Genomic DNA, 72,089 nt, shown 5'->3' on the forward strand with positions numbered 1-72,089 from the left:
TGAAAGACGCACTTTAATAACACAAACAGATGTGAAACTGTCTGAAGGGACTTTCTTCTTCTGCTCAACAGCCTGATGCAACTGATCAGAGCAGGGCTACAGTTTATAAGAGTCTGACAATTCTGGCAGTAAGACACTAAACTAACGTCTCAATTTGATCTATTAAACTTACTCATACCATATGTTGAAATTAAACTTATGGTTGGTTCACACCTCTAGTGTGGGGTGAGAGTCATTGCAGGGACAGCATGCATGACTGAGAAGAAATGTGGATTGGATGTAAAGCTGAATGAATTTAAATCATGTGGCAACAATAAGTGTGTAAGCGTTTTCATGATAGCGAGCCTATCAAGATTCAGGTTTGCAAGACGTATTCAGACAGGCAAGCAATGTTTAAAGTACAAGATGGATAGATTTCTGATGGCGTAAACAATAAAAACAAGTGATGCTCGTCAACGCATCACTGAAAACCAAAGCGAAGAAAAATATGATGAAGCTTATCTTTCAGATTTACTGACAATCTAGAAGGAGGAGTATATCTAAAGACTGAAGCAAGCTGAGAAAAGTTTGGCGTAAAGGTGAAATGAAACATATTGTTTGTATTTATAAAGTTATTTCATTAAGGACAATTGGATTTGCTTGTTTTGCTCCTGATTTCCTCTTTTCTGCCTCTAAGATTTGAATGTCATGACATCTAAAGAGACACTAATTTCTGTAAATATTGTTGCACTCGTGTCTCTTGTGTCTGCGCCAAAAGCCACGGGTGCCGTTTCTGCTTTTCAGATGGATTGGTACACACTCATCTAGATTCACTTCTTGTTCTGTAAAACAGGAAGGTCACAGGCAGTTAGATACTCTGTGTGGAGGAGCACATCTTATGGTATTCATGTTGGCAGTCTTTTTTTTTTTACTGACTCACTTAAATGCAACGATATTAATAAAATATGATGATTCTGCAAGTATGACAAACACTCTTCATATCTGAGGCATTTCTAAGAGTAGAGGACATTTTAAGATGAAAAAACATTTGGACACTTAATGACACGTGTTGAATTAGAAATAGAGCACCTTGTACCCGCTGTACCAAATCACACCATCCAATGAAAGTAAAAGTTGAGAGAGGAAGAGTGGAGTGAAAGGAAAAGAGAAGTGGCCAGGACAGTTGAGAGGGGGTGTTTAAGGGAATTTTTCAGCCTTCTCCCTGACAGCGCCTACTCACTTCTCTCCGCCTTCCTCCACTTCCTCCTCCTCCTCCCCCTTTTCTGTCTCCTCCTCCTCTTCCTTGTGTTTGCGTCACAGCACATGGGCTGGTGCCGGAGTGAAGAAAAAGAGGGCAGGAGAGGGAGTTGATCGAGCCAAGGAATGTGGTAGAGAGAGAGAACATGGCTATAAAAGGATAGCACTTCCACTCTGTTGCTGTGATGTCACCACTCAAATATTTCTTCCTTCCTTTCCTTCCAAGTCTGACTTACTGACACTGCTATTTCTCCTTCATTTCTTTGGGTCACTCCTCCTCCCCTTTCTTGCAAAATTAGTTGGTAACTAGCAGTAAGGGGACTGTTTGTTATGGTGCATAGAGGAATAAACACATAAATCCTTACGCACAGCAGGTCATGGCCTGGTAATTCACATATGAACAAGGCATGATCAACAACAATGTGCTTTGTCGCAAAAGAAAAAGAAAAAAAAATTCTGGATTTATATCTACATTAAAGCTGCATCCAGCCCATTTTAGTGTATTAACTGTGTGTTTTAACTACACAGAAGTAGGTAAGTAGTTTAGTCATCCCCTGTATCCAAGTGAGTGATACTATAGTGTAATCATGCTTGAGTCATTATTTATTTGCTCGTCACCACTGTTATCACATTAAGATATAGGTTTCCGTGTTTAGTTTCTGTGTATTCTGTGACAATTTAGTTTAAAAATGTACACAACATATTCTGGGTCAAAAATAATAGTTGATCATATACTCAGAAAGTCAGCATCCGGTTGTCAAAATGAGTGCAAGTACAAATAGATTAACAAAGGTTAGCCACGCCTGAGCAGTAGATAAGAGCCAGTTGTGGTTTATGATTAAAAGAGGCTTTTCATTTATGTTTTGTAGGAAATGTTATATATGTTATGTTATAAATGTTATACATATATATATGTATATTATATATTTTGAAGGAGCCCTTCAATTATTCTGATGTTACTTTTATCCACAACTTTAAAACCAATGCTGTGTCCCATTTATTTGTTTTCACACTTTACACCTCCTTTCTGATACACTCGTGATGGTGAATCATTGCGGTGACTCAAGAAGTTAGTCATTACCACGCTTAGCGTCAGGTGAAACCCAAGATATCTTGAACAGTAGAGGGCAGTAATATAACATTAAAGTGGATAAAAACTGCTAAAAGACCCCTGGCTGGTCTCAGATGGTTTCACCCCTGTTGGACATTTCTTGCCATATGTGGGTTACATTTCTTTTAGTTGTGTTATTGAGTACTGTTTATAGAGGCCACTCAAACTGCAGGAAACTCTGAAATAAAGGTGAGGTTTCAGGAAGAGTACAGGGCAAAGTTCAAATAACAATTTCTAAGTATTTTAAGGTGCATTAACCCCTTGATTTTTGGTCTTTTCCCAGAAAAAAATGTAGTTCTTTCCAATGACCTACTTAGTAAAGGAGAAGTTACATAAGGTACTTCGTCATTCTCTGAATGGTTGACGAAGGTTTGGGTTTGAACGATTACTCAACCATAATGCTTAATCTGCAGGTTACGACAGAAAGAGAGGGAGGAGGGTTTCTTTAGGAGCTGTAAAAAAAAAAATCAAGGCTGAAACCTGACTGTGATGAAGCACACCACACACAGGCATGCACAGCACATTTTGCAGGTAGGAATGTGACTGTGCATGTTGTTTCTGGACGCTCAACCCAGTCCTGGTTGCTGACTGCCTTGGGCTGAAAACTTCCAACAGAACTGGCCCAACCAGCAGCAAAGCTGAAACATATTCCTGACAGAAACTCTTCTTATCACCTAGTGACAAAAAACAATGCTCTTCACCAGTTAAATAACTTCCCCGGATGACCTGTTGAAGTTTCACCTCTTTTTATCTTCCTTTTCTTAATCTCCCATGTCCAGGGATTTGGGGGGGGGGGGGGGGGTAATCAAAGTCATACTAGGTACTGTTGGCAGTGTGCAAATCTACAGCTGACAACAATAAAATCTTTCTGTAAGTGCACTCTCCTGTGTATCTGTATCAAATAAAGGAATGGTATTGCTAGCCAGTATTCAGCCCGGTTAGCTTAGCATTCTCAGGTGGCCAGATCCTCTTCCTTCTCTGACAATGTTTATGGTGGAAGTCCATGGATTGGGACACTCAGGAGTTTGTGCCTGCATGTCCTGTATGCTTGCAGAACAAGCCTACCTCAAAGTTCAAACAATCATTATAGGTAGAGTGTGATCATAACACCTTGTCCAGCTCTGCTACTGGTCTCTCTCCATGTCAGTGTTCCCGAGGCTATCAGCCTTCTCTGTTTCCTCAGCAGGAACATGAGGACAATGTTCTAGCTGTACAAACCTTAATCCATCATTGTCAACACATCTGTTGGCTGGCCAATGCCACTCTACTTCAGACCACTGACCACTACTGGAGGTCAGCCAATCGTCACTGCAGCCTTGCCCCTGCCTGCACTCTGGGACATAAAGTTTGGCTGTCTATGAAGAACTTATCCCCACGGGTTGAATCCAGAGAGCTGGCCCCATGCTTTGTAGGTCCTTTCTCCATATCAAATATTATTAACCCAGAAGTTGTTTGTCTGTGCCTTTTGTGGTCTCACCACATCCACCCCACCTTTCATGTCTCTTGACTAAAGCCACTTAATAAGAGCCTGCTTCAGCTGCAGCTCATTCCCTCATTAGTCTCTCAGTATACCAATCCATATCCATTACTTCCTTGCCAAACTGTCTTTTGCATTACGTTAAGCTTTTCAGCACTTACCATGAGATTCCTTACCTTCCCATCTGAACTCCAGCTTGATCCCCTAGATCCTGCTTCTTTGCCTGATGCCTGCAGGTTTAGTTTGTCTTCTCTGATTGATCACCTGGTCAGGCCCTTGTCTGTTTACTGGAATAAACATTGTGAACTTTGATTTCTTACCTGATTTCTGTGTGGGTTCTTGCCCTGTTTTGAGTCAGTGAGCTTTACATAAATAGTTAACTCGTAGTTAATTACTACTCATTATGATGTCTCCTTAGAGCAAACGTTCTAGTATTCTGCCATTTACTTCTCTATCAGTGGTCTGTTTGTGATTATGACATGAATCAATGTCTTTTTTGTCCTTTGTTGCTCTTACTTAAGTCTCTTTGGAAAAGAGTATCTCTGTTCTCATCGTTAGACTACATACTATATAATCACTTTAATAGATCTCCACCCAGCTTTGAACTTTATCTCTAAGGTGTGTGTGTGTGTACGTGTGTTATGTGTACAGGACTCAGGATCAAGTGACATGGAGTTTTGACACCAGCAGCTTTGTGGTTGATCATTAACGGACGGTTGCACAGAGTGTGTTGGTAATGGTAGGCCTGGAGTTACAAAAATGAGCCAGTTCACAAGAGTAACACACACTGTTGCTTCAAATGCTTGTTTTGATTCTCTCAAGAAAAATAAAATAAAAAAAATAAAAAATATTTTATCAGTCACTTTTCCATACTTTGCCACTGATTGTTTTAGGGTGTTGCCCATGAGTAATGTACTTAATATTTATATAATAAATGAAGAGAGAGCAGTTTTGGAAGAGGACTTATGAATCATTTGGTGATGTTTCACTTCTTCTTTTGCAGCATTTTACCAGGTAATAGCAGTATGGTTTTGTGAACTTTAACCAGCCTGGTCTAAGAGAACAGGCTGGGAAGTTAATATTTGTGAACATACAAACACATACTGGTCCTTTCTTTTTGTCTTTGCTGTTTACACTTTGTGGTCATTGTCCATTGCCATAGCAACACATCCTGTCATTGGTCCAAAGGGGAACACGGTTGTTGTTTTTTTAACTTAGTAAAGACAATGCACTGTATCAGCCAAGTGTCTAAAATGTGTCTAAATGTATGTTGTTCAGATTTGAAATCATATTTATTGAGCATACTTAAGCTGTATTTTAACTGCATGGAAAAGGAACACAGCTTTACTAATGTCATAACAGCCATGATGTGGCTTAGATTTGAGCTCAAAAGGCATTTTTCTGTTTGTCAAATGTGAGCTGGCATGGGGCAAGCTGTGATAAAGGTCTTAACCAAACATTATTCTTGCATGACCATGAAACGTCAGCAAAAATGCTACTTTGAAATGTACTGATCACGACACATGCAGATGTGGTTTGTTTACCTTGACTAAAGAGAAATATATATATTTTGTGTTCAGTATTGAAAACATGAATCCACGTGGACTGACACTTAACTCATTAATCATCATTATTAGTCGATCAATCATATGCCATAAATAATGATGAAACAGAACACCTTGTATGATAGAGGAAATGGGATGCCGTGGATAAAATAATGTATGAGTGAGTATGAGTTCATTTTGTTTGATTTCTCCTCATTTTTGTGAATACATTTGTTGAACTTCGCTTTTCAGTGCATACAAGTGTCCCATATCCAATGACACACAAACCAAGTGTTGGTGGGCTAACGTGTTCTCACCACGAACAAACCACACTACAGTTTCCAGGGAATTTCCTTTCAGGCGGTCTTGGTGCAGTTGTTTCAGGGTTTCAGTGCCAGTTTAAATGAGCCAGACTCAATGGGAAAACATGTAGAGTTTATTTGAATTGAACCAAACAGTTGAGGTGTAAAACCAGGTTTTTGTAATGTGCTTATGATGCTATGAATAAGAAAGATTGATATAAATCTCTAGGAACCAGCCACAACATTGCAATTAAAATAAAATTAACCTCCCCTACACATTTCTTAGGCATTAAACGTCTTACAAAATCGGTCACCACATGTTTCTTTGAAATGTGACTTTCAAAAGAAATTCTCACAGACTTCTGGAGAAGTGTTCATCTCAACAAATTGCAGCATCCAGACTTGGCATAGCTACTAGCATAGTTACTTTAAAATGTCTGTTGTTAAGTATTGGCTGCTTAAAATTGGCTTAAAATCTAAATTGTGATATTCCACTTCACAATAGTGTAAACAGCAAGAGATTATTTATTGTTTTAATCTGAGTGACATTTTTAACTAATGCAAGTCCCCTTTTTGGACAGTGCCTTTTGTTTGTGTCTGTTCCTCAGATACTGTGAAGTATTACTGCATTAAATGTTTTTCCTTACTTTTTATACATTTCACAAAATCAAGTGCTTTGACAGTATGACGGGTGGTTGCCTGTTGCTCAACACGCAAAAGCGCACTGGGAGTATAAAGTGGAAATTGCAACAGGGTATTTTCACGAACTTCTGCTTAACTTGCCTTACACAATCCAAGGTCTGCGATAGTTAAATAAGATTAGACTCTGAACATTGGATATTCAGCAGAGGAAGCAGAGATGATCAATCAAACTGGTTGAAAGCAGCTGAATATTTCCAGGGAAGTAGAAAGCCTTTAGGCCCATAACCTTCTCCATATGGTCGAGAGACAAAATGTCTACATCGTTTAAACAAAATACATAATCATGCCAAAGTTAAATCATATTTTAAAGACTTTCTAAATGACTGGATTACACATCAGCTTTATAGATTTTGATTTGGTGGGATTTCCCCCCATTCTTCGTCATCCTTTTACCTAAGCTCAGTTGGTTGAGTATTGTGTGTACATGTACGTCATCCAGTGTGTTACCAGTTAAGCTATATTCAAGTTTGAGTATGAATGAATTGCTATTACTAATAATTCTAATAGTATATGTATGAATTCCTTGCAGAGATAGTGTTTTAACAGATACACTTCAGTATAGGATGCAGGGATGCTATTCAACAGGGATGCATCATTTACACCAAACATCTTGAGTGCTGCATTGACTTTTTGCAATCTAAACAAGATCTCATATAATGCCATGACATTATGTAATTCTGTACTTGGATTATTGTCCTCTCCCTGATGATGGTCCTTTGATCCACCTGATGAAGAAAGTGTGGGGAATTCCCATACTTTTAGATTTCACAATGATTGAACCTGCTTATAAAACAAGGTGTTGGACATGACATTTAGACAGAGGGGAGTTTAGTCATATACATACAACTGAATTTGTAGTAAATTTGGCCTAACTCAGCATTTTGTTTTTATCTGTGATTGAAAAGCAGTGTGTACGTGCAGCTGTGTGCGAGATGATCTAGATGCTGTTCCCTGCACTGTATACACAACAACCTCACTGTAGGCCACAAAACACTGCAGGAGAGAGAAACAGACAAGGACAGAGGCTCCAATTCCACATTGATAGTTTTTTCTTCCTCTTTTTCTGTATATCGGATGAAAATAGAATAATATAGAGAACATAATGGAACAGAATAGAATAGGTATACGTTTGGAGAAGTGAAGAAGAGGAACAAAGGGACCTAGGATACATAGATGTCAATATAAAATGTACATTATGGTGTCCTGAATTCGCAGCTATTAGGCAAAGTCAAGTAAGTTATAGTGCAATAATTGATAATCACATCACTAACTAAATGGTGTTGTTAGATTTTGTTAAAGAACCTTGAACAGATTCCTTGAGAGTCTGAAAAGTGTTATTTTTCTTGGAGCAGTCACTGTTTACAACATATAGCATTATTGTTGACTGTATCAACACATCAATTAAATTGCATGTTGGTCTGAAAAACATTCCACATGAGCTCTCTACCTACAGTACTATGCCATTAAATCTGTCACAAATCTCTAAAAGCACTGTGAGTGATTGCTAAACTGTGTGAGTTACTGTAAATTATAATCAGTGTTTGGTGTGACTCTTACTCAGAGGGCATCTTTAATCCTGACTGAACAACACATCAGTAAAGAAAAAGCTGGATCTATTCATTTCTTTTTATTCAGAAATTTATTTTGTCCCTTTCAGACGATTAAAAATATAAGATTCTTTTTTTTTTTTTTTTTTTTTTACTGTTTTGCCTCACATTAGTATTTCACAGACATAGGAATTTGTATAAATAGTACAAAACAAACATTTTTTTTCCCTTACAACACAAATAAATATCATAATAAATATATTCGTTTAAGTTAAAGAACATGAAGCAACCGATGACCAAAAGGAATACTGCGGTGTCAAATCCCTGAACCAGGCTGTTAAACAAACGGGACAATAACATATGGGGTGCAATTTACAAACCAGTAAAGATTACAGAATGTTAAAGTGGGTCAGTTATCAGATCTAAACTCACTGACATACATTTTTATACATTTTCTATTAGCACACTTTGATCTTTCAACATTCTGCAACTTATATTTGTTAGCCCCCCAGGTCTCAGAAAAAACATACACACTCACACACATGCATATATACACACATGCACACACATGCACACACACACACACACACACACACACACACACACACACACACACACACACACACACACACACACACACACACACACACACACACACACACAAAAGAGTGATGTATGAAGCTTTGGTTGAATGCTACTGGGAGACTTGACAGTTTCTCCCATTGGAATTAGCTGTAAAGTGCATTTCACAAATAAAATGGCATCAGTGACACATGTCAGGTCTCACTGATTAAGGCTACAGAATCAAACATACTGTTCATGGCACTGAGGCTGAATAGCCTGTGAAACAGGGAGAATATTTAAGGCACAGGAATGAATGATTATCACTACTGATAAGCCATTTTGATCACTTTGATCGAAGACCACATACAATTGGCTACACAGTATTTTAAGTATAAAAATAAAGACTGCTAACATTTGGGTACTAAAATTATCTCAGCATGTGTAGTTTGTCAAAGAGACTCCACTTTTACAAACATAAATTAAGAACTTTAAGTGTTACTGTGTCATCAGAATGTGACATGTCCTGATCAGTTCTGATTCTTGAATATAGTTCACACAGAAAAGACATTATTAACTATGTGTCCATTATCTTCTGTTGTTTCCCTTTGGATTCACTTAGTCAGACAGGGACAGGCGCTCAAACACGGTGAGCCTCTTGGTGGCAGAGCCGTCAAAAGTTGGAGACTCACTTCCACTGGAACCTCCGCTGCTGCTGCTGTAGCTGTCCTCCAGCGAGTCTTCAGAGGAGAAACGCTGGAGTCCAGAAGGCTTCGTGAATCCCCCGTGGCCTCCGGGAAATGCACACAGCATGCTGCTGTCCTGGTGGTGCCCATCTTCTGTGCTGGTCAAGACTCTGCTGTTGTTGCTGTTTACAGCAGAAAGATTATTTCCATGGCCACACACACAGCGTGAGGCCTTTGGCTCCAGGATGAGAGGAATGTTGTGAATGTCTCCGGTGCTGGCACGGTTCTGCTGCTGGCTGCCAAACTTGAATGCTTTTTCCTCCCACAAGTCACCAAAAACTGGGGAGAGGAGGTCTGCGGGAGGTGGAGAAACAGAGGGAGCACGACTGAACCCCAGGTTAGGATCATTAAAGGATGAAGGAAATGATGGAGGAGGTGAGCTGCGTGAGGAACCCAGGAACCCGGCAAAGCTGACACTCTGGCGGAGCTGGGGGCGTGGATTCTGACCACTGGTTGCTATGGCACTCACTTGCCGCTCATTCTGAAATTTGGCAGATAGTGGGCCTCTGCTGATTTTGGCCTCGTGGATGAAGTGGCAGCGTGAACCATAAGGGCAGTACCCAAAGTTATAAAAGGTTCTGCAGGGCTCTGTTTTGTACTTAGGGTGGCGGTAAAGTCCACGCAGCTCTGCTTCACCATGGGCAAACTGGCACTTATTGCCATACTTGCAGCTACCAGTTTCCTGGAAGCCACGGCACAGTTCAGTCTTGTAACGGTTAGAGGAGAGCAGAGGTGGGAGCTGGGGTGGGAGGTTGGATGAGGGAGGGAAGCCAGGTGGGGGAGCCACAGTAGTAGCAGTAGGTGAGGAAAAGGCCTCCAGGTTCTTGAGTTGCTCAAAAGAGGAGAGCAAGGTGCTGGTGGACTCAGTTAGGCTCATGGAGCGGTCAGGCCTGAAGGGCAGCTGTTTTGGTTTGGAGACAGGGGCCTGACCCCAGATGTTGGATGGCCAGAAAGGGCTGCCGCTGTCATCGTTAACATGCTCGGTGCTCAAGCTGTGGCTTGAGGAGAGAGGGGGGGACTGGGGAGAGAAGTAGGAGGCTGACCGGTTCACCCGACTCTGCCCTGGGACTTTGAGTTGAGACTGTGTCAGGAACAAGCCATCATCCAGGTCCAGGGTTGAAAAGTTCTGTTATAGAAAGATTTAAATGGTTACTACACAGATACTATTACTCACTTCAAAGAAATACATGTTGAATATTTATTCTTTTTAACCCTACTGTCTACAGAAAATACATTTCAAGTTCGAGTTTTCAAAATAAATCAATAAATAACGAATTCTGGAGTATACATACACATTTAAAAACTTTTTTTTAAATGAATCACATTTTTTGAAGAATGCTTGCATACAAAAAAAAAGTCAGAACAGTCTTTAAGAAAACAAAACAGCACTAGAAGTTATATAACTTGTATCTTCTATTTACGTACAATCAGAAAATACAGATTAAATGTACATAATCGTGCCTGTTTTGTGTTTCTCATGCATTATTCAGACACTGGAAGATTGGAATTCAAGAAACAAACAACTCAGCACTGACTGTCTCCCTGATCTCGTTATCTCTTTAAACTCAAAAAGTCCTCTGAGGCTAAATCTCTGCTCAACTCAAAGATTTTACTGTCAAATAAGTGAATCGCAACAGGAACAAAATGAGAAGGGAATAAACAAACAACCACTCTGGCAGAAGTTAAACAGATAATCAACCCCAACTTTAAAACGCCTTATTCCTCTTCTTTTTTTTTTTTTTTTCCAAAACAACATTATGAATACATGACTCACCTTTGTCAAGATGTCAAGCATTTCGGACATGCTGTACCCCTTTGTACAAAAAAGAAAAAAAGGTTCAGCTCGGATCCACAGCTCACAGTTTGATACCTGTGCCCAAAAACAAGTCGAGTAGAATATGTGAGCCACGGCTGTGTTGTGCTTTATAGTTTTTTTTATGTTTTAGGCTCCGCCTACTGTCTAGCAGAGCAGAGGTTTCCACTCGCTATGTTCCCGGATGACCCTGCCTTCATCTCAAGTTTCATGGTGACCTCACAGATGGGCGTAGTAAAAAAAAAAAAACCACACACACACACACACACACACACACACACACACACACACACACACACACACACACACACACACACACACACATACACACACACACACACACACACACACAGAGAGAGAAAAAAACAGAAAGACAAGAAAGAATACTGTGTATTTTTAGCTGCCTGTGAAATGTTTCAGTTTCGTAGACACGTGAAAGCAAAGTGGCTTATTTACAAAGCCCTCATGCAATACTATACATTTAGGCCTATTACTTGTTTTTCCTATTCTCATTCTGTATGTTCACTCCTATGTATGATGAGAGGTTTTCTGCAAAGTGGTAAATCATTTCAGCTCTGTGAAATTTTTCAGGATCTAAAGCACCCAGATGTGAAGTGACAAAAGAAGGCTGTTTGTTGAGAGCCGTACACTGATCCTTTTCATCCCACATAACAAGTGAGGAAGGGATTTTCTGCCTATACATGAACACGTAATCATATGTTTACAGTATATACATTTCTATGACTAATGGTAGGCTTTCAGGAAGCGTTAGCAATCATATTGTCCCCATCACAGACACTGTATGGTTTCTGAGTGTGTTTTTTTGCCCACAGAGAGGAAAGGATGTATTACTGTACATTGTTGCTTACCAGAATACATATGGTTGCATTTCCCCTTATTTCCCTCAGTTTCTGTTATGAAATCTTATATGAACAGATTTAATATATTCTGTCAGAGCACCAAAACAGTTAAAAGAGCACAACTACTAATAAGTAGATGGCAGAAACCTTTGTGCTGAAAACAAGATCGAAGTGAGTGAAATAAAACAGAACTGACCTGAACACTGGACTCTCACCTGCCATTTATATTCAATCTTTTTTTTTTACTCAGCACTGTGGTCAGTTTACACTCTTGCGACCATGATAATACTTAAGATGTTTTGATGGAAGATTTATACCCTCATCACCCTTTCTAACTGTATAACCCACAACTTAAACAAGGCCCAAGTCATTCTTATTATTCAATGGTCAAATTAATCTCATAAACAAAACTGAAACTGTGCACCCCCCATATCGAATGAATCATACAGCTTATAATTGCTTTATTATCAGAGCAGAATTGCCTCACTGACTCTTTTTATTTGCCCATACCTTCACTGCTGTGTGTATTGATTAATAACAGCAGACGCTTAACGACAGCACGATAAGCAGATTTGTGTGATACGGAATTGAGATAAAGGGGAAATGACAGTGAGAGTGACGAAGAAAGATAAAGAAAAAAAAGAGTCCCTCTGACCCAGTGAAACCTTAATAATTTACCAATGGACAAATAAGTGTATATCAACAGCATCTGCTGTTGTGCTGATATCAGCAAATAAGTGGTAACTCCTGACGCTGCTGCTTCTTGTGTCACTGACTCACATGAGTCATGATTAATGCTGGTAATGACAACACAATCCTTCTAATGAATGTTGTGCAAATGTAAAAAAGTTACTGAAATGTTACAAAATAGTGACGTGTGACAACTGTAAACAGAGAAAGAAAGGACACAGCCAGAAAAAAAAATCTAAGTCAATGTGATCACTCATTTTGACCGTAAAAACCAAATGACACAAAGAAATGAAGATGATTGACAGATGTTGCAATCTTGAAGAGGGGAAACATTTTCTAATCAATCTTTTTTTTTTACTCAGCACTATGGTCAGTTAACACTCTTGCCACCATGATAATACTCAGGATGTTTTGATGGAAGATTTACACCCTCATCACCTTTTTTAACTGTATGACTCACAACTGATACAAGGCACAAGTCATTCTTATTATTCAATGGTCAAATTAATCTCATAAGCAAAAAGAAGGGGCACAGCCCGAAAAAAAAATTGCCAGCCTTCAACCTTCAGCCAAAAATCTACATTCACAAAGATTCTCAAATGCATAAAAATGTGCTCTGTAGTAGGCTCATAAATACATAGTTTGCCTTGATATTTTAAAGTGAAACAAAATGTTATTTGGCTTATTATGCAACGTAGGTGCTGAATTTTGCTTTAAGTCCTGTCAATGTGATCAGTGATTTTGAAGATAAAACCAAATGACGGATGATTGACAGAGGTTGCAATCTTGAAAAGGGGAAAATGTGTAATCAATCTTTTTTTACTCAGCACTGTGGTCAGTTAACACTCTTGCCACCATGATAATACTTAGGATGTTTTGATGGAAGATTTATACCCTCATCACCTTTTTTTAACTGTATGACTCACAACTGAAACAAGGCACAAGTCATTCTTATTATTCAATGGTCCAATTAATCTCATAAGCAAAGATTCTCAAATGCATAACAATGTGCTCTGTAGTTAGCTCATAAATAAATAGTTTGCCTTGATATTTTAAAGTGAAACACTTATTATGCATCGTAGGTGCTGAATTTTGCTTTAAGTCCTGTCAATGTGATCAGTCATTTTGATCGTAAAACCAAATGACGCAAAGAAATGAAGATGATTGACTGATATGTTGCAATCTTGAAGAGGGGAAAATTTGGCTCCCATTTTTAAACTTTAAGTATTGAAATCCTTCAGTAGAAGTAACAATACCATAATTAAAGAGTATGATCTGTACCTGCTCTGTGTGGAAAGTACCTTGGGATAACTTTTGTTGTGAGTTGGTACTCACAAATAAAGTGTGATAGAGAAATCTTTTATAAAAGTAAGTATTAGGAAGATGCTCTATCGCCCAAGCAGTAGTTTAACTTAAAGTGTTAAATTATTTATTATAAGTATTTGAAGTTGGATGTAAGTGGCCTCTTACTTCAAATCTCACAGTATACGCTCCTCTCCTGTTGTGTAATGTAACATCTGTTTGTATTCTGCAAAGTAACAAAAGTACTTTCAGATATGACACAACTATGCTGGACTGAAACTCTCACAAAATGGAACACGTGAGTATTCATTTAGTGCACAAGTTAAATAAATAAAAAGTAACTTCCCACTTCTGCTTCAAGAAATGATGAGGTATATGATAACCACACTTCCACTGTGACTTACCGTCCATGTTCTCCCTGCTCTTATCGTAATTTCATATCTCAACATGATAATTACATATGGCTATCCCTCTCACTGCTCAACACCTTGAGTCTACATACATTCAAATGAACCATTTTTTTTGAATTAATGGTCTGATTATCCTCTTTTTTAAATTAATCATGGTTTATTTATTTATTAGTTTAAAAAAAACATATCTGCTGATTGAACTGAAAAAATGCATTGAAGTTTTTTTTTTAAGTTCAAAATCGTGCTGTAGGTGATGGCAGGTTGTAACTGAGGCCTCTTATGCAGACAGATTTACCAAACAGGAATCTCATGTTCAGCTATTAATAACTACAGCTAGACATATTAAATGACTTATCTAAATATTAACATGACAGTATTAAGTACTCTGAAAACTTCTATTAGACTGTCTACATGGGTGTGGTAAAAATGTGTCTCTCTTTCCCTTCTCATTTCCCTCTAGTTTCTTCAGACCTTTTTCTCACCAGGCCAATAAACTGGCACAGAGGTAAGGAGGGCACTTGGCTTGCTTGTGTTTATGTGTGTGTGTGTGTGTGTGTGTGTGTGTGTGTGTGTGTGTGTGTGTGTGTGTGGTTACCTTGCACTACTTGTTTCTGTATGGAAAGTCACCCTAATAGGGAGGGGCACTCACAAATACACACTCTTACATTCTTGCAATCAAACACACATAAACATAGCTTTAAGGAGAATTCCTGCTGACAGCGGCTTCCAGGTAGCGCTTCCTCCTTCACTGACTAATTGAGTCAGTGAGCACTTAATGCAAAGGTTTCCACTGGGGGTTTTCTTACATTACATTCCAGTATACATGTTGCTTTCTAATATGTTAGGACTTGTACAAGGCAACATCTGTTTTTTTGTTGTTGTTGTTTTTAAAAAAAAGTAAGTGTAAACATGTTTAAGCTGTGGGAAAAAATGTAACATGAGTAAAGGTGGCAACAGGTTGCAAGCCTGAGACTGATCCATGGTCTGTGACCACTTAATTGATTTGTTTATGTCTGTGGCATTAAAAATAATATAAACAACTTAATGTAAAAAAGGAAATACGTTTTGCTACACATTAGCATGTAAAGATGACAGAGAAGAAGAGAGTTATATATAACGTGTAGCCCACATCTATTTATTGTGCTTTGTGCTGTGTCTGTGTAATGTGTCTGAGCCGTATAGATGGATCATTAACTAAAATAGGCGCGTGTTTACCTCTATAAACCACAAAGTCTGCTTTTACAGGGAACTGCATCAGGAAGCTGGATCAGTGGTTGAAAAACATATAAAGTCACACTCAAGTCAAGTTAGTCACCTCAGCCTCTTAAATGTTTAAGTAAAAGTACAGAAGTATTATAAACACAATGTATCAGTAGGGGTGTTGTGTTAAGCAGACAAACTGAAATGGTTATATGTTATATTTTTAGATTGCTGATGCATTCATGTGGAAACAGCATTTTACTGGTGGAGCTGGAGCTAATTCTGATTATATATATATATATATATATATATATATATATATATATGATATACTGTTGGATTGTTCAGTGTGTAACAGTTTTATATGTTTTGTAGAGAAAAAAGGACAATATTTCCCTCTGAAATGTGGTGAAAAGAACAAGAACCTCAAATGTATACAAGTACAATACTTAGTTAAGGCAGCAATTTCACAATCTTTTCTCTCTCAGCTTAACTCTGTGCAGTTTTTTTTTTAATAAAAACAAACAAACAAACAAACTTTTGTTATTCTTGAAATTAAGTTGTATTTACTGCTTTGGGGATTTTTTTTAATTCCTGAGGGATTCCTAGCCAGAGTGAAAATAAGAACTGTTCAGGCTGTTCCAACCCACTTAGGTGGGAAATGAAGGGGAAGTTTTCAGTAGTATGCCTCACTCTTAGTGTCTACTCATCATTATATGTCACAGAGGACACACAGAGAACGTTAAGCTCTCATTAATGCTGACACAAAACTGATCCTTAGGTAAGATGTTAATGATGATTAATGGAGATGTGGATCTAGTTAAATTGTGATAATGTATTTGTTATCCTTTCAGATGTTATTTTAACATGGCTTTAAGGAGCAATATTTACTCTCACAGCTTAACTCTTGTTGCCATTTTGATTTTTTTTTAAAAAGAAAGCAAAAAAAAAAAAAAAAGGAAAAACATTTTTGTAATATTCTTTAAAAAAAGTTGTATTTACTGCTTTGGGGTATTTTTTTATTCCTGAGGAAGTCCTGGCCAGAAGGAAAATAGGAACTATTCAGGCTGTTCCAACCCACTGAGGTGGGAAATGGAGGGGAAGTTTTCAGTAGTATGCCTCACTCTTAGTGTCTACTCATCATCATATGTCACAGAGGACACACAGAGTATGTTAAGATTTCCATAATGCTGAAACAAAACTGATCCTTATGAAGATGGTAACGATGATGAATGGAGATGTGTATGTAGATACAGTAAATCTTAAAATTGAAATATGTGATATTTGTAGAATAGACAGTATGACAACTTAACTCTTGTTATATCGTTCTCCTCTCCACGTGTTTTTCGTTTCGGTTGCCTTTCTTTTTCATTTCCGTTCCTATTCCAGGCTCAGGTTCACCTAAAGCTCCTGATAGATGTAGTTTGACCAGCCTGTGCTTCTAATAAGTGATAGTTTGCAAATATTTAACCATGCCCTCCGTAACATCGCTATGGTGACATGCCAAACATTGCACACACAAGGCTCTACAGTAACTTAGCAACAGCAGTGGAGCAGGTTTGTAGGGCTAATATGGCCGCTACAGAAAAGTGATGAACCCGAGCTGCTCATGCTTGTGTTGAATCAGGCGATTCCTCAGAAGAAAGATGGAGGGGTGGCTTTAAAGAAAGAGGAGATATGGAAGCAGGGAGAGGGGGAGAGGGGAGAGAGAAAGTGAGTCAGTGGTTAAGTTGGTCAGAAGTCCATGTTGACTTTATCACCGGGGAAAGTACCTGCCTCTCCAGATAGATATTTATATATAGTTAGACAGGCAGATAGACAGAGTCTACACCTTTATTTCATATGTTACAGATAAGGATGTTTCTGTGTAAGATAATCTGATAGTGATGGTGGACTTTGGAAATCATGCACTGAACACACACTGCACCACTATTCACTAAGTGAACGTGCAAACACACGAGGGTCATTTGACGTGACAGAACCAGTAGTTCAAAGGAACAAATAACCCTTACTGTCCAGATTTCAGGTTAAAGTCATAGTGCAACAGCGTCATTTCCAAGCACTGGAGGTGCCTTCTTTAACTCATCAATGTAAGATTTTACATGGATTTTACAGGGACAATACTCATTGATCAGGAAAAAAACAGTTTTGTAAATGAGACAGAGTTAGCCTACAAGGTTAATATATTTGTTGTTGACCAAGGTTATATGTTTCAAAATCACCTTAAACATGAATAAAACAACATATCTTTTAAAAATAATTTAGAAAAAACATAAATTAATGAAGGTGTATGGATTAAATAATAATATGGCAGTTAGCTCCATTCTATAATGATAAAGACCTAATGGGGAAACAAATAAAAAAACCTGTTAGTCCCTGTTACAGTATACTGTAGCATGTGTTGGATAACTTTGAAAATCTCCTGCATGTTGAAACTATCACTCTGTTTACGTCAGTCTATATGCTGAGTACATTATGAGTGCCATTACCAGTAATGTAGCAGGTCAGAATGACTGATGACTGGTCAGAATTTTTTTCTTTATGTGTCAGCATTTAGGAGCAGCAGCGAAGTATGTCATGCAGCACATCTGGTGTTTTCCTTTCTCTTTTTCACCCTCATTTATCTAAGTTCTGCTATGCTTTTGTTTTACTCAGTGGTATTTTTTATTGTTAATCATTGATCATTGGGGTATTATTTGGAAATGTTGATATTCTATCAAGAAGTAGGAGCTATGGAAGCAGCAGTTGCATGATTAATGTAGTGAAGTGATCAAAATAAAATATGTTTCTTTTCCTTGGTTAGTATGTTTTCATTCTTTGATTCTTGTCGATTGAGCCTGTGAGAAAACTCAGGGCCCGCTGTTACTGAAAGAGCATCAGATCCTCTTCTCAGTAGTATATGGTATAGTTTATGGAAATAGAAAAAGGAAGAGAAATAAAAACAAGTTGTAAAATGACAAGTGGGAACATTATTCAATTATTATATGATTAAACCCATAACACATTTTCTATAAAGGATAATAAAGGGATGAGCCTGAACTCTTGTCAAATGTCAAACACTTTGTCAAAACTTTCCACATGAAGAAGAGTATGTTCTGTTCTGTGTATTCAGATCAACTGAGGAGGTTAAAGATGTACACAGCTCAAAGGTGTAGCCTGTGGCACAGATCAGCATGATGCTGGACTGGTTCGACTTGTTTCCACAGGGTTTCTTCTCAAGGCAAGATTAGTCACGATGCAACTCATAAACAACATGGAGTACAAATGTGTGTGACCAGTGTGCAAAAAAATGTGGTGCCCAGTCCAAAAACCCTGTTATGATTTTAGCCAGCCAAGGATTTGCAACACTTTATAGACTTGCTTTTAAATGTTCTATTGTGTTATGTTTGAGCGTAAAACGGCTCTTCAGGGCCTAAAAAGATACTTCAGTACCTGACAGAAAAGCAAACATTGTACTTTTTCTACCATACCAAAACAGAGGATTTTAAGTGATTATTCAACAATGTTGCAAATTAGTTGACAGACAAATATATGTGTACAATGTACAATATATATGTGTAAGCATATCAAGCAATAAAAAGTATGTTTAAATATTTATTTTTTTGCAAAGCTCATCAATTATGAGGAAATCTCTGGCTTCCTCTATCGGTTTCCTCCAGAGTGTAGTTTTGGAGGAATTTCTGCTGTGGGCCAAACTCCGTCAGAAACAGATGTTCAAATAAATATAACAATATTCCAGTTCTACCCTAAACTTTGTGAAAGCTGTGACTGCAAACTCAGGTAATATTTTTTGCCTTGGAGGAGTCAAATGAGGTGGTTTTCTTGTAACAGAGTGAAATCTGGGACGTGTGTGTGCACGTGTGTGTTTCTATTCTAGAAGGGTGTTTTCTCTGAGGAGTCATACATTTCTCATCTAGACCCCACTCAAATTTCTCAGTGTGAAGTTTTTTTCACTTAAGGAATAAACAGGCACATCACAGATGTAGACAGATCAGCTTTTTGCCAATATCCTTCCCACTCACTATAAAGTAAAAACAATACTTCAGTGTGAAGGATGTTACACAAAACAAATTCTTTCCTTGTGTGGGATTGATTGATAAAATTCCCACTGTTTGGTCAGTCATAAAGATGCGTTTTAAAAATAAATGAATCATTCTCTGTTCACAGCTCTTCTGTCATCCATCAAAATTCATTACAAGCTTAGTCATGTGGATGCTGTATACATTTTTGCAATAAATACTGGATGTTTACTTTATTTACCTGCCAAGTTCTGAAAGATAATAAATGAAAGAGAAAGGAGTGATGAGACTTTTTAAACAAAAACTTCTTATGCAAGATCAAATAATCTGAGTTGTGTTGCAAGAAGGAGCTCCTTGAGCGATTTTGCAACACTAGTACTTAACAATAAGCACATAATGTACTATTTGTGTACCAAAGCAAATGTTCTAGACTATTCAATTTATGTTATTTGGATTTGTGGACAGTTGGATGAGGTTATTCTTTCTACCTCTACCTCTTTTCTACCTTCACGAAATTAGACAAGATAGATTAGTTGTTTTATGAAACTCAAATGTCATCTTTGTTGTGCAGGAAAATACATTGTCCATTGATCTGAACTTTAAATCATCTTGGTTGGATTATTTTAATTAATTATATCCAGGGTTGAGCCAAAAAAAAATTCTCATGGCTTCAGCTGGTTCAAAACGCAGCTGTTCAGCTTAACAAATACTTGATGACAATTGCTCCTATTTTAATCTTTCTTTACTGGTTACCAGTCAGTTGTGGTTCAATAAGATTTGACTGATTACCTTCAAAGCACTTCACAACTGTGCACCTAGCTACATTTCTACATCCTCGTCCTTCGGCGGTCTTATTGGCTGAAGACTCAAGACTAAAGTCGACTGGGCTTCAGCAGCTCTGGGAGTCATTCCCTGAAGATTTGAGGCTGGCAGAGTCTGCAACATCTATTAAATCACTTCTCATAACATATCTTGTTTTTTAAAAGGCCTTTACTATACCACACCATTTTATTCTCAACATGTCTTATCTGTTTCATTACTACTGTTGTGTGTTATTTTTATTATTATTTTTAATTTTCATACTAGGAGTAATTTATCATGATGATGATGATGATGATGATGATGATGATGATGATGATGATGATGATGATGATTATCATTATTATATCCATAGTGATTCTGTGTAGTGAAGTGTGGGAAGTGAAAGCGTTCAAAGTGTTGTGAGGAAATGATACCTGGGATTACAGAGTTGATCTTGTTGTTTCCATACCTCCATATGAAACATAATAATAGTAATAAATAGACACCAAGTCTGACTCTCTCCAAGTAAAATACTGAGCTTTCTTGTAAAACCCTCACACACATTGGCACACCAAATGCTTATATCAGCAAGTTAGTGTCCTGATCCTGAGTGTGTTTTTGTGTGTTGCAGATTGTGTCTCTTATGTCAAGGACGACTCTGTGTGTTGTCAGGAAATTTCTGCATCTGTCGCTACTCTGGGACTCGTTCAGTGTGGAGGTGCTTTCCCGCTGTACTGGCTCCAATGGCTGCTGCCCAGGTTTCATCCTGTGTCCGCTTAGCTCCACGTTTAGCTGCAAGATCTCAGCAGATGCTTTAATTTTGGGACTATTTAATCACGGTGTTCCTTTGCCAAAATTGGAAGGACATGGACAAAGTTCAGTGCTGCTGACAGCACTCAATTGTGTATTGTCCACAAAAAAGTATTTAAAAAGAAAGGATGAGCAAAATTGTACGTTAGGTGGCATTACACAACGCTGCAACACGGATTCGCAATGAAAAAGTCTACATATTTTTATTCAAGTTCATTTACAGCCATTGTGCTATTATGGTAATGGTAAACAGAACTGACTTCACAAAGTGCTAGGAGAAACAAAGGTGCCAGTGTTGTCCATTATGACTGAATGGAAAATTGCCTGCTCCAGTCCTTTGCCAGTGTTTGACTCCAAAAACAGAAGAGGATATTATTGTGGATGTAATTGTTATATGTGTATCTAGTGCCAGGAAAGACTTTAAATTCGTTACAGGAAATCTTTGCAGACTTTTTAAAACTCTGACCTTTCAACACTTTTATCATAAACTCTTCAGAGTTGAGCAATAGTGTTTTTACAGAAAACAACCAGACAGATCTGGGCATGCCAGTTCCCAACTTTTCTTTCTTATGTCAGTTCCAAACCTTTCCTAATTCGCTCTACATCTATTTATTTATGTTTTTGCCCTTCGGCATGTGTATCAACTCCCACCGAGACTCTTAATGAATTCTCTTAAGTTGTACTATTTCCCAAAACCTTTTTTTCCCCCCTCATTCATTTCCCTTCCCACTTTTCCAGCAGAGTATATTACTTGCTTCCTTCTTACACGGAAATGGGGTCAGATTGCAGAGAGGCAGAAGAATGAGGGGGGAGGGATAGACGGGAACCCACAGTTGGAAAATGAAACAAAATGTTCTGAACCGCAGGCGGGAGCAACTTCCAGGAAATGAGCTCGGGCTGTGAGTGAAACTGCCCCTAAAGTTTATAAAATGCTCTTGAATTACACAATATATGGGGACATACTTGGCAAGACGAAATAAAATTAAAAGAGCCATCGACACTGCCATAACTGTCACATTATAGAGAGACAGTGTGAAGTTTTTAGAAGTGGATTTTGAAAGAATTGCCCCATTAATGCTCAAATGTGATACTCAGCACAGCGTAAAAGGCCTCGGGTAATAAAGTTTATTTGCCTGGGAGAAAAAACAGAGAAGAGAGGGAGGAGAGGAGATGAAAAATAGATGAATATTTTTAATGACTTGCAAAAACAGTAATCTTGTGATGCTTCCACTAATTATTTGAACCTCTTATATATATTTAATATAAATGAAGATAGGAAATGCATTAACACATTAGACATCAAGTAGTAATTCTAAGCATTATTAGTTTACTTTTTTTTTGCTATATTTTTTGCCTCTTCAAATAAACTCAAATGTTGGGAAATAATTTCAACAGAAGAAATGGAAACAGAGATCAATGTTCTTATAGACAGACAAAAGTAATATGTCCACAAATTTCCCCCAGATATTCTCGACTTTCCTTCTTCCAAGGGATGTACTTCTTCTAAGTCTCATAAAAACCTTCCAGCAAAATTGCCAGGAGAATACATGACTCTCATAAAGCAAAACTTAATGAATATATTTTACTTTATTATGTGAAACAAAACAAAAACAATGAGGCTTCACTGCTTTGAATTGATTAATGATCATTTATAAACTTGCCTTGTATTCTACTTTTTAAATAAAATGTTTGCAAATGGAGAATCTACATACATAAAAGTAAAAAGGACACATTCAACAATAGTACATCATTAACAACCACAATAATACAATAATACAATCATCATTATCATCATCAATCATAATAATACAGTGTCAACAATAATACATCCTTAAATAATAGTGTTAAAAAAAATACAGCGCATAATGCCAGGGTGTGAGTCTCTTTTGTCTGTAAGCCTGTCAAACAAGGAAACGTGCTGCAGGAGTATAATGTAATGATTGACTTTTGTAGGTTCGTCCTGCTTTTCTGGTCTTACAGCGTCTCGTGATCAACTTCAAGGTAGATTAAGATCTGAGATGGTGAGTTGAAGTCACACAGCAGCATGAGGGACAAATATAATGGTTTCGAAAACCATCTAGGGCACGATAAGACAAACTTTACTGAAATGCATTTAAAAGAAACAACATTCCTTTATGTCCCTAGAAGAACAATTTATCAGTGAAATAATTGATGTAACCTAAAGACAGATTTGGACTCTAACAGAATATTTCAGTTTTGTCGTAGGATCCTTTATAACTGTCAGAATGTTTCATGAACAGCATATTTTGAATCCAACAATCATCATCTTCTGCGTCATTCCCCACTGTCTCCCTCTGTGGTGTTGCGCAACTATCCTCTCTTCCATCTTTCAGTGCTGTTTGACTGCATGCCGAACTCCACTGATAAAATCTCTTTTTTATATAACCCTTATCCACTTATACTGGTGGTACCTTTTCTTTCTGAATGCCATGGAGGTGTTTATTCTGCCTCAAGCCTTCTCTCTCTAACTCTGTCCCTCCTGACTGTTTCTTTAAAAGGAAAAGTATGTTCTTGGCTTCACTGCAGGAACAAAACACACACACACATGCACGAGCACACACACACAAACACACACACACACACAGTAAGAGGGAGAGATCAGAATGAGGGAAGTAGGGAGTTTCGCAGATGTGTCTTGGCTACAATCATAATAATATGCAACAACTGACAGGGAGAGTTTGAGTTTTTACATTTGAACCTTTAAGTGTTTCTATTTCAGAACTCGCACATGCAGCACAGCTGGCTGATGGGGCAGTACAGGTCAATTCCTTCTTCTTTGTCTCTCTCTCTTACCTAAATTGAGGTCAGTTTTACTGTGCATTTATCTTTAAAATAACCACTTAACATACTAGACTGTTTAGTCGCTGCTGTACGCCGGCTTTAAACTCATCTTTTTGAAATTCTAACGTTTGTAAGCTTAAAGAACTGCCTATTGTTGAAGCATAAATATCAGACCACCTGTATTTGTTTTTATTTAGCATTTCAACCATGAAAGTCAACAAGATAATGATAGATAAGATAATGTGAAACCAGCAATGATGCATGCAAAAATATTTTGAATTCATGACATTGCAGGTGCGTTTATGGTGAGATCGGGGACTTTAAGGCTGATACTAACAATAGATGGATACAATAATGGCAATGAGCACAAAACACATGCGGCTGTCACGAGATTGGCCTTGAAACATGATGGAAGTAAACATGTTGACAAAAGTAGCTGAGAGTCATGATAGAGTAAGAAATAATAACACAAATGTATTTATTAAGTGTTTATGAAGGCACAGTGACCTCAACTTCTGCTATCCCTGTGCTTTCGACTCAGTTTTATACTTTTGTGATGAGAAGAAGAGATATAACACATACATAACACACATGCATGTATATGTAAGACAGTGAGAGTAGAGGAGCACACTGCAAGGTATCCTCAGAGTATTTACTTCATAGTATTATTTGACAAAAGTGATGGGAGGTCTAAATAAATAAGTCACTGACATGGGGAGACCAAGAGACACTGAAACTTCTCTGTCCTCTGTTCAGTCTGTCAGCTCTCTTCCTCCCTCTCACATACACTTTGTATTTCCCACTACACCACTATTGACACACACAGGTGCACACAACACACACACACACACACACACACACGCACACACACCCTCACACACACACACACCCTCACACACACACACACACCCTCGCAAACACATAGGACCTCAGCTGTAACTCACATACAATCTCTCTCACACTCTGTCCACCGCTGCTTGCTCCTCACATTTGAAAGACTCTCTTGTAAAGTGTGTGAAACAGTATGGAGGTGTAAAGATGTAATGGGAAAGTAGTGTACGTGTGCGTGTCACCTAGGTGATAAAAACACAAGATCATGTTCATATGTCACATTCCAGATCAACTTTATAAATAAAAAAGTAGAAAAATACATATTAGGGGGAAGTAACTTAAGTTCTGCAGCTGTCGCATATTTTAAATTTAAAGACCTTATTCAGTTCTTTTCAAACACAATGTCAGACCATTACTCAGTTTGTCTTTTAAGTCTACAGATAATAACAACATAACATTACTAATTAAGGAATATATTTTAAGTCAGAGCTTCAGACCAGAGTGGGCCTACATTGCCATCAAAAACACTTCACCAAAGAAATGTTTATTAAATGTCATGTTTATATTTAGGTTATTCAGGATTGATACACCATACTACATATACAGACAACTAGTATAATATAACATTAACTGTGGATGTGGATATGCATAAATGCAAACATTTAAACTGCCTTCAGAGAGATACAGGGTACATATATTATAATATTATGAAAGCAGTTTGACTGCACATGATTGAAATATGGCATAATGTGGCAGATTATTTGAACAAATATATTTACAGCTATTTCATTATTGCTGCTTATCTTACTTCTTGCTCCAATATTGTAAAAAGTCTAAACAAAGCAAAAAAAAGCACACGTTACACTACATTACTGTATTTCAAGCTGTATCTGTTTTGATATGATACAAAATTAGAATATTTCAAAAACAAAATCTCCTTGTCATTTGTTTTCATTAATTACTTCATACAATACACATCTGTTGTACTTTGTGTTCTTTAAAAAAAATGTTGATCTGGTTTGTCAAGTCATACCTATCAAGTGACAATGACAGTGCAGTTTAACTTTGTCACTTCAACTTCACAAATGCAACACAAGATGCTTGTGATCTTTGCTGTATTATTTTGTGAAAAGTACAGCAGTCCTCCATCTGTTATTGCAGCTTTGATATGGAGCTCTTAATACTGAACAAGAAACTGCAGCTATTAAGAAATACAAGCAAAATGTGGCATGAGGCAAACCTGGCAAAGGTATTTTTAATTGTAATCCTGGAACAAAATCCATGGTCTTTATTCCTTTTCAATGGAAATCCAATCTGTCATCAAGACATAAAAAAAGGGCCAACACCTTCTTTGTGGTGCTAACTGGGTCAAAAATGCTGTCAATTCAACACCTTCACACATATTGTAATTTACACAAAAAGTGCAACAACTGCATACACACACACACACACACACACACACACACACACACACACACACACACACACACACACACACACGCACGCCTCCACAAAGCCCTGTGATCACAAAAGAAAAGCCTGACATTTATCGTTTTTACAGTAACAGGAAAATCACTACATTACTGTTGATCACTAATGTGTTAGTAAGATAGTAACCCAGGTGACTTGTTCAGTGAACTATACACAGACTGCACACACAAAAGCATATAACTGTGTACAGAAGGAATTATAGCTGATAGAGAAAAACAGCATGGATCAATGCATCCCCTGACATTAAAAAAAATATGTTTCATCATATTGTGCATCTGCCTTTGTGCGTGTGTGTGTGTGTCTGTACATATAAGGCCTGAAGACAAGTTTTTGGGTGTGGCCTGGCATTGCTTAAGTTTGAGAAAGGCGAGGTCTTATGACATCATTAGGTGAAACCTGTTTTCAGTTTGTGGCAGGAAATGATGCAGGCACCAGCGTGTGTTTTTGTGTATGTGAGTATGGTGAGAAAACAGTCTACTTTTATCTCCATGCTGGCTTGTGTGTTTAAACAATAAAGAAAGCGAAAGAAACGGGTATTATATGCTGTGTTTAAAGTTATAAACAACCAGAAATCCATGATTCTTGATTCAGTAACAGCTTTAGTTCATGAATGTTTTGACTGGCAGTTACAACAGCAGCTGGGCAGGCTACATTATATAATGGACTGTGAGTCACTGAGTTGTTTATATGACAGACAACACACATAGACTGGCACACACAGGTCTATGTTGTGTGACTGGACTAGACCAAAAGAGGTAGAGGGATATACACACACAAACACAAACACGCTCTGTCTCACACACACACACACACACACACACACACACACACACACACACACACACACACTCACTCACTCACTCACTCACTCACTCACACACACACACACACACACACACACACACACACACACACACACACACACACACACACACACACACACACACACACACACACACACACACACACTCACTCACTCACTCACTCACTCATAAGGTTGGTGAGTCAATGAGGAATGTGTGCTATGTGGGTCTGAGCAGAGCTGAGTGCACAGCATGAGGACAGCAGCTGGGACCCTTCATGCTTGTGCTTGACAAGCTTAAAGGAATGTGCTATTGCTTAGTGCTGTCGATAAAAGGTCAATCTTGAACTTATCTGTGTCTGTAGGGCCAAAAAACATTGAAATACACCTGCTGTTGACTGAGGAAAAAAAGCCACTGGTCAACTTAGAGTCAAGCTCAGATTAATTTCGGGCATTCCTACAAAATCCAGAAATTGGCACACTTCATATATGATGTCACCCATTGGTTTGCAGTGTAGCCAGCTTGAAGTCCAGAGTTGCTGCCTTTTGTTGGTGCCATATTTTCTGGTTGGAGCCAGGACTTTCCAAATAAGGAGTATGGCATGTTGCCTTTCATGCTCTGGAAACAAACGCTGCTACCTCGGACCAAAGTGAACGTCAGCTTACTGGGAACATTAAGCGTTGCAAACTTGGACTGATGTTAGGTACTTCAGCTAAATCATGCTAAAGTAAGTAGCATTATATATACAGAAATATTGTCAAGTCTTCAAATCTTGTCAATGGAGCAATACTTTCCTAAATGACCACTAGAAGAGGAACCAAATTTAACAAAGAAGTTATTATTTCCTGATGCCTTTTGAATGGGAGTCAATTGGAAATATGGGGTTTTTGTAACCAGCATCACACTCAGAATCCATCAATAAGTAACATGAACTTTGGCGGGAAAAAGCTTAACACAATTGCCATGGCTTCTGGCAATTTTCCAGAAATCTAACAAAAGCTGACTCTAAGAGTAAGTGAGTGAGTCAGCTTACTACAGTTAACTCCCCCGTACCGCTCCCAAGATTAGTATCACCACCAGTTTTTTTCCTTGAGGAAATGTTGCAGAGTTTTAGTATTTGTCTCCAATCTCTTCTCCTCTGTTGACTCTTACAGAGGAACAAACCCTGTACAGTTTTGTTTTGGTCCTTCAGGTTGGCAGCTGTATTATTAAGCAGATACCTCCCTATCTTTACTATTATTTTCTGCACTGCAGCTGGCATTGTTGTTTCCACTGACTAAAAATGCCATGATCATCAACATGAAAGGAGGCCAATCTATTTGCCAATGTACAAACCTAAAAATACAATGGGAGTTGAACTAAAACATTCTATTGTCTTGTGGAAAGGTTTTCGTAACACTAACCACTCAGCCTATATTATTACAGTGAATTGTAAGATGTGAGTAGCACAAGTATAGTAACCACAAGGTCTCTCCCAAAACTATAATGACGGGAATTAAGACTTTCTCATGATGTCGTAAACCGACAAATGCTAGAACTGCATGATTCACAGGAATGAAACACAGATGTGGGCGACCCGCTTACCCAATATGACCCAGATGCATTCAGAAACAATGTTGCAGAGAGAATACTAGTAACGTGATTTAACCCATTGCTATGCTGAAAAAGATCAGCAAAAATAGGGAAGACAGTGTCAAACTTTGTATAAGTTAGTGACAAAGGGTAATGATAATTTAGGGTTAGGGTTAGGGATATAGTAGAGAGCTGCAACATTTCTAACTGATGAAAATGACCCTTTAACATGATAGAATTAATCATTTGTTTATGGTTTATATATTTTTAAAAGTACCAGCTGCTACCCATTCATCACTACAACTCTATCTCTAGGTGACGCCCTGGTATGCCCTCATTGCAGGTATGTACCATTCACTGTATATATAGATGGATGTCATGACAGGTGCCCAAAAGTGAAGACAAAACCGTGGCCGGCTGCTGGCTGAGCCAAACTAAATAATCAACGTACATGTCAAATGAACTCTTCCCAAAGATGCTTTCTGTCATTTTACATAGTTCTTATGCTGATGTTTGTCCAAGTACTCATTTTTCTGATACATTTGTTTTTAATTTGTTATTTGATGATATAAAAAGGAGGTGTCACATCATGATTGACAGCTGTGAGAGCCATTCTTAAATCTCCGTCAGGGGGTGTGTTGCCATCATCCCACTGCCCTACTCTACTGTGCATACTGGCTCCAAATTATATCACACAAGCAAGATGGCAGATCTCGAAACGGAGATATTTTGGCTTCACTTTAGCATAGCGAAAAGGAAGTGGAGACAAGTTGTCCATACAGTCAATGGAGCACATCATTTCTCTGGTTCATGCCTTATTTAGTGTCAGTGTACTGGACACATTCAGAAACAGCTTTTAGTTTCAAGAAATTAAGAAGTGACTTGGGAGTAGATTGACCTGTTAGCATCTGAAAGTCACTGTTTTTTTAAGGCCTGCAACGATATTTAGGTTAGTTGGATGATATATTGTCCCAGAAATAATGGTGATAGAAAATATATAATTGTCATTTTAGCACCATTTTATGCCACATTTGCCGTTAACGTGATACAACTGGCTCAAATACCATACTTACCTATTTGGGAGTGTGCCAGGGAGAATTTTGAGTGTCTAGAAATGTCTGGAACCAATTGTTGATATACATATCAGTACTTTTCTGTCTTAAAAATGAAAACACAAACAATTTATGACCACCACAGCAGCAAAACCCAGGAGAGACTCAGCAGATATTTCTCATCAACTCTAGTTTAGTTTAGTAGCAGCTGAGATTGTCACTACAATGAGAATAGATGGTCCACCTCAAAGGTCAGTCCACCTTAAGTTAGCCAGGCCAAGCTAGGCTAACTCCTTGTTGCTAACTTTAGGGCTAACCCCTTCACTTTAATCAGCAATATTTACAGAATACTAGCTTCTAAAATCCAGCAAAAAAAAGGTACTAACAATTTACCAAAGTGCAAACACTGGCAAACTAGTTGATGTAATGTTTGTTAAAAAGTTCCTTGCAAACAAAATGTGATTAAAGCAGTACAGGAGATGAATTACTGTATGGGGGGATAAACAAGAGATGTGAATGAATAGCAGTGTGAAGGCCTTTGGGACAGTGTTCAGTGTTTATGATATCATGTGCTGAGATTTCCTGCCCAACCTTCTTGTTACATATCAGAACAACCGTGTCTTCTCTGAATAGATGTATATATTATTGACCACTCTATTTCAGTTCAAAGTCAGTTGAAGAAAGCAGGAAATTACAGTTTCCAGCCCCGATAATATACTTGGTTTCCTACCCATTCACAGTTCATTTCCCCCTCTTGTTGTGATGCTACAGAGAGCATGCTACAACGTGCATTTGTCAAACCACAGTCACACAGACTCACATGATTAAGAATACCAAGCACCATCATACCATCAAAGAAACAAACTAGTGAGTCATAACCACAATTTCTTGATTTGAAGAGACATTGCAGTAGAATGTATAGCTTCTCATTTGTTCTATCACTTACTGTATATGCTTCATGAAATTACTGTATGTTATCACTCAGTGTTACTTTTCTACATTTACCGTACCTCACGGCCCCTTCTGGCCATGCTTATCAAGCTCTTTGTGGTGGGAAACCTCCACCCTGAAACAAAAACACAGTCAAATAACACACCTACACAAAAGAACATCAAGTACAACAGGCAGGTGTTTGCCCTCTACTCAACGTCTCCTATGAACGTGTAACTTGTCACGTAAGTTGCCTGGTGACACAAACTGACCAAACCAACAACTCTTTTTTTTTTTGGTCAACACAGATCTCTTAAGACAGGCTACTGATAAATGACAGTGACTATCAAATGAAAATGTGGCTGATTATGCCACGCATTAACAAGAAGGCTGTGTGGTGTGTGTGTGTGTGTGTGTGTGTGTGTGTGTGTGGCAGTGTGTCTCTAGAGTATAAAATATGGCCAGAGTACACATAAAGCAGGTGGATTGTTTCAGGGTTTCAGATGTTTGGTGGGGAGCGTGTCTATGTTCCCACAGCTCTATGTTCCCAGAGCTCTATGTTCCCACAGCACCTATGTTTCCACAACTCTATGTTCCCACGTTTCTAAGAAATTATTTAAATTTAGGCCCTATGTTCCCACAGCTCTATGCTCCCACATTTCTAAGAGATTATAAAAATTTAGGCCCTATTTTCCCACATTTCTAAGATATTATTAAAATTTAGACCCTATTTTCCCACAGCCACAGACATGTGGGGTGTCCTGGTACCTCTGTAAGGCTACGAGTGAAAGTCCCTCATGAGCAATAATTTACAAATTAAGCACTGGGGCGGGCACAATGCAGTCCTGATTGGGCCGTCTTTTTGTAAAATAGTTGGAAAATATAACCCTAACCCTGTGGGAACATAGGGCCAAATTTTGAAAAAAAGGTTAGAAATGTGGGAACATAGAGCTGTGGGAACATAGGGCCTTATTTTGAAAAAAAAGTTAGAAATGTGTGAACATTGGGCTGTGGGAACATAGAGCTGTGGGAACATAGGGCCTAATTTTGTAAAGAAAGTTAGAAATGTGGGAACATCGGGCTGTGGGAACATAGGGCCTAATTTTGAAAAAAAAGTTAGACATGTGTCAACATTGGGCTGTGGGAACATAGAGCTGTGGGAACATAGGGCCTTAATTTGAAAAGAAAGTTAGAAATGTGGGAACATTGGGCTGTGGGAACATAGAGCTGTGGGAACATAGGGCTGTGGGAACATAGACCTGACATCGTTTGGGGAAACATTACTGCTTAGAGATTAAGAATATTCTTGGTAGCATCTTGTGTCCTAGACAATATGTGTAAGTTTGAGCTTGACCTCTGGAAACATTCAAGTACTGAAGTCAACCTGTCTTCTAGATATTTATACATAATTTATACACACCAAATTTATTTTGCCAGTTATGCTTTGATGAGCAGTGTAAGTGCTACATGGATTGTGTTCTCTTGCAGATGCAGTTTTAGGAAGGAATTTGTAGTTTAGGAAGCACTACATTTATGTACCAAACACAAGTATTAGGGAGTTGGAGTGAGTATTTAACCAAGATCGTAATAGTATCTTAGCCTTAACTAAGTGTGATGAGTGCCAAAAAATACAGTAACTACAACACCCCCCCCCCCCCCCCCCCCCCCCCAAAAAAAAAAAAAAAAAAAAGAAAAAAAAGAAAACACACATCTAGGTTATTAATTGGCTGTATATTATCCTAAGATGTATGGGGCAAGATCCCTTCCATTATTAAAAACAGCTACAAAAAAACAAATGTTTACAATTCTGTAACTAGATTACTGAGTAAGAAATTCAGTTACATATTTGACATGTTTTCTTATTTGTACAACTGTGATTAGTGGCAACATACTCCTTCTAAACAGTGTACATGTGTCCTCAAAACATTCAGCTCTTGAGCAAAACACTCCAAACCTACTGGACTATAGACAGCCTCTTGTATGTAACCCTCACTGCCAGATTCAAGTAAAAGGAAGTCACCTCAAGCTTGTTTTGTGTAAACATGTTTAGCTGGCTGGCCTAAAGCAAAGTTAAAGCAATAACTCAAGTAGTTTTTCAAAATCTATCCCATCCTGCTTAACTGTACAGTATGTTCCAAGCTCTTCTGACTCACACAAAATAAAGATGATATTAGAGAAAAGTGTCTTTTATCGTAAATCAATCTACTCAACCCTTTCTTTAGTTTGTTAATGGGAAAGGCAGCTTTAACCACCACCTGCAAGAGAGGAGGATAAGATCTTCTACAGATTTTTCTTTAGATTTACCCCCGAGGGTTGTTCTGCACGTCATACACGTCCTACATAACAGCATAACTGACTCCTTCTTGACAGGGCAGGCTCGGCTTTCGTTATTACACACCTTACTGGGAGTGTGCATCAGTGAAGCCATCTGTTTCAAAAAATGCTCTGACTTCTTGGCTTCAAGTCAAAACACCTTGACGTGTCACAAGGGGAAATAAAGCAGTCGGTGTGCTGTTTTGTACACATGAATGAATCATGCTTGAATATTCCTACAAACATTGGTGACATCATGTGACTCAGTCCCACATGACTGGAAAGAGGTGGAAACGCTGACAGGGCAGCTTTTATTACATGTCCAAGTACTACAGATTACAGCAAGACAATGCTCAAGTCATAATGATCCTGTTTGATTTTGTATAAACTGGGACAGGGGAAATATTTTTGCCATGATGGAAACTCTGAATGCGCTAATTTAAGACACAATGAGAGGACTGTGGGCAATCTGGCCATTTGTTCCTCATCATTACTGTTAGTCTGTAATGCAATCTGATCCTCTAAGGAGTTTTGGTATTATTTAGTCATAATCGTTGTTTCTTATTTAATGGTATTGTGCTATGACTAACTATATTTGGGTGAGGCATTTTGCATTTATTTTTCAGTGCAGAGAGACATAGAAAACATGGCTAGGAGTAGAACTGTGGACATTATGGATACGTGGTATGTGCCTTAATCATTTGGGCACCCCAGCTACTACTATATTTAATATTTTATTAGTATCAGTAGTGGTGATGTCAAGGGATAAGTTTCTGTATTTTCCCTCTGAACAAATCTAATGTGCAGAGCCAAATAATGAATCAATCCTAATTTCAAGACTTGTGTGACTGTGTATCCAGATACTGATATAACTTATTTCTCTGTGCCATAGTCCAAAAACTATCAAAAACACGTCATTGAGCCACACCTTTGCACTGGGTAGCATGTTCCTTTGGATCAAAGACTTCGGTCTCTGTAGTTCATCCAAAGAGTAATAACAGTGATCACATTTTATTACCATTAACAGTGTCTTAACTTTGTACTGATGTTCTCTGGGAAATGTAAAATGTAGTACCAAGTCAAGAAGTTGTCACATCTAGCACTAGTTAAAATTTTACAATGTTGGACAGCAATAGAGCTCTGTAGCACAGAAGAATAAGATATATCAGGCTTTGAATACACACACAATAATGTAGGCTCAATTCATTGTTAGTTTTGCTCTGTACATGAGGTTTGTTGACAATGAGAAAAGTACAGAACATTTTTCAGCCACATCCTTTCAGACGTTTTTGTGTGGTTACAGTAACAATATGTACTGTATGCAATCCAATGATGTTATCCTCTAATACTATTTGATACTTTGATCTCTTGTTCACAAAACACTCACATCATACAACTTTGTGAAGCATTTATAACAGCATGACAGTATACCATCTGCAGCAGTGAGTGCAAGCCAATAACACAAAACTACTGTACACTGTATTTCCTCCATTGCTTCAAAGTTGACCCACATGCTTCAAAGTCATCACAGACAGCCTGGCCTGTCAGAACTGTGTAAAGGAGACAACAACTGCTTATGGAAATTCTGTCAAACAGGAGCTTCCTCTTGCCATGTTTTATTTTTTTATATAAATAAGTCACAGTCATCTACATTAAAATACATTGCACTGTGGTATTGCATTGATAAAGGTTAACTTCCTCTTGGTTATATTAATTTTAGCTACTTGTCAAGGGTCAAACTATATATATATATGTGTGTGTGCGTGTGTGTGTGTGTGTGTGTGTGTGTGTGTGTGTGTGTGTGTGTGTGTGTGTGTGTGTGTGTGTGTGTGTGTGTGTGTGTGTGTGTGTGTGTGTGTGTGTGTGTGTGTCTGTGTGGGCTGTTTTGGCAAAGCCTGGTCTTTTAATCATATTACAGAACTGCTGTATTGTTATTGTTAACATTGTTAAAGGTCCCTCTTGGAACTTCCCCTTGCCATTTTTATCTGCTGGTCAGGATTCACACTCTCAGTTTGTGTGTGTTTGTGTTGGAAGACACTCATAAAGACATAAACACACATTTACACAGTTATGTAGCGCTAATGGGGATAAAAGGGCAGTAAAATAATTATAAACATCAGTCTCTGCATTTTAATTTGTGGACAGTAACAACATGTTTTGTTATATTTTGTGTATGTGTAATTATATTCCAGGATGTGTGTTGATCTAACAGTGATATGACTGATGTTATGTGCTTGCTTGGAAACAGGCTCTTTGTCCTGAAACCCAGTTGCCATTGACAATGGAAGGAATTTACTGGCATTGAAACAGGGAAGTTTAATGGCAATAATCAAGGTTATCATTTTTCTGGTGTGAATTTTTCAGCGGTTTCATGTGTTGAGGGCGGGGTAACACTTGATGTGAAACAATATCATTTTAAGTAATCGTTGAGGTGTCAGCTTCTTTTATGGTGGCTTTTTTTATGTGTTATGTGCTTAAATGTTTCTCTTGTGGAAGTCCAGGAAAGATTTCTCCCAGGGGATAAATAAAGCATTTCATATACAATTCCTGTTAACACACTGACCTGACATAATGAAGTTAATGATATCTTTTAGAAATGCAGTCTGGCCAAAAAGTGAATCACATGCTGTAAGGACCGGAAACTGCTGCTGCATTCATCTGGTGGAGGGAGGGGGCTGGGAGACTGTCAAGCACGTAGCACTTCTGGCTGCATCCCAGCCATGTCCAAACATTAAGATAAATGCTTTAAGATAATGACATGGCTTTTTTTTTTTGAATGAGGAAGTCAGTTTGATGTTTGAGTAAAAACAACAAACTGATTTCAAATTATGATTGACAGATTACAGTTAATATAGAAAACATTTGTCAAATGAAAGAGGAAAGGGGCAACTTCAAACATATATGGAGCCACAATTACTTTGTAGAACTGTTTAGTACACACTATTGTATAGAAAAGGACAGTCTATATGTGTAAGTGTGTGTTTTATTTTATTTCACAAAACACTAGGTTTGGAATCTAGGATCTTGCTACTATATTATATTATAATTTAATAAAAATGTAGTATTTAGAGTTAAAAAGAAGTGCTTCGCTGTATTGTAGTTGCTTATAGAGTGAATTAGGACCTGTGACATGTCTATTATTTGGCCAAAAACCTGCAGACACAGCCACACTTTATTTTTACATCTGGGTGCTTACTGTATGTAGCCATGTGCCTACACGTTGTTTTGTATTTCATTATGTCAGTTGGTTCACCATGCATGTCGTTTGAGTGTGCATACGATGGTGAGTTGTTGGAGTTGGTGTGAGGCCATGTGTGATTTACTTAGTCACTTGACCAAGTGAGAGTGTAGTATTTCTTTATGTGTGTGTTAATTTTAGGAGTATATACTCTGTAGTCGCATGTGAATATACAGTATGTGTTTTATTACACTGGGTGTGTGTGTGTTGTAAATTTGGGCTGAGGCCGGAGTGTCTCTGCTGGCCAAACGTTTATGTGTGGTTATATGTGTGTGTGCCTTGTTGCATGAGGTGATGAAATTCACAGGTTTATTGTCTAATTTGGTCCATGTTGAAGCGTTTTATGGTCCCAAAGGTCAAACAGATGTCTGAGAATGTTTGAATTACCTCATGATTTACAATTAGTCTGTCTACCAACATGCTGTTTAAATGCTATGTTCATTGCCACATTAAAATTAATAGTAACACTTTATAATAATCATCATTAACAGCTGGTAAATTGATAGTGAATTAAACTTTAGTTATTAGTTATTTTACAGTCAACAAACAATGAAAGGATAACTAACAAGTTTAATATTTAAATCATTTGTTTTTGGACTATATTTTGGGTCGCAACTGATAAGACACAATAACAATTAAATTCTAATAACATTATTTGGTTGGCTATAATGAAGTAGCAACTGATTAGTATAATGACTTCTGAAATGGTAAATAAATACTACTAAGCATATATAAACATTATTAGATGAATAGTTAACACTTTGTGAGTCATCCATATTTGCTTTGTAAACCATCTATAAACATTATCTGGATAATAAAGTTGCAACTAATGTTTACAATACTTTGTAAAGGGTTAATAAATACCATGTAGAACTCCAGCGCAACATTGACTGATGAAACGGAACAGGAGTATGTGCCAGTAGTTCACAGGCTTTTGGTTCGGACTGGTTTTACGTGCTGATACTAGTTTGCTCTATTGGTACAGAACAGGTTTCTGGAATTTATTACCAGACCTCATGAAAAAACAATCTGGAAACATTTTTACTAAGCTGGGCATTTTGTCTCATTGTAGGTAACAGATTGAAACGGCCTCCAAGATTGGCTCCCGATCCTAGCTGCGTGTTCTGCAGTGTCTTTGTTTCTTGGCTAACGTTGTCTACTTTAGCTAGCGATAACTGGCTAATTAACTTAAGAATATTGTGCTTTACAAAATGTCATAAGTTATGTTTGTTTGTTTGGTGTTTGTGGAGAATTTATCAGTTTTTCTGGTTCAATAATACACGCTACAGCTAAATGGTGCGCTGCCAAAATGTTCTAAGTGGTCTCATTTAGAGTTTCGTACTGTGACGGTTCAGGGAAAATACATGGTTCTAGGAGAGACTCTTATTTAGTTGGTAGTATATTTGAATGCTGGAGACACATCTGAGGTTTCCTGTATCGAGACAGTGCATGTAAATCCATAAATATAATATTCTAGTCATCAGTTGCAACTTTATAATAGCCATACAAATAATTGTAAACAGTTTACATACCAATTGTTAACCATTAACAAAACGTTACACATATCTGGTCCATCTATCAATGCAATGTTTATAGGTGTTTGGTTATCATTAATGCACATTTAATAGAGTACATAAAATGCTTTCATATTTACAACAATAAACTGTTAATAAATAGTTTACTGATTTATCAAAATACAATTTTGCTCAATCTTCTCATCAGTTATGATTCAATATATAGTTTACAAAAGAAAATTATAATATTAACAGCATCTAGAGAAAGAGAAAAAACACAGTATATTAGTTGAATTTCTAACAGTAATTTCATACTGTAGCCACTTTATTTTTTATTGGAATGTTTATACTGATTAATAGTATATAAATATCTACCATATCAAAGTAAATTTAAGCATAATGTTACTGACCTTGAATTGAATGAAGCTAGATAAGGCACCATGCTGTATGTGAATCATCTATTAGTCACCCAAAGCAGTTATCACAGCCACACAAAAAAGACCAAATTAATGAAATTTTACAATAACGGACAGACACTTTTTTAGACACATACAATAAAGTTCTGCATTTAAGCTTGACAGTGTTAAGACTTTATAGTTGCCTGTCTGCTGTTTTCTACGTGGTGAAAGATGTTACATTCTGAGTAAAATACCTCCTTTTTTTCTCACAGTCATATAGTGAGAATTGTAATGGGGGTTAGACACAGTTTACTCATATTGACCTATACTGTTGGTTTCAATCTGAATAGTCTGTCTCATATTCACAACCATCTGTTGACTGCACACGTTTCGTCACACATGTAGGCCTGCTGGCGGCCTATACAGTATATCTTTGAAGGAGTGACAGTTTTGCCTACTTTTAGTTTATGATTTATAATTTATTAAACTGCAGCAAATAGAGAGAGGTTGGATATTTGAGTTATTTTCACCTGGTGCTGTTTTTTGCTTCCAAATGTCATTTTTACTACAGTGGTATTTATAAAAAACAGTCCCAGACAGAAGATGTTAGATCAAGACATAGTAGAACGAGAAACAAAATAGAATAAAATAACCATGAATGAGAATATATACAAGTTAAGAACAAGACTATATGAGATAGATAAAGATGGGTTCTCGATACAGTCATCTGAGTCTGTGGAACATTAACAAACACAGGTCAGTTGTTGGTTACTATATAAAGTGCAGCCATTCTCTCTCTGTTTTCCCCTCATATGTACACACACACACACACATACACACACACACACACACACACACACACACACACACACACACACACACACACACACACACACACACACACACACACACACACACACACACACACACACACAGCTCTGACTGTCTGCAGGCTTGTAGTGGAGACAGTTTTAGTGGTTGGCTACATCCACTATGACAAGGCAACTGTTACAGTTATACATGTAGGTGTACTACTGTACAACTGTCATCATTTGCTCCGTTTGGGCTCATTTAATAAAGGTAAACCCTAAACAACTCACTTAAAAACAATCAGTTAGACAAGTTAATTCCCCATCAAATAAGAAACCCTGTGGTTTGACCAGAGCCACCACTTGTGACTTTAGAGTTCAGTCAGGGAGTTATAGGTGGTTTTCCACGGTTTGTAGACACATCAAGCAGAAAAAAAAACATGAGACCCCGACCATGTGGAATAAGTGGGCCCTCTCTTTCCATTAGCCGTTTCCTCGCTGACGCTGTGTGTAACTGAGCTTAAAGCGTGATCTAACAGAGTCTGAGAAAAACAAAATGTGGGTGTAAAGGAGTAAAGACTGAAAGACGCATCATCAAAACATCTGTGATGTGAAAGATGAACTAGGGTGACATCAGGTGACTTTGATTTTTAGTGGGTAGAGAAACCCGTATGGAATGAATTCTGGTTGCGCTTACAGTATCTACAGTGACATCCTCATGATGTGTCAGAACATGAAGTGGTGGGCCCATCAAGTGTGGTTACAACTGTACATGCTGGTGGGAGAGCGAATTTGGGTCAGGAGAAGCTTGGTTCATTCATATCTGTACACTGATGTCTCATTGCTATTATAGTACACCTTAACATTGTAGTAGGCAGACTGCATCATCAACAACCCCCTTTAGGCGATAAAGCATTCTGTAACATAAGAAGTATCATCTAGGAATTGCTCAAGAATCCACACCTGTCCACTGCAATCCCCTGATGTCAAACCTTTGAATGTGAGTGAACAGAGCCTCTACACATCATTTTTGCATGGTTAGCTTTAACACCTGGATGTTAGCAATCCCCCATACACTGCCTGTTATCGAGGCCAAAAGTGGAAGCAATAAGGTGCTAAACACGAGTGACTATGTATCTGGTCACTGGTGCAGAAAAAAGAAAGAAAAAAGACGAACAACAGTGTATGTTAGCTTAAGTGTGACTATGTGGTGTACATGATGTACCAAATTTGATTTGAATAGCATTATTTTCCCCCATCGGAACCTTTCTCTCGTACGTACCAAGGGGCCTCACTTCCTTTTCTGAAACCCTTTCCATTTCCTCTCTGTCTGAGGCGTAGGTCTGCTTGAAAAGCAAAACTAGAATCAGACTCCGCTATACTCTATATTATAAGCAATAAAAACTGTTCTGCTTGTGTTTAGGAGCCAGATGATAGACAGGTGTAACTGTAACTACCTATCAACTGACAAGTGGCCCGATCTGTTGCTGGTGTATTTTATCAAAGTGCTAGTGAGGCTATATAATAAGTAGCACACAATCCAGATCAGAAACTTATATTGTGACAGGTTGAGAGACGTCTTTTCTCTGTATTCAGTAATGACAACATATTCACACATACTCTTACCTCCACAGCACTTTGTGAACAAAACATATTCTTTAAAATGTTAGTGTGCCTAAAAGCTGCCAACAGAGGTGGTCATTGACCTTTTTGGTGCAGGCACGCCTCAATATTAATAGACTGAAAATGTCACAAGGGCTGTAAATTCTCAAGAAGGCAGAATAAGGTGCCAGACTTCACACACACTGAAAAGATCTTGTGCATTTAACTTTAATTAACATGATCATTTAAAAGAAAAAAATGTGTTTTAGAGTCAGTTGAGTTAACTCCAGTCATTCCAGTGTACCTTGAACTCTGATGCTCCTTCACCTATGCCAGACATGAATGTGCAGTTGGCATTAGGCGCAAAACATAACAAAACCCATGAGAGGAAGCAGGGTCATGTGAAGCAAAGGAGAAATGCAGAACTAAAACAATCTCAATATATGTATTGTAAATAGAATGGAAAAATAGTAGCAGAAGTACAGAAACTTCTGACATTTTGCCATAAAACACATGTTTTCCTATCTGTCAGCTTTTCTGCTCGTGTGTTTACTATCCAGCTAGTCTATAATAATTTTGATAATAATCACGCCACTCTCTGTTCAATTTCCCAGGACATATTACTGTCAACTCTATTTATTTTTCATAACGTTGGAAAATTCTGTATCATCACAAAAGGTCTTCTCTCTTCGAGGATATGACTCAGAATTACTGATGTTTGTGCTTGACATAATATGTCAAGAAGAGAGAACAGTCTGGAAATAGCACCATTAAGCACTACTAAAATACATATTTATGAAAAGCCACACATTTCACATGTTAGCACTGTTTCCTTTTACTGTTACCAGTAATGTTGAGTATCATGAGCCATTATGTATTGTATGTATTTGTTAACCACAAGTTTGCCTTTGATGTTTTGGAGGGGCTTTTTTCATATCTCATGGCTACCTTACATTTTATCAATGTGTTTCAAATGTACTGCTGCCCCCTTGTGGGCCAATAAAACAAATCAAGAATCAATTTTAGGGTCGAGGTTTAGAAGTATTGAACATCAGTAGAGAGACAGAGATAGAGTGGGTAGCTTATTAAGCACACCTCACAAATACAATACCTATATAGTATATAACAAAAGAAATACATACAAATGTCAAATTGTAAATAAACTCAGATTTCATTGTATAGAGCACTGATGTCTACCACAGAGCACTTTGGATTATGCTATGTATTTGAGTTGCTGACAAAGGTCACTCTGTCTAAACTTTTACTTGTTTGTTTTTCCAGAACTGTAAAGAAAAACATGTCAAATCAGACCATGAACTGCATGTTCTTTGCCGTGTGACAGAAAAGTTCAACATGAGTAAGTAAATAAAATGCTAACTGACCGATGATCTATTTGTATGTAGTACATTTTCATTCTATGTGCATGAGAGCAAAAGTCATGGACGTGACACACACTGCTTCAAATTTCCTGCTGAAATTCATTTACATGCATCCTGAGTTTAAAAGTTGATCAAGCACACCTAAAAAAATCTAAGTTTGTCCAATTTTAAGGCACATCAGTTCCATATTTACTCAACAATGAATCCTTTGTGTAAAAAGCTGGTTTCAAGCAACCACTTCATGCTGCACATAATATGGCCAAGATTTTCTGCGGCTGGTTTTACACAGCTTATGTTCTGACTCCTGATGTCAGAAAATATAACTGATGTACAGTGACATCTTGAGGCCAGCTGGGCCTAGTCTGACTGGAAACATTATGCCTGATTCATGGCACTTTTTTTTCTACACATGATTAAAGCTGAATAAAAGAGAACCAGAAAGTTATAACATGTGATATTTTTTTTCTTTGTACATAGTTCAGTGATTACACAACTCATGCAGTGTCATACATGTCACTATGTCATCTATTTTCTTCTTGAGACTTACTGTAAGTCAGTGGACAAAGGTATCATTATTACTCAGGCACGTTTTGGGAAATCAAACCCTGTTATTTCCTCTGCGACTGATCTTTGTTCAGCAGCAGAGTATCTGCTCTCTCTCTCCCTCTCTTTCTCTCTCTGTGTCTCTCACTCACACACACACAAACACACGCGCGCACATACACACACACACACACACACACACACACACACACACACACACACACACACACACACGCGCACACACACACACACACACACTCACACAACAAACATAATAGTCAAATTTTTGTCACAAAAACATTGTCAGTCAGTATTCAGGGAATCACCACCAGGACCACAAAAGTAAATTTGTTGGCTAAGCTGGCTAGCAGATCATTCAAAACAGTGTTATTCAAGCCATGAGACACGGCCTACGGTACTTTTGAATAGTTTATATTGTTAATTCACAAATAATAACAAATAGCAAAGGAATCAACATAATTTCTAATCCATTTGGCATAGGCAATCAATGAATGAGCAGATGCCAGCAGTGAATTGCATCACATCAGTTTCATATATTAAACATCTCTTTATTCTTTTCTGGTATTCTTTATGGAAAGGGAGACAGAGAGCATTCCTGATGGTCATGTTAATCCCTACTCAAGCTAAAAGACAAACCAATGAAAGCTTCCTCAGCCAAGTCTATAAAGACAAAACATCTACACAATTATTGGCCTTTATCAGAAAATGTAGACAAGGAGCGCACTCTTACATATGGAGAGATCACCATGTGATAACCAGTCAACAGCCTAGTCCAGTTGCTCTTTGGAGAAAGATGCATTTTTTAAAATTATGCTTTTGGGCATTTTAGACCTTTATTTGACAAGGGAAAGTCGAGAAATGACAGGAAATCTGGGGAGAGGGAGATGGGGAATAATATGAAACAAAGGTCCTTGGTCAGACACAAACAGACAATGTTACTGCTTATGGTCGGCTCACAGAATCACAGTATGATATAGATATAATGAGAAAATGCACTGGCCACATTTATCATGTCACTCAAGCTCATCAAAAGCCAAACAAATCACCTCTTGTCCTTAAATACTGAATTTAGTGCTGAGTACACTGTCGATTTCAGATGAGAAGTGATTTGGCCTCTTCTTTATTCTTTAAGTGGCAATTTAGAAGTAAAGTTATTAAGAAAGAAAAATGGAAACGCAAATGACTGCCTGAACAAACATGACTGGACTGAGGGCAACCTTAGAATTCATGTTTGGATTTGCAATTAGCTCCCCCACATAGAGGTTTTAAAAAGGCGAATGTTTTTTCCACATTGGGGAACTGAATCATTGCTACAATCTGCACGTCTGTGTTCTGACCTTCTTAGTGAAACTGAAATCACTCAGGCATTTTTGCAGGTGTTTATATGCATGTGTCTCTGTGGGTGTGCACTTTTCAATCATATATTCTACCCACTTACTTGGCCTTGATAGTGTTTCTCCAAGACTTTGAATGTTGGTGGTATGTGTTTATATGCTGATATATGCTGGGGGGCATGAAAAGGTGTCTCAACTCCACAATTTTCAAAGTATCACTCCTTCCTGAACAAATACACAAACACACTCATAGAGATCTGACAACGCATGAATCAGATGTGAGAGATGTACTTACATAACCTCCTCACCACGCATTCACATTTGAACCATTATACAATTTCACAAGTGTCCTTTGTAAACATCCAGGAGCCTCTTGTGAAAATCCCAGGGATGTTTTTATCAGACAGCCAGGCAGCGGAGGGCGAGACCATACATGTAGGTGGAAAAAGTGAGCAGGAATGGTGTTAAAGGTTGTAGGTTGGTTTGACCACAATGCTATGAGTACATAAAATAATAAATGACCAATATTTACCAGAAAGTCTAATGGCCTTCAGTGGTGAGTGGATTCTACAGCACAACTTGCACATATCAGATAATGGCTTTCTGTATAGTAAAATATTAATAAACCTTCTGAAATTTATCAAGAGGGTAAATAAATGTATTAAACATGACCTATATTGATCTTTTGACTCTTGTTTTAGACTATACTACTAGTAGCTTGAAGCCCATGATGTATTATTTAGATCTCAAAGGCCAGAGGACACTTTGGTAGCAAACATATACCAGAGACTGGTGTTTTCTTCTGTAGCTTAAAAATTGGTCCACTTGGATTTTCTTTTATTGATTTCTTTAAATCCTGACCTTATTGATGGTCAATACTCCGGTATCATCATGTCATCACAGTATCATCATTTAACACTTGGTTTTAAAGACAATTACTGCAAAAATAATTACTGCTCGGATCATGTGATGTGATCAAAGCATGAGTATGCTCAAAGAAACTAAGCTCCCTTAGCTGAGCACTTTGTTTGTTGATGCATATTTATTGCATCGTGTAGCAGACTCTTTGTTCCAGATGCATCCACAACTCCATGAATGACTTCACTTAACAAAAGAGATCCCAGGAGAATTTGGACCTATGTAGTGAGTTCCTCTCATCATCATAAATAAATAAATTCATTAGGAGAAACCAGACACTGTGGAGAGGCCAGCAATTGAGTGTTTCAAGTGTGAAAGAGCTTGAAGCAGTTCAGCTGGTCAACAAGACATGCTTGAACCTAATTAACCTTAGCCTCAATCTCTTTATGTTACAGTAGACACTGACAAAAGAGATGGTGCAGTGTACAACAAAAGGAGTCATGCCTTGAGGCATGTTGTTTGCTACCAGTTTGTCACTTGCTTGAATACAAGCAAACAAACAAACAAACAAACAAACAAACACACACACACACACACACACACACACACACACACACACACACCCACACACACACACACACACACACACACACACACACACACACACACACACAAAACAAATCTTAAATCGTTGCTATTGTGAGGAATTTTGGTTTAGCTGAGATAGTATGAGCAACAAGAAACCACCATTGTTGTGTATCATAGTCTTAGGTACCTGTCAGTCAGACAATACACATTTATGTCATGTGAAAGCTGCAAAACAAAGAAGAAATGAGATTAGACATGTACACCTCAACCTATTGTGGAATGTTTGCATTCTATTTTCAGAGGGAAGTAGGTGTTTTCCATTTCAGTTCAATACTGTTTGAGGTTTTTAGATCCATCTCCTTGTGGCCATTACAGGAAAAGCACTGCATAGCACATCCAAAGCTGAAACCCAAAACATTGTTTTTTTTGCCGGGGCAATTCCTTGCCAGTCACTTACAGTTTGCATGGGTATCAGTCTGCAATGCAATAGCAATCCCACCAACCTGCTTTCCAGGAAACTGTGTAGGGGCTTTGTTTATCGCCATTTACCATCACCCTCCAGACTTTCTACCAGCACCAGCCTCATATCTCTGTCAGCTCTCCCTCTTTAAATCATGCCAGCATCATACCTTAAAACTCTTCCTTCAGATGGATTTACTGATCCATGCTAGTGTGAGGGTGGCCAATAATTAGATTCAATGTAATGCTTGGGTTTGGCAATGAAGTGTATGAAGCTATAGTTGCAACATGGGTCTTGTGTTAATGGCAGCAATCCTGAGACATAAGTCTGATATGAATGTCTCCAATTAAGGTTGAATGTTGCCACTGGGTTTATGAGAGAAAGTGGTTTAAATGATCCATAGACTCGGGGCGCAACTCAAAGACAGGCAAATAACACGTAGCCTAAATATAACATTTTGCTGCTGGTAAAATTTTCAGTGCAGTGGCTTTGTACTGAGTAAGGCAGCCCATTAGTTTACTTTAGATACTGACCCAAAATCTGTGTCCCAAATGACATTATTCACTCTATGTATGTGTTTTTGTTCTTGTGTACATATATGTCTAGGGAGCTGGTCTATTTTCTATCATTATCTAGCTTTAATCTCACTATATATCTATCTTTCCAATCTCTAATTCTGCTCTCATGTATGTTCTGTGCACTAAAGTATGTCCGTGTGTGTACAGTGGGTAGGCATCCACTCACATATAAAAAGCTCTGAGTGTGTTTGTCTGTGTGGCTTTTTTCATTAAGTTTGCCTAGGTTTGTGTTGGTTGTGTGAGCATCCTCTTGTTGGTGACGGTGTGTGTGGGCTAATCTGTCCATGGGTGTAACTCCAAGGAAAGCAGGGTATCTCTATTTCAGGTTTTCACGTTGAGAAAAACAGTAGGCTGTTGAAATAGTATGCTAGCAGCAGAACTGAGCTTGTTTGTGTATATGCATGGTAGCGGATGTGCGTGGGTGTAACTGACAATGAGAAAAATTCTGTGTTTGTTTAAAGCTTAAGGTTTTAAGGGAAATACGTTTTTAAACTCTAATAGACCAAATTATTTTGAATAAAACAAACAAAAAAAACAAACAAACAAAAAAACCCATATCAGTTAAAATGTCAACTCTATGGTGTAAAATGCTCACTTGTTCACCAAGCAATCTACAGCCAGGAGAGCAATTATTGCTCTAGTTTGTCTCAGCAGTGTACTTCATACCTAACTGTGAGATCAAGATTCGTAGTATGATACCTGTGAACCAACAGTGCTTCTTCCTCTAGTACAATGCAGTAACTGGGTGAATAAGTCCACTAGCTAAGCCAGCACAGTCTTGCAAATAAATCACTGAGTAGATTGAATTAACAAATAATTTACATTGTGTCTTTTTTAATCACAAACTGGCACAAGCTACCTACCACGAATGATTTGCAATCTAAACAGATACTTCAGTCCAAAGACACAAAGTTGTTTAAACAAATAACATTGTTATTAATTATTAACCAGTTGTATATTATTTGTGTTCATGCCATGAGATTAATATGCTAGTTTTTGTAATGTAATGAGGAGAGAATGAAAAGGGGGGTTTGCGAATCTGTGAGTATGATGTAAAAGTGGTTGATTATGCTAATTTGTTGGCTGGAGTAACCAACCTGCGTTGAAGTCATTACTGAGCTTGGCAGGAAACCACTGTCCTTGAAGGCTCATTTTATGTGGATTAGCATGCCTTTCTTCTCGTCAAAAAACTGTATAAAGAGAAGTCCATCAAAAACAGCAAATAGGGAATTCGTCTTTTTTGGCCACATGGGGCAAGCAAAAACAAGCTGTACACAACACTGGAATATTATCACATTTTAAGTTGTTTTGGTTGTCTATTTTCACATCCAACAGATATGGGGGAACACAAGCATTCATCTGTAGACATGCATCCTTTTGCTATGGTTTTACTCTATCAATACCTGAGGGAAACGTCTCAGCTACTTAATGCCCCACTATGTTCACTAGCTAGTTGCTAACTTTGTTTATCTGCTTTTTGGTGCTGTGCATGTAGGATTGAGTGGGCTTCATTTATAAAAACAGCTAACTATTGTGGCCAAAAACAACATAATAAGAGTGGTGAGAGTAAACTAAGGTGACCAGATTTCTGATATGAAAATCGGGAACATTTTCAATGCAGCGGTGAAAAATCATTAAATAAAATCATTATGAAATGAAAAATGGGGACAAGTACTTTTTCATGTATTTTAACCATAGACTGTATATAAAATGGACGTAACATCCGTGACGTCACCCATTGGTTTGTGGACTGCTGCTTGGAAGCAAATAGTTTCGGATCTGGGCAGCGCCATCTTGAAAATTTTCGGTGCATGCCGGGTAAAAAAAAACACGGATACTACTTATATGGGCATCAGGAGGAGCAAGAGGCGCGCTCCTGAAACAGTGAACCAATCAACCTGTCAATCACGACATAGCCTCTTCAGGCACTCTGCAGGGCCCCAAGTCGCCGTTTCTGTTGTTCTTTGGAGCCAGCCTTCTGAAACACTTTCCTTATCCACCACAACTCATCTCAAACACTGCAGTCTGCCTTGTCTTGAACCTCTTCATATTCCCTCATGTTCTGTCCACGCTCTCTCCGCTGGCTCCCTGTGGTCTCATACTGCTTTAAAATCCCCAGTGTTGGCAAACATGGCTGTGAAGGGATCTGCAGCTCTATACTTCCAGGCCACAGTTAGACCAAGAGTCCATGCTCTGCGTTCTCTCATACCTGGATACTTGGTTTCAATCTCCCTACACCAAACTCGTCATCATCACCACACCTGACCCTCACTGCGGAGGAGGAATAATCTTCTGGTTCCCATCAGATTAAGACAGTCACTCCATTTATTGAACTAAAGGCTTAAAACTCCAACCCAACACTTTTCTTATACATGATCCTTCCATGTTAAAGCCCTTGAAGATGACATTGTTTTAAAGATCTAAGTCACTCTCGATAGACGAGACATCAGCTGGATGTTCAAAACTAACTCCTGCTAATTTATGAAGTAATCAGTCATTTCAAATGAATAGTTCACCCAACAAATGTATCATTCACATACCTTACAGTAAGACAGCTGGGCTTGCTGTTCACACAGTGAAATCTGTCTTATAATTCATAGAAAGCCATTTCAGCAGACTGTTGCTCAGGCTGCCTACAGAGTAGCCGTAAGAAGAAAAACACCTTGTATATGTAGTCATTTAAAATATTAGCCATGATCACTGCCATTGCTGTCAAAAACATTAAACCTTTACATTAATCCAGTTTTAATGACTTCTTTTGTTATCAGAGTTCAGTGAAAGAAGTCACTCAAAAGACTTTTAGATGAAAAAAATCTCAGGTGGTTACAGCTGTAAAATGTGTCATCAAACAAGACTAGGCAAGCCAAAATGTCTCTGTTATAGATTCTTTCCGTGTTGTATTTTCCTTCCATCAGTCAGATGTTGTGCAATGTCCTCTGTGATGTGTCATAAAATGTAAAGTAGCTCGCAGTCTAGATTGGTGTGTACTAACTCCGATCAACATCACTGTGAGATGCCTGAGGCAAAAGACTAACTGGATTCACTGAGCGGTATGGCTAAAAAATGCATGATGTTTTTTTGCCTATGATGTTCATTTTTCAGAGAAGAAAGAAAGAAAAGCAGCGTAGAATCTTTTTCATGATCTCCTGCTGCTGATACACTGTTACATTCAAGTCCCAGTTTTGTATAAGTAAAGCTTTTATATAGGGTTATGGTTAGGGTTATATATATACACATATATTATATATATTTATAAATTATATTTTAAAAGCGTTATGTTTTTTAAACGCACGATTAACGCATGCACATGCTGTTTGAAGCGATGCAGCAGTAACGTTTTGGATAACAAGCAGAAATGGATAAAGAAGGGTCTTATGAATGGCAAATTCAGCTCCAAAGCCCTGCCAGATGTTCTATCCACAAGACCAAAGTTATTTACATTACAGAATATGTTGAGTCCCAAATACTAGTCGCAGGCCAAGCAGCAGACACAGAGAGACCTCCTCCTGCTCATCAAAGGCAGACCATACTAGGTGTGTGTGTGTGTGTGTGTGTGTGTGTGTGTGTGTGTGTGTGTGTGTGTGTGTGTGTGTGTGTGTGTGTGTGTGTGTGTGTGCGAGTGTAAGCGTGTGAGCGAGGAAGAGAGAGAGATATATACTGTGTGTGTATGTGTGTGTGTGAACGGGTGGGGGAATGTAACTAGTTCAGCAGGAATTCCATTTCTAATATTTAGCTGGACAGGGCCTCCAGCTCTTAACCAAGGCTGCCGATTGGTCTGGGACCCACACAGGTTATTTCTTACTACCAAGAGTGAACTTTGCGCTGTCTTATTGACTCTAGTACCTGGCATTTCTCATTTGAATTCATCTAGTATTAGGAGGCGAGAGCTGTCTGTTAACAATTGTAAAATGCTTCTGAAATGCAAGACTCAGAATGCCACATACAAAAGTATCTCTAAAAAGTAATTTTAATGGCTTACAGCACTGTCTAATCTGAATGTTGAAAATGTTTTTATACAAGCTGTTTAGAGGTTGTGGCAATATGCTGCTTCAGACCTCAGACTTTGCGTCCTTGGTTGTTTGTCAATAAGAATCCTGTCTGTAATGATAGAGCCTTTTTCTACCAAGAAGTCATTAAACTTACATGCACTTGTAATGCACTTGTAATGCACTTGTAATGCACTTGTAATTCACTTGTAGAACTATGTCTAGGGTATTAAACATATGGGACATTATTTAGGGAACAGCATGGTTGATGAACTTAGATTATGACAACAATGTGTCATCACTGTTTTTTGTCCAAAATGTGAACTCTGATTTGAATTGTCCTCTTAATATCAAACTACAGAGGTCTAAATGTTCATAAATGTAAGTTAACATAAGTATACAAGGGGATGACAAAGTAAACAACTACATGTTAGAGTGCATTGTCTGTATAGCCTGATATGAAACTGATGATTATCTCGTATTCATGGACTATTTGAGCATATTTTGATATTTTTTGGTGTTTGTCTATTGTTCATTAATGTTTCATTTAATTTTGTAAAACTGAGCTGCAGAACATGGACAAGGTAAAATAGTGCTAATATCAAGGCTAGTGGGTGTTTTTAGTGCTTCATCACCACTTATTTTTAAACTGAAGATAACTGAAGTGAGACCTGGGGCATTTGTTAGCTGAGCAAGTAAATAAGTCATTAAGTGTTTTCTGAGTGTGCCCTGCAGAATGTTAATTAAATTCTATGAGTTGTGTTTTTCTCGTTGTACAAAAGACTTTCACAAGCCCCAACAAAAACATAAATATATATATATATATATATATATCAAACTTTGAAAAATCCTTCTAATCTCAACGTCAAGAAGTCTTTACTGTTGTTGTTAATGTTCATTATGTTTTTGTTTTTTAACAGCAGAGTGGAGGAAGACACCCCCATGTTCTCTTAAAGACAGATGTTGTTCATTTTTTAAACACTAGATGACAGTAATACATTTCTGAGAAGGAAGAAGGATTGGAGCGGCAGCCAACAGGAAAGAGGGGAAGGGGATGGTAGGAAAGGGGGAGCAAAGGAGTAAGCGGGGGGTGGGGGGTGGGGGGCAATGAGGAGCAAATGAATAAGATGAAAGAGAAGGACTGGGGACGGCAGAGAATTGGAGGAATTGAAAATAAAAAGGGACAGGAAGGAGATAGATACAAAGACAAGGTGGCAAGGAGCAGAAGTGTGTGAAAAGGGAAATGGTAGAAGCAAAGTAGCTCAGAGACAAACTTGGGCGTGTATGGATGGATGGGAACGAGGATAATATTTGGGGTGGTGGGGGGTTCTTGAATAGACAGAGAGACAGATGGGGAGATAAATGTATGTGGACAGAGAAGAGAGAGGCTCTGAATTGTGAGGGCAGAGATAGAAGAGATATCCGATTCGAAAGAGTTTCACTAATATTTCAAATCAGATTCTGGGTGTCCTGCTGTCTTCAAAGAAACAAATTAACTTCAATTCTACGCTGCATGGTTTATCTGATCTTTTACTCTCTTTCACTCCCTTATCACCCTCTGTATGTCTCTCTGCCACTCCTACTCACTTTCTCTCTTCATTTCTTTCCCCTCTTGTCATCTTTCCATCTCCTTCCCCTCCCACAACAAGGATTTTAGGAATTCTCTCTCATACTTTGAAAGCAGCATATAAATCAAAGCTACATTCACAGGCTTTGAAAGGAAAAAAATAAGTAAAAATAATCTCAGCATGTTGTAAAGTTTTAAACATCTGCAGGACATTACGAACAGATAATCCTCCACAGTAACATCCATCTAAAGCTCTGAAGTGGCGACATATGAAGCTGACACTTGGACACTTTGTCAGTGCTTTAACACATGTGTGACATGTGACGCAGTGCCGAAGGGTTTTGTCCAGCTGAAGCTTTCCCCTGCTGCAGCTGGCTGAGCCTTGTAGCTCTATACTGGACAACTGCTACAAAGTGTTCAGGATGCAGTGACATGAATGAAATTGGTCATGCTTTAACAGTTGACTGGCAATACGCACTCTGCTAAACTTCATTAAGGGAAATGGAGCTGCTAAACAAATCTGACAAACAATTACTTTTCTCTCTGTTGATAATGTTTTATTGAGGCAAACTGGATCGTTTGTGGAAATATTTCTGCTCAATGTCCTACACCTACACCCGTGTAAATGTACAAGGTCCTTATGTTTGTACAAAGATAAAAAATAAAATGAACCAAACCAAAAAAATAGAAAATAAAAACAAAAATATATACTGTTGAGGAAATGCATGCAAGCAGATTAAACAGAGTGCGCACAATTGCTAATCTGTGCACATGGATGGGCAAACTCTACATAGACTCAACGGCACATAATGCTCAAAGGGTAAGTAACATCACTGTACTGTTTCATGTTAACAGTTTATCTTATTTACTACTTGTAGTTAACATTAAGTGAGGCTCGGGTCATGAAGTTAAATCCATGGACACCGGTTTCCAATTTGCATGCACAATTACTAAACTGATTGCCAATTTCTGCATTCAATTTAGCAGCCCCTTCTCCCTGTTTATTGATCTGTTAGCATTGATTTCCACATCAGTAGTTTTTTGGTTTCTACCACACTGACTTTGTATTACTGTAAATTTCCCTGCATATAAAAACAATGTATAAACAATATTTGAGTCACCTGTGAATTGAACAACTTTAAAGACAGTGAAGTAAGAAATACATAAATGTTAATTGCTAACATACATTATCTCTTAGTATATGTCACACATATGTAATATAACAAATTAGGTGGTGTTTACATAAATGTGACTTCTAGTGGATAGCTTAGCTCAGCCGTCATAGAACTGCACTTAACTGGTAGCATGTGAGTCGTAGTTGTTACGAGGGCAATATTACAGCAGGTTTTGATGTGTTTTGATATCAGCAGGCAAAAGCTGTGTCTAATTTATTTGCACTTATAGTCCTCTACACCTGTGTGTTGCTAACTTTATAACGAGACAATTACATCGGGTTTTTCCCCTCAGACATATGTGGTATAACAGAAGCTAAATGTGTTTTTACAGCTGTTTCACTGTGATTTTAAGATCAAATCTATCTAAAACTATTTTTGGATGATTTTAAGTTGTGTTTAAAATGTATTCATGTACACAGTGTCACTCTATCCAATTTCACAATCATTTCATCTTTTATTTTTGCAATTAACATACCAGTTTCTCATTAATGTCATTGTAAGCTTTCTATTGTGCAGGTTGAACAAAACAGCTAATCTGTTTCTTATGAGTTGCTTCAGATCTTGTGGGAAATCCTGCTACATTGAGGGCTAAAATACTGTTTGGGTGCTCCCGATCAAGCCACATGAAGTGATTTGTGGCTCAGAATGACACAGTCTGTTAAATGACAGAACAAAAATGCTCAACTGGAAATCACTACAAAATCTAAAAAAAAAAAAAAGGCACTGCTGGTTATTACAGATGTGAAATAGATAATAGCCTGTCAGGGGAATGTAGCAGGTTAAAGCCTATAACAGCTACCAATTTATAGTAGCGGAACATCATGAATCCAACAGAGAAGTGCTGTCAATCTCTCTCTGAGTGTGTGTTAGGGAATAGTTTTTTCTGGGGGTTTGTTACTAGGGTTACAAAGGTGGCATCATCCATCACATCTGTTTTGTAAAATAATTTTGAAAGGCCTCTACAGACACCATCAAATGAATTTCAAGCATCCTGAAGCCAACTGGCCTCACATCTGCTGTCAGCGCTCATCAGACCTCCGCCTAAGTTAACGCTGCACTGCAGCAGCTCCGCTTAACCTCAGGCATCACAACAGATAATTTTGAATCCCGCTGATCATTCATCTCAACAGCAAAAGGATGATGGGACAATTGACCCTGCTGATAGTCATCTGGCTATACATCAATCAGTGTGAGAGACAGAGCGTGTGAGTGTGTATGCGTTTATGTGGGAAACAACTTGAAACACAACTTGAGTCCTGGTATAATCATACAGATGACTTCAAATGCTTATTATCTGACAAGCACACGCTGGCACATACAGACATGACAGACATTCATATAAATAATGGGTATTGTATATAAACAAACACACACGTTTATGAACGTCCTGCAGTGGTATGGCAATAAATAAAGATATTCATTGAACTGTCAAGTGGTATGGATAAATACACACATATACAGCTAGAATGAATGTGTAACAGGGTAAAGCTGTATCGGCTAGTAATCTTTGTATTTTGTGTGACACTGTGGTGGATTTTGCTGTTGGTGTGGTTTTAACAGAGTGAGGGTGCTGCAGTGATTGCATGGTGACGGGCTAACTGGAAACAGGTGTGCCGGACAGGTCGGCAACCAGCTTAATTACTCACACACACTCTCTCCTTCAGTCTCCCTCTGATCTTCTCTGTGACAGGTGGCGTGTGGCGTAGGCTGGAGTCACTTTGGACGCTGGGTCAGGTTGGAACCTCAAGGGCTGAACAGAAGCGCTTTACAGCCACGAAGTGGAGTGCAGCAGCCTGCAGCAGTCGTAAGCAGCACACCCGGCCACTCACCAGGCTACATGGAGCCACACTCTCAGTCACCTCCTTCCAGACTCTTTTAATTACTTCCCCCATAGACTTGATTAGTTTTTATATATTTCTATAAATAAAAAGGACTCCTTTAAACCGTACCTTTTGTCTTGTGTTGCCTTGTCCACTTTCACTGGTTGGTCAAACAAAGAAAACTTTACAACTGGTGTTGTCGGCAGGATTGACCAAAAAAAAGAAACCAGTGGTGAGCAAGGCCAACATGACAGATCAAAGTGAGCCTCAACCTGGTCCTAGTCGAGAAAACCAAGCTCCTAGTGCAATGTCCAGACCGGTTGGTATGGTTCCTTTGTTTAATCTGATGACATCTAAATTTAAAGGAAGAGATTCAGACATTGGTTTAGGAGAGTGGAAGAGTAATCTGAAAACTACCTTCGCTTTACAAGGAGTCCCAAATGATTTTAGAGCTGAATTAACGCTATGTTGTCTGGAGGGAAAAGCTAAGAGAGATTTTAATTTTACCTCCAGAGAAGTGCAACACAGCTGAGCTGATTTTTGGGGAATTAGATAAGTTGTATGGGGATAGAGCCACTGCCTCAGTCCTGCGCTCTCAGTTTTTTAATGCCCGCCAAGAGCCACATGAGGACATTAGTTCTTTTGCATTGAGACTGCAGGAAGACTTTCTTAGGCTCAAGAAAAAGACTCAAGGGGCATCAGAGATGACGATGTGTTGCTCCGAGATCATTTGATTGAGGGGCTGAGAGACTCTGCAACGAGGGGGGAATTCAGAGCCAAGATTCTATTGGATGATAGTCTGACGTTTCAGACCATCAAGGCAGAGCTCTCCTTAAAGGAACAAGCATATGGGGAAACATTTGAACAAGCACACTGCCTTGCCATGAGGGGGCACAACCAAGTTAAATCTCATGTAAAGGATTTGGAACAAATCAAGACACAATTAAGGGATGAAATGAACACACAAATGTCATAAATTCAATGAACTGTCCCAGTCTTTAATTCAAGAGACCCCTGTCAGCACCACTACAGCATGCAAGGCCCCGGTCAGGTGTCCGATGGGCAGAATCATCGAGTGATCCAGCCCATAAGCCCCCAGCCACAGACCTCAAACAGGGGTCCCGTCGGGCCCCCATGGGTTGGGTTCTGGGTTCCTACAGATGCTGAGGCAAGACCAGCGTCCAGGACTCCAGAGCCCAGACGATCCACCAGAGGCATGCCCCCACAGCGCTACCAGGACCGTTAGAGCCAGTGTGCCGTTGCACAGTGGTCATTGGGACAATGACCGTTTAAGCAGGGAGGGGTGTAACAGGGTAAAGTTGTATCGGCTAGTAATCTTTGTATTTTGTGTGACACTGTGGTGGATTTTGCTGTGGGTGTGGTTTTAACAGAGTGAGTGTGCTGCAGTGATTGCATGGTGACGGGTTAACTGGAAACAGGTGTGCCGGACAAGTCGGCAACCAGCTTAATTACCCACACACACTCTCTCCTTCAGTCTCCCTCTGATCTTCTCTGTGACAGGTACCTGTGTGAATGTGGTCTGAGGTCTTAAGAAATTGTAAGTTGAATGTATCTGGTGTTGAGTCTCCCTTTGATCTTCTCTGTGACAGGTGGCGTAGGCTGGAGTCATTTTGGACACTGGGTCAGGTTGGAACCTCAAGGGCGGTCAGGTTGGAACCTCAAGGGCTGAACAGAAGCGCTTTACAGCCACGAAGTGGAGTGCAGCAGTCGTAAGCAGCACAGCACACAGCGCCAGCAATGATGATACAGCCTTGACACTGAACCAGTATACCAACTGACCAGCAGATCCAGCCAGCCTGTCAGCCTATGTGAGTGAAGCCCGGCCACTCACCAGGCTACACGGAGCCACACTCTCAGCCACCTCCTTCCAGACTCTTTTAATTACTTCCCCCATAGACTTGATTAGTTTTTATATATTTCTATAAATAAAAAGGACTCCTTTAAACCGTACCTTTTGTCTTGTGTTGCCTTGTCCACTTTCACTGGTTGGTCAAACAAAGAAAACTTTACAACTGGTGTTGTCCTTTGTTTGACCAACCAGTGAAAGTGGACAAGGCAACACAAGACAAAAGGTACGGTTTAAAGGAGTCCTTTTTATTTATAGACATATATAAAAACTAATCAAGTCTATGGGGGAAGTAATTAAAAGAGTCTGGAAGGAGGGGGCTGAGAGTGTGGCTCCATGTAGCCTGGTGAGTGGCCGGGCTTCACTCACACAGGCTGGCAGGCTGGCTGGGTCTGCTGGTCAGTTGGTATACTGGTTCAGTGTCAAGGCTGTATCATCGTTGCTGGTGCTGTGCTGCTTACGACTGCTGCACTCCACTTCGTGGCTGTAAAGCGCTTCTGTTCAGCCCTTGAGGTTCCAACCTGACCCAGCGTCCAAAGTGACTCCAGCCTACGCCACACGCCACCTGTCACAGAGAAGATCAGAGGGAGACTGAACACCAGATACATTCAACTTACAATTTCTTAAGACCTCAGACCACATTCACACAGGTACCTGTCACAGAGAAGATCAGAGGGAGAGTGTGTGTGGGTAATTAAGCTGGTTGCCGAACCTGTCCGGCACACCTGTTTCCAGTTAATCCGTCACCAGGCAATCACTGCAGCACCCTCACTCTGTTAAAACCACACCCACAGCAAAATCCACCACAGTGTCACACAAAATACAAAGATTACTAGCCGATACAGCTTTACCCTGTTACAAATGAATGAATGTTAATTAAAAAACAAGGCAAAAGCACAATGAGCTAATAAAAGTAATAATGATAATAAACATAATAACTGAAGCCAATAAAAGTAGAAAAAGAGCAAAAAAATTAGCATTAAGTCTCAGACAGAATGCATGACAGACGGTTTTCCTGCTGTTTCCGTGGTGATGAAAGCCTGATGATGAGGTGAACTTCCCAGAGAGTGTTGAGCAGGGCGAAGCAGACTCAGTCATCCTTGGGTTGCCAATGTGACAGCCAGATGTGAACCACTGCAGGTTCAGTGAAGCACCTTGGTTCAGCGCTTTTACCAGAAGTTGGATGCTCTAACAAACCCAAAAAGTCTTTGGAAAAGTTTTGAAAGAAGTGTAACTAAATAAGAGATGAGAAAATAACAGATATTCAAATGGCAACCAGTGTGGGATTGTTTAACTGGCGTACTCAACTTGTGGCTTTAAGGCATCTTCTCATTTTTTCTTCTTAATTGGGAGTTTTCTTTCTGTAGTTGTCAGCTCTCAGAAAAAGAGACAGTGCCCAAAATGTAACAAATGGACCATCACAGCTTGGAAAGCCAGGAGAGAAATTAAGAAGCCCAGACAAAGACAAACGTTTTTTTTACCGTCTACGAGGCGTATTTTGGAAGAAAGAGGATCCTTGGTGCTTTTTTGAGTGAACACCTTAATTCCTTTTGTGTGAAGAGAAAAGCTTCAATTGAAAAGGAAAGACTACGCACTTGAAATTGACTGAGATGACAATGTGGTACCATGTAAATTAACAGATTTTTGACTTGAATGGTTCTAAAATACAACAACAATGAGCACTGATAGAGAAGTCAATGATGTCTAATCAATATACATATACATACACATTTTAGTGGCATTTTTGACCATATTAGACATATATTGTACAAAAAAAAGGTAGAAGTGAGAGGTTCACACTTAAGAAGGAATGTGGGCATATCCATGAATTTATGACTCTAGAGATAGTGTGGGCTAGCAGTAGAGTGGAGAGCAGTCCATCAGTTCATGCATGGGGTGAGGGAAACCCCAGTGGTGCAGTCTGCTTTGTATCTGGAAGAACTCAAGGTCAGTAATTCAAAACCTTTTTAAAGTTGTGTTCAATGTTTCTCCTGGCATTTTTATGACTTGAGGTCAGTGGTCATTGGGTCATTGTGCTCTTACATATAAATACACTTTATAAAAACACCTTATGAAGGCTTTAATACTTAGCTTGATTGGATTCAAATACTCTTTATAGCAGAAAACAAAATCAAAACTTATTCAATCCACGTATCTGCTGCCTGTCTGTATACTTTTCATGTCACAAACAAAATAATAATAAACCTTTTTCACAGCAGATGTTTTGCTTCGTCACAGAAAGAAAAGCAATAGAAAGAAAATGTGTTAATTATTATACAATTTACAATAGCTCCACTTTATAAGTGTCCCAGACAGCCAAGACAGTGTGACAGCATTCATTTATTATTTACACCTATGCTTTTCTGACAGTGACATGTCAGACTGTCTATTCCTATAAATGGATATTCCTATCTATCCAAACTTCTTCCTTTTGAGAACGACTTTTATTTGGTATGAGTATTGGATTTATGTCCCACTGCACTCTTTAATGTGAGTAATCTTTCAATGTAATCATATAGACTTGCTGCCACAGTGTGAATAACTGTTGTCCAACACAGACCTGGCAGTGTGTATCATGACACGTGGAGTGGGCAGTGTGTCAGAGCGGAGCAACACGTTCGACAAATGTGTTATTTCCTCCTACACTATAATATAAATGAAGGTGCTTTATGCTCAGTCATGGTAAGTCTGCACATCCCACTCAATGACCTCCTGGGAGGAACCTTTGTGTCAGAGCCACTCTATACACCGATCTTCCATCAGTAGATTATCAAGATGCTGGTGAGTGTGTTGCTGTTAAAAAATAATTTTATTGGTTGGACAGCTGAATTGTGTGCTGCTGGCTGCAAAATTACCAAAAGTCAGTTGAGGACAGGGAACTGCGTGTGTGTGCATTAATAATCTGTTTCTCTATGTCAGGCATATGGCTCCAAGTGTGTCTGCATTTGTTTATCTCTCATTTTCCTCGTCATGGAGAGTAATGTACAAAGTTGATCTGAGTGTGTGTCTGTGTCTGTATTTTAGTGACTGATGACTTTTAGAATGATGAATTAGGTGGCTGCATGCTGATCTAGAGGACACACGTGCACACTGTCACAACACATGCACTTCTACATTATGAGCCACAAAAAATTCTAATTACAGCTGTAAAAGCATTTCATAAAAGTGTATATATATAAATGTAGGAATACTTATGTAAATGTATGCAGCCTCAGATGGCTTTCTTTCAAAGCCAATGATTATGGAGCCTGCTCATCAAATACACTTTAAAAAAGAAAAGAAAAAAGAAAAAAAGACAAGAAATAAGAAGTAAAGGTTAAAGAATTAAGATACACGGTTTTTCCCAGACAGCAGTGATTTATCCAGCTCTGTGACTTCCAACCTCTCTGACAGCTTCCATCTATTTCCATTTCAATCATTCTGATGCACTGGCAGAGCCATTACGCCTATCAAGTCATCTGGTAATAGTTGACACACACATACACACACACACACACACACACACACACACACACACACACACACACACACACACACACACACACACACACACACACACACACACACACACACACACACACACACTTCTATTTATGATGCATATTTCTGGCTGAAATGAAGATGTCTACCTTCACAATCTGCAGTTTTCCAGCTGCAACATCCTCACTACAGAAATCAGGGCGATCAGTCGAAAAAGAGATTTAATCGGTTGCATGCTGTACCATTGCTGGAGGTTCACCAGATGCCTGTTACCTGTAGCCCCTCTTATCTTACCATGAACTGTAGCTGGAACTTTTATTAATCATGTGTCCTTAGCAAAACTCATCCACAAAGGTCTGAGTGATAAGAAGTTTAAGTGAACTAACCATGTGATGTCCTTAAAAACAGAAAATTGTGTAAGGACAAGTCAACAATGCTGACCAATGTGATTCAGGGTTTCCTATTCCAATAGATACATTTGCTCCTTCAGGTTCAGTGTTGAGAGTTTATAGGAAAATGCTTTTCTGGAAAGTAGCGAGAGAAAAATCAAACGGAGTTTCTATTTGCACCCTTGGTACAAATAGCCTCGGCCACACAGCTGAGCTATTTGCACCCTAGACGTATAACAACGTGAAAACATGGCGGACATTCATCTTCCACGCCAACAGAAAAGGGCGAATTTAGAAAGGTTTCATCTCTAATGTTTGTTCTCAAGACATTTCTGGCGGGAAAGTTGTATTATTTTTTTCATAATCTTTCCTCAGTGAATGCATACAAGCATCAGTTTGTCAGTTAGAAAAAATTTGTCGCCAATATCTATCTTCCGTAATAGCAAACATATTGGGTTGTCACATCACTACGTAGATCCGAAACGGTGGCGTAATGGGCAAGGACTCAGGTTCGAGTCTTTGCAGCAGCAGTTATATATTGATAATGTTTTCAGCGGGAAAAAAAAACTGCTACATTTTCATAACTTTGTTAAGTAAATGCATACAACCCGAAAATATCTGAATTTACAACCTTCAGGTTGTTATATGATGGAAATCAAATCTTGACAGATAAGTCTATGGTTGCCATGGATACCAAATACATATCAGACCTCTGAAGTCTCAGGCATTGGCCGTGAGACTCGCATTTCAAGCTGCTCTCACGCTCACTCGTCACACCTGACATTTTTTCACGCTGGGAAGTGATAGATCTCACCGGACAGAAATTATTATATGATATACAGAAGAGAACAGCGACGTATATTTATCCCACTGTCCTGGTGGGATACGGGAGTCATCCGTATCTCCAGATGCTCCCCTCTGTCACTCAGTCCCGCAGCATGCACTCCTAATTGTACTGGGGTGCAAATAGCATACATTGATATTTGAACCATGACAGGTGCAAATAGAACACTTTGCTATATACACCAGGGTACAAATAGCATCCACTTCTAATTGTACTGGGGTGCAAATAGCATTCATTGATATTTGCACCAGGGGTGTAAATACCCTTTGCCAAAATAAAATCACAACAACATATCCTTCAGTTGGACGTTGGGGTGGGAATGGTTGTTTTTCAAACGCTTTATGAAAATGATGATTTGATAGCAATGAACAAAGCACTGACAGACATGTATTAAGACTAATATTGTGCTTGGAGCATTAATGTACGTCAATTTATTTAAATGCAAATTAGGGTGGGGTCGGTTTCCAGTTTTGCAAGTCCAGAGTACCAGTTTAGACCGCTTTGAATTTATGTGAACTGAGTGATTTGTCATTATCAGACATCTAAGCATCTCACATGGACATTTAGACACTGACAGCGTTGGCTGCTGCTTTCCACCCAGCTGGACACCAAAGACAAGCTGGAGGAGGTAGGCTGACCCAGGCTAACGGCGCATATCTCACTGATAATCCAAATAAACCTGGCCGGGCTGCTGACAGGTTCCAACAGTTTGAGAGCAGCTTGTGTTTGAAAATAACCCGTGGATACAAAATGACGTAATTCATAATTTTACCAACTATGCCAAAACTATTTTAAAATAATGCATCCACTAAAAAAGGAATGGTAGCCATTTTTGGTTTTCACAGACAGAAGGATGTAGGCCAACAGAAGAGAATACACCAAAAAAAAAAAAAAAAACCCCCAGAAAAAACCTTTTAAATACGTTTTTTTACTGTGGTCTAATGTAGATATTACACATTCTGATGTTCGAGGTGGCTAGAATGGTTGTTGTGAGAAATAAAGGCCTAATGTGTCACTCAGTTGTCCTGTCTGTGGTGCTGCTAAGCTCTCATTTAACTGCTGGACACAAGATGTCTCCTACTTCACTAGGAACAATAAGAAAAACATATTTTTGAATGGAGGTTGAATTTAAGTACACAATCAATGAGATGTGATGGATATATGTTGCAATGAGAAGAGTATGCCACGTGGGTGTAGTGTCTGTCTGCTAGGACTAGCTCACAACTTAAATTATTCACTTGTGTGGTCCTCCCCTTTAACAGCATATCGTTGCCAAGATTTCTTTGAAAGAAGGAATTATTCACTTGCTGGGCTAAATAAGACTGAAATAAATAATTAACAAATCTCTTGTTGTCAGCATTGTATTGCTCTTTATTTAAAAGTTTCATTGGTGGTGTCTTGTACCGAACCCTCTATGTGGGTGGCTGGAATTGTGAGACACAATAAATAAAATAGCTGTCCACAGTATGTGCTGTACATGAGTAATCTGTTTTGATGACTGCCCTGGATGGGCTTTTCATAGAAATATAATGAACAGATCTATGCAGCAGGAAAAAAGCCATGTCGAGGGATAGAGGGGTAGAAAGAGACAAAAGAAAAGCCCTGTTTAGATGAGAAAAATGCTTGTTTTGGGAGAAAATCCAAATGAGAATGAAAGAGAAAATAGAGGAGGAATAGGAGGCAATCTGAGAGACAGGACAGAAGGCCAAGTTAAAGAAAGCACAGAGAAAAGAAAACATACAAGATAAAAAATGCATGTACATGTATTTGTGTGGGAGGTTCTCCTGCAACATGTGTAAGTTTGTTTACGTAACACAGGACAATATTGCATACTGTACTGTACATATTGGGTTTGTGGGGATATTAAGTATGAGAGAGAGAGAGAGGAGAGAGAGAGAGAGAGAGAGAGAGAGAGAGAGAGAGAGAGAGAGAGAGAGAGAGAGAGAGAGAGAGAGAGAGAGTGTGTGTGTGTGTGTGTGTGTGTGTGTGTGTGTGATGTTTTGTCTTTGTCTCTCCTCACCAGCACTGAATGTTCCCTCACTGTTTCAAGGATGATGACAGAGGAAGAGGAAGAAAAAAAAAGATGCAGGAGAATGACAGACAGAAAGCATGTAACAGACAGCCTTAAGATCTGCTCCACTCCTTTCACTGCATTCATTCCCTCTACCGTTCTCCCTTTTCACTCTGAGGTTCTCCACCCGAACTTGTAGGAGAAATGTCGGAGAAGAATATACTCTAGGGAGTATGAAGCAATTTAAGATTTCACTGACCTCATCTTTCATTCCTCCTCCTCTCCGTCATGCTCACTATAATACAGCATATTTTCTCCAGTACCTTCTACCTCACCTTTATTCCTTTCCTTTTCCAGTCCTGTTTTTTTATTGTTTACCCTCTTCTCTTTTGTTGTTTTTTTTTTTTCATTTCATATTCATCCTCTGGTTCTTTTTTCTGTTTTCCCCCATCCATTCCCCTCCTCATCTCTATCTTTTGCTTACTCAGAGCTCATGAGAACTCCCTTTAGGCCCCTCTTCTTCCCTCACACTCCTCTTTCTCCACTTGTCTCCTCCATCCCTTTTCCAATCACTTTCCCATTTCTCTTCTCCCTACTCCCTATGGGGCGGCTGTGGCTCAGGAGATAGAGCGGTCGTCCTCCAATTGGAAGATTGGCGGTTCGATTCCCGGCTACTCCAGTCTACATGTCGATGTGTCCTTGGGCAAGACACTTAACCCCTAGTTGCTCCCGTTGCTGTGCCAACGGTGTATGAATGCGAGTGAATGGTTAGATTCCTCCTGATGTGCAGGTTGGCACCCTGCGTGGTAGCTGCCTGCCATCAGTGTATGAATGTGTGTGAATGCGGTGAATGAGTTGTAGTGTAAAGCGCTTTGAGTGGTCGAAAAGACTGGAAAGGCGCTATATAAGTACAGTCCATTTACCATTTACCATTTACAGGATGTCACTGTTCCCATCCTCCTGCCAGATTCTTACTCCCTCTTTGCCTCGCTGTCCTCCTTCTGCCCTCTTGTCTCTCTCTAAACGAGTCCTCATTTTCAGTATGCTGTTTTTTATGAGTCTATTTAGCTTTTTCCCTTTTTTTGAATGTGTCATTTAGTTAGGAATTACATGCCACACCAAAACCTATAATTTTTTTTCTAACGTCTCCCTCCTCCTCCCATTTTCTGCATATTTCCTACAAAAATCCTCTTTCCAGGAACACATTCATTACTAAATTGTGATTAAGCCAGTCTATAGAAGCCTATAGGAGAACAAATAAATGAAATGTAATTCCACAATAGCACTGACATTGTCCACATATGTATGCTATCTGAGTATGCTATTTTGAATTTCTGAGAAAATATTAAAATACAAATGGAAAAGCTGTTTGACATTTCATTTTCAAAAATTAAAATTTGAAAATTAAAATGGAATATAAACAATGTAACCTGGATTTGTTTGTGCAAGCATTATTTAAGTCACAATTGAAATTAAAATACAATTTTCTAACATTTTTAAAATGAAAATTGCGTCAGACATTTCATTTTCAAAGACTTAATCTGCTGCACAGCAGGAAACAGTGTATTGCATTTACAATTACAATTCACCAGTGTCAAAATGAAAATGAAAACGCAATCTGTCAGTCCTCTCATCAAGGCATGGAAATGTTAATGCAATACACTGGGGGTGCTATTCCACTTACAGCAAGTCTTTGACAATTAAATGTCAAATGCCATTTTCATTTTCAAATTATTAGAAAATTGCATTTGGAAAATGATGCTATTGCGTAATTACATTTTAATTTTTAAGTTTACAGGATCATTTTATAATAGTAGCCTGTAGGCTTCCATTCCAGTCCTCGCATTATCCTTATTCTTGACCACATTTCCACACCACTAAACAAATCTACATCATCCCACCACACACATGCTCACCTCTGAATTATTTATGTCTACATCAATAAATCTGAAGACCCATACAATTAAGTTGCATCAGCTACATAATTTATAACCCAACGTTTTCAACTGTCATCCCAATTTCCCGAAAAACAAAAGTCCCTTCTGACAAAACCACGTCACACTGCATGCATGAACAAAGACACACCGTGACAAAGAGTGAAAACTTCCTGCAGCCTGCCTGATGAGCTGTTTGTTTGATGCCCTCCTGCTGCTAAGGAGTGTGTTTACCTACTTCAGTGAGTGTGAATGGCAAAGCCACACCCATACAAACACACTAACAAGAAAAATGAATTAACTGATGCTGTTACAGTAAAAGAAGTCTTAAAATGTTTGTGTTGTACAGCATTTTATTCTGTAGGGTGTTCATCAGTATCAAATGAAAGATTGTCTATGTTGTTGTTTTCTTCTCTTTATGCCTTAGCAATGTGACATTCTTGTTCACTAATATACATTTTTAAATAAACAACACATCAACAAAACCCGCTCTGTCATCATCAAACTAAACTTAATGTTAGCAACTATTAGCAGCTCCTCAACGACAGCTGCTCAGTCAGGAGAAATGCAAAAATAGTTTTTATATAACCAAGCTAACAATACTTTCCAACATGGACACCTTTGCAAATTTGCTGGAAGATTTACCTGAAGCTCGACTCATGGTATACTTCCAAGATCGAGACATGTTTATGTTTTAGACTAGCAGTGGCATACACACACATACACACACACACATGCATGCTCCATTCAGTGACATGCCAGCACAAGCATGCCAAGCACAAATACCTGCCATGCTCCAGTGAGGAAAACCAGCTCTTGATATGTTTTTTTTTCCTTTTCCTTATGAAAGCAAATAATTTAGAAAATATTGTACAAAATAAATACTTTTGCTCCACCCCTAGTTGCGAGTACCCTCCCTGCTGGTCTTCTGCGTCATTACAACCTCCTTGCCTATTGTAAGGATTTTAAAATTAACCTATAAAGAGCCTTGACCATCCAAGCAGAGAAACACCAGAACAGGACTGCACAGTTAAGACTTATTTCATCAAAGAAAGGCCAGCCTGATGGCTCAAAGGGAAGATGAATATATCTCTCCCCTTTGGTGCACTTTCATTAGCTAGTCCGTTTGCTCAGTACTCTGTGTAATATGACCATGCCATAACATGTTCCCTTCGAAGCTGCTCCGCTTCTATTCAAATTGTAATGTACCGACGTTTCAAATTGTACCCATGGCTACAAAACTGGAGCAGGCATTGATGCACCACGAATGTAGTTAGGGCACAGCAGGGTTTATGGTTTATCTTAGCAGGCCAAAAAAGCAATAACTATGACACTGTTCAGGCAAGTTCTTTCTGACCGCCAAAAGCAGCACAAACGTCTTGTTCGCAGAGAGGAGCTCATGTATGGGCATCCCAGCATGACAAAAAAGATAATGTTCTTCTCAATACAGTTATCTCTAACTTAATAGAGATGGAAATTTTGTAACCTCGGGGTGGTAGGATGGCTTCATGGTAAAATTTAATTTTAGCATGAAATCAGTATACTGTATCTACAGTACAGGGCCTGTGTTCAGTGCCATGGAAACATATTCACCTCCAACATAAGGTTAGAGTGATTGTAATTGATATTACATTTTCAATTACAATAAATAAATAAACAAGAAATAAAAAATACAAGAAATAAATAATCAAGAATCCTGTAATGCCTTTGAAAAAGAATAGTTAAAGCTGTGCTGGACTGGAGGTAAATCCTGGCTTTTTTTAAAAAACTCAAACACTTTATTTCCTGTATTTAGATGTCTATGAATATGAGGTATCACTGTGTACAATTTGTTGATTTAAGATGCATTGCGACATAAAGAGAGTGATCTGAGGTGATGCTATAGACTGGTTTTGATTTCCTGCTGAGTTATTTAAATTCAATGACTAAATAAGGTTTTTTGAGATTGTTAGCATTAAAATTTGGTCATCAGTACATTTTTTCTTAAAACTGAAACAGCATCTTCTTAGTTAAGTTGATTTTAAATGTATTCTTTGAGCCACTATTTATGGCCGCAAGCAGCAAGAAACTACAAGACCAAAACTCTACTCTGATGCTATTATAATGTGCAACCTAGGTTTCTTCTACTACCAGTAACTAAAAAATATATTACAAGACTGACAAACTGATAAGAGCTTTGACAGTCAAATGAGACTTTTCCAAATGACTTCCCAGCAGAGCTGTGCAGTGCAGTAGTGTAGCGTAACAGGTTCGGGACAGAATAATCTTCCTTCTTTTTTTCTGGCTATAGAAGATATTATTCATTATGACAAACTGTTTTGCCCTGGGCCATATGAATTACATTTTTAAGGTAACAGAATTCTGTGGTATTTGCCTTTAAGTGAAGCTACATAGGCTTCGGTTTGCTATTTATCTTCATTGGGCTGGCTCAGCCTTTCCCCCTATGGCTGCTGTCAGGTTGTACAGTAAATCGTGACTGTGGTTTTAAATCCTTGCAAGGGTCTCTGCTGCAAACGTCAAAGTGAAACAAGCAGAATGCAGTTCCTAGAATCTATATCAGCTTCGCCCAAAACACTGTGATGAAACCATAATTTACTTTTCTCGTTTTATACTGACAAACCAAATGGCCTAAACCACAGGCATCTTCCACACAGCTGCAAAATCAACAAAAGAAATCCCACAGAATATAACCAAATTTCGATGTAATCAAATATAGAAATACATCATCAAAACTAGTTGTGTATTTTCAGCTAATTTGTGGAACACTGTCCCTACCACAGATTGTTTGGGTATATACATAAATTGCTTCTTTGGGAAGCTTAAATAGGACTAAACATTAAATATGAAAAAGATACAAAATAAATATTCATGAACTATTCCCAAGTAGTTCCACGTCTGCTTATTTTATATGAGGAAATGAGTAAATAAGTGTCCAGAAAGGTCAGAAGCACAGGGAAGAATCCAGAACAATCCTAAACTTTGGGATTGTTTGTGATTCTGTATGGATTTTGGGTGGACTAAATCACATTACACATCAACTTAACAGCCAGTCATAAATATTTAGGAGACCTCAAATAGATTGAAGAGACCCAATATAAAATCTGCCATGTTTGGCATAGCTCCACCCCTTCCAGCTCCACAAATAACATAGCTGCCAGTGATTACAATAATCTATCACAGTCTATATATTAAATTCTCTGTCTCCCTGTGACTTTTTTTTTTGCAGAATGTGAGGCATACAAAAAATACTCCAATTTTAGTCATAAATAGAAAAAAAAGTAAAGTGTGTGGTTCCTTTAAGTTCATGTAAAAAGATAAATATACATTCTCCAATTTAAAAATCTGTAGTATGCATTGGAATATATCCACACTATTTCCTCTAATTCGAGATCTCTGGATGCATTGTAACAAACAATCTCTCAAAATAACTTTTAACCAGAAACACACATGCCCCACTTTCCTTACTAAAAGTGTGGCAAATATTTCCTGTTACATACTGTTTGCAGTTCATGGTGCAAATGTTTAATAGACAGTTAGAAGTGGGACAGTTCCAGAGGCAATGTCCTTTCGATGACCCAGCACTCTCACCTCCTTGTTGAAGTGAGCATGAAAATAAATGTGGCTTATTTAAGTATTACATTATATATCTTTAAGAATTGTACCTTTGCATAACATAACACACATTTCTTGCCCTTATACCATGTGTGTCATCCTATACCTAAACATTAGCATAGAGGGCTGCTTTGTCAGTGGAGATATCAGGACCACGGACAGCTCTGCTGCCACGACTTCTCCACACAGCTCTGTTCAATGCCCAGTGATGGTTGACTCCAGCTGAGAGTAATCCAGTAATCAACATAAGCCAATATAAAGAAAAACAGAAGCCAGTGGTCAGTGATTCACATCCTCGATGCTTTATTTAACCTTTTTGTTTTCTCTTTCCCCACAGATGCCAGGCATGATTAGTGAGGCCTTAAATGTTGTCTGCCCCTTGGCATGCCCACGAGCCGGAGGAAGCCACAGTCTGCAGTCCAGACAAGTATGCCTTTGTGAATCATTGGCTTGCTTCTTCTCTCTGTTTAAAGGTGACATGTTATGCACATTTCCAGGTCTATATTTTTAATCTGAAGCACTACTGGAATATCTTTGCATTATATTCAGTTGAAAAAACTCCTTATTTAATTCAAACTCAACCTTAATGCAGCCCCACGGTTCAGCCTCAGTCTGAAACAGACTGTTTTAGCTCCTGTCTCTTAAAGGCCACCCTCCCCATGAGCCCACTGTGTTCTGATAAGCCAGTCATTGGAAGCTGCACTTTTGCATACTTCCACTGGCTCCAGAGGCTGAAACCATGAAACGAACTACAATAGTAGGACTTCACTACTGCTTTTTCTCTTTTTTTTTAACTCAAAATGACACCTTCTCAAATCCATCAGTATATGTTCTGCTGAAATCCGATCCAAAATATGAGAGTGGAAAATGCAAACACACAGGAAAAGCTTAGCAACAACCTTAGCAGCAAAGACTACAGATCAGATGGCTCTTTAAGGGATTGTTGATTATGAACATTGCTGTTACGTTTGTGTTTTTTGTTTGTAGAGAACTCAACTGGCTTAAGAGTAAGTCCAAACTCCAAGGACAAGTCTACTGCAATCATGGGCCAACAACAAAAAAGTCTGCATATTCTGCTCTATATGTATGTGTAAATATTATGATGTATACAGCTTTTGATTGTGGCTGTCCTCTAGAGAGCTTGGTGCATTCATCTAACGCAGCACTGGACAGTACAGCTGGCAGTTGATAAACACTCATCCACACAACATTCTTATTTAAACAGACATGTGGGCTACATGAGGCGTCATGCATTTCAAGTGTCTCCCCGGAGGGACAAACTCACAACCTGTGGATTAATAACACAAACAGCCACGCATGCAGCTTGGCACACATGAGTGTGTGCAGAGGGAGGGATGTACGAATGCCCATACACTCAAATTCACAAACACACACTGGCGTATAATCCAGATAACACATGCTGCTGATACACAACATATGGAACATGGTCCACAGAACTCCAGGGAAACCATAGCAACCACTGATTAAAGAATCTGCGTGCTTAATTGAGCAGCTGTTTTCCCACAATTCAGTGCCCGGTCAAATATTGAATATGATAAGCCAGCACAAATACGGTGACTAGCCAGCCCCCAAATATGGTAATGCAGTAAAACCAATTTTGGTCTTTTTACATATTTTTGCTGGTCTGTTGCCCATGGGCAAGGACATAGCTTCAAAGTGTCCTCTAAACCAAGCTGTTGTGGCACTAAATTAGTTCTGCTGTAGCGTTAAATTTATAATCAGATGGGGAAGTCCAGTTTGGTTCACAGATTCCCACACAGAAAACAATATAAATTATCTTTGGCACAGAGCTTGGATGAAATAAATCGTCTTTAATGCAGCAGAAGCAACTGCACACAGGTGGCAGGACAAAAGGCTAAGGAAATGAATTCAGAATGATTTAACCAATGTGACATCCAGCTAGGAGATCTCAGCCATCACATAGGACACCATGCATTATAAGATTTTAAAATGTTCTCGCAAATGACTGCATGTGTCAACTCTAATAGCAACTTTCATCAATCTAACTTTCAAAGCGTAAAATACAATACATTTACAGTGCTTTAAATGTGGGAAAATACATTGTGGGGCTTCTTCTTGGCAAAGGATGTACTATAGTAGCTGCCTGCTTCTGCATAAGCTGCTGGAAGAATCCTATCATCACATAATCCTCTATCTGGCAGGCGATGCAAGTGCTGCCCTTACAGTACAAAGCACAAAAGGCGCTGACCAAAGTCTTATCCTCTTTTAGGTTAGTGCTGCATTGTCTATCTTGTCATAGATTCTGCTGCTTTGTGGTATCATCTTACTTTTATACCCACTTAACTGCCTCATTGACTACTGATGATTGTAATTCCTCTATAGTCTACCACTGTCAAAAACTGACCAAAACAAACAAACAAAAATAATTCCTCAGGAGAAATAATTAAAACTGATAGCCCATAGAACATTTGTTCATCATACTGTTTAGCTATCAAGGACGATTTATTGTTTTTTTGTGTTGAGAAATGTTAAAAATAAAAAAATATATAATAACAAATTAGAAAAAGCAACACAGCTTTGGTGCTACCGAATCCAACAATTGCCAGAAAAAAAGAAGTGATGTAAGCACAAAACATACTTCCAAATGAAATACATTAATGAGTAGAGTCAATACATTTAAAGGTAAGTGTACAGTAAGCTACGTGCCTTCTGGACAATATGAATGAGTCACAAGGACGTTTTCATTTTGTTAATACAAAAGTACTCTAACATGTAACTTTTCTCAGTAGGTAACATTGTTAAGTAATTAGTTGCTTACGTATAATGGCAGTTATGTTGTAACATAATTATTTTATTATTTTAAAAGTAATATCAAGTAATGTAATGACAAATGACGCTCTCCAGACCAAACACTGGTGCTCTTAAAACCCTACGAAAGACAAATGGAGTGGCAAGATAAAGTAACAGCAACATGTAAAGATAGTAAATTAGCCTTTTCGTCATTTTAGAAGGATAGACAAAATACACACACACACACAGGTCAGTCCAAGTCAATCTTTTCCTAGTCTTGGCCTTACGACAATATCAAATGCATTTGATATTATCACAAGTCTTTCAGTCTTGGCAGTGAGATGACACAGACAACAACCACAGTGATATTTTTGTGGTAACATGC

At 38.6% G+C, this 72,089-nt stretch overlaps 1 protein-coding gene and 1 long non-coding RNA gene across 2 annotated transcripts; one reads left to right on the plus strand and one right to left on the minus strand.

Annotated features, from left to right (window-relative positions):
- Positions 1-7,984: 7,984 nt before the first annotated feature.
- zgc:162730 (uncharacterized protein LOC564559 homolog) lies at positions 7,985-11,169 on the minus strand. The gene is made up of 2 exons (XM_062418955.1): positions 11,001-11,169; positions 7,985-10,352 (listed from the first exon to the last, which is right to left on the minus strand). The coding sequence occupies exons 1-2, from the start codon at positions 11,028-11,030 to the stop codon at positions 9,099-9,101; spliced, it is 1,284 nt and encodes a 427-aa protein (XP_062274939.1). The 5' UTR covers positions 11,031-11,169; the 3' UTR covers positions 7,985-9,098.
- Positions 11,170-23,868: 12,699 nt separating this feature from the next.
- On the plus strand, positions 23,869-54,772 carry LOC133980936 (uncharacterized). The gene is made up of 3 exons (XR_009925194.1): positions 23,869-23,912; positions 41,768-41,843; positions 54,666-54,772. It is a non-coding gene; the product is annotated as an uncharacterized LOC133980936 (long non-coding RNA).
- Positions 54,773-72,089: the final 17,317 nt, after the last annotated feature.

The sequence above is a fragment of the Scomber scombrus genome, chromosome 5 (genome assembly GCF_963691925.1).
Source record: "Scomber scombrus chromosome 5, fScoSco1.1, whole genome shotgun sequence".
Classification (NCBI taxonomy): Eukaryota; Metazoa; Chordata; class Actinopteri; order Scombriformes; family Scombridae; genus Scomber; species Scomber scombrus.

What these genes read in the sequence shown, in the direction of transcription:
- zgc:162730 (XM_062418955.1), bottom strand. Translation starts at nt 11,030, where the DNA reads ATGTCCGAAATGCTTGACATCTTGACAAAG. An exon ending in TGCTTGACATCTTGACAAAG is followed by an intron (nt 10,353 to 11,000) that starts GTGAGTCATGTA and finishes TTTCTATAACAG; the next exon opens with AACTTTTCAACCCTGGACCT.